The 72,089-nt window shown below is 33.9% G+C and overlaps 3 protein-coding genes and 2 non-coding genes across 5 annotated transcripts; 3 read left to right on the top strand and 2 right to left on the bottom strand.

Annotated features, from left to right (window-relative positions):
• Window positions 1-3,859: 3,859 nt before the first annotated feature.
• Window positions 3,860-6,024, bottom strand: LOC108336851 (protein TRANSPARENT TESTA 1). The gene is made up of 3 exons (XM_017573299.2): window positions 5,940-6,024; window positions 4,783-5,156; window positions 3,860-4,353 (listed from the first exon to the last, which is right to left on the bottom strand). The coding sequence occupies exons 1-3, from the start codon at window positions 6,022-6,024 to the stop codon at window positions 3,964-3,966; spliced, it is 849 nt and encodes a 282-aa protein (XP_017428788.1). The 3' UTR covers window positions 3,860-3,963.
• A 30,650-nt stretch (window positions 6,025-36,674) lies between these two features.
• Window positions 36,675-42,066, bottom strand: LOC108336316 (uncharacterized). The gene is made up of 6 exons (XM_017572729.2): window positions 41,180-42,066; window positions 40,915-41,038; window positions 40,603-40,729; window positions 38,472-38,508; window positions 38,067-38,334; window positions 36,675-37,050 (listed from the first exon to the last, which is right to left on the bottom strand). Exons 1-6 carry the CDS (start codon window positions 41,360-41,362, stop codon window positions 36,962-36,964), a joined length of 828 nt encoding a protein of 275 aa, XP_017428218.1. The 5' UTR covers window positions 41,363-42,066; the 3' UTR covers window positions 36,675-36,961.
• An 8,970-nt stretch (window positions 42,067-51,036) lies between these two features.
• TRNAM-CAU (transfer RNA methionine (anticodon CAU)) lies at window positions 51,037-51,121 on the top strand. Its single transcript is given in 2 exon segments — window positions 51,037-51,074; window positions 51,086-51,121. It is a non-coding gene; the product is annotated as a tRNA-Met (tRNA).
• Window positions 51,122-54,889: 3,768 nt separating this feature from the next.
• TRNAM-CAU (transfer RNA methionine (anticodon CAU)) lies at window positions 54,890-54,974 on the top strand. The gene is given in 2 exon segments: window positions 54,890-54,927; window positions 54,939-54,974. It is a non-coding gene; the product is annotated as a tRNA-Met (tRNA).
• A 14,382-nt stretch (window positions 54,975-69,356) lies between these two features.
• LOC108336850 (uncharacterized) lies at window positions 69,357-69,977 on the top strand. Its single transcript, XM_017573298.1, has one exon. The coding sequence runs from the start codon at window positions 69,357-69,359 to the stop codon at window positions 69,975-69,977; it is 621 nt and encodes a 206-aa protein (XP_017428787.1).
• Window positions 69,978-72,089: the final 2,112 nt, after the last annotated feature.

The raw sequence follows: 72,089 nt of genomic DNA, 5'->3' as shown, positions 1-72,089 counted from the left end.
ATGTCCAACAATTGTACTATGATAAAGGGAATTAGTTAGAATACGCTTATATAAGAAAGAATGTTCATAAGATTGAGATTCTTACCAATGTAATACTTGTTTGAGATTCTTGTGGGGACACTTGTGCAATAAGCAAAACATACAATTTTATCATTCAGGGAAACCACTAGTTGCTAGTGACACCTAAATTTGAAATACATTAATTATTAAACCTTAAAACAATGGACTATGATTAAAATACAACAAACTATAGTGATTTATTTCAAGAAAATCTAAATGAGCATTCACCCCATATTTTGTCTTTCATTAAATATTAAGAAGTGTATCAATCAAGTTAGCTCATACATTCTTTTTTACATGCATTACAGTTATACAATCTTATTGGGTCATCATTAAGTAAAAGTTCACTTAGGGTCTATAAATATAATATATAGGTGAAGTATTTAATATTTTTTAACCTATCACATTTATTGTAACCAACTTTAACTGAACACTTACTTAAACATCAAAATATCTTTTATAAATAATTGGTCGAGTAAGCTTAATAGAAATAGTTGGAAAACATTAGAACTAGATAATCAGAAATTGATAAAAAAAAAATAGTGAAGTTTAATAATTAAGGTTTAATCTCAACCTTACAAAAACACTAGCTAAATGAAAAATATTTTCATCTTTAAACTTCGAGTTAAATTTTCATTGTTTTAATAAACTGGATTTACCTTTTAAAATAAACTTTATATTATAGTACTTAAGAAATACACTTAGAAATGTGGAGTAACCTAAACTCCTTTACAAAAATACCATTAATTTCTCACAATCCTCACATTTATATTTCTCCATCCATTCAATAAAACCAACCTTTTAAAATAATTTCTTGCCTCAAAAGTAATTCATTTAGTTTTCTCAACCGCTGGTCAATATTATCTTTTAACACTATTTATTAGGAAACCGAAGTCACCTACATGGTGATTTGAGATGGAGTTTATTAGATGTGATTATCTTCCATATTTACTATATATATAAGTATATAAAAATGGCATCATATTCCACCTAAACTTTTATCAACATACTTTATACGAACTTAATTAATTAGTGAAAGAAACCGGTGGAAGCAATGGCGGGAAAGTTGTGCATAGTGAAGGAAGCAACACTCTCTTTAGTTGCAATCTCCTTTAACGACAGCAAGTAGAGGCGTAAGCTCAACAACAATGAGGGATACCTTTTTTTCCTTGATTGGGTTTGGACCAAACTAACTTATACTATGATTGTGTAATTTAAAAATGGATTTTGAAATGTAAAATCCAAAATATATTTTCAGGATAATCCAAAAAATCTAAAATACATTTTTAGATTTAAAAATATATTTTGAATTATATAATTTGAATACATTTTTAAATTATGTTACTTAGAATACATTTCTAAATAAAATATGTTTTTAGATCCAAAAATATTCAGATTTTTCCAACAGTATGAAATTGTAGGAAGAAACCACAGGTCCAAATAGCAATTACCCATGACGAAACATTACAGAATTAGCCTACAAGCTCAACGGCTCGACCGACCTCGGCCTCTTTGGATTGTTAGCCTAGAAAGGTTGAGATTGAGCACAAAGAACCAAATGTTTCTTTCTGTACCTCATTTTTCTTCTTCCTACTTCTTCATAAAACCTGATAATCCTAAATTATTTTCATTAAAATTATTAAAAAATATATATATAAAATTATGCCACACCCTTTTTTTGAACGAATTTTGATTTTTTCAATTTAAAATATATTTTCAAATTTTAAAACACATTCTAAAATGAATATTTCAAAATACATTTAAAACCTACGTTTCAGAATATATATTTTCAGAAGATATATTGCAATTTGAAAATATATTTCCGATAACACAATCTAAAATATATTTAAAACAAATTATATTCTAGAATACAATTCCAAAAATGCTTTTTAAAATATATATTTCAGAATAAAATAATTAATGTCTGAAATGTATATTTCAGAATACAATAATAAATGTCTGAAAGGTATATTTCAGAAGGTATTTCTAAATTTAAAAATACATATCAGAATATGCATTCTTAAATGTAAATAAAAATACAATAAATCCGGAACACATACTATTTCTTCCAATGGTAATGTATCAACTTATAATTTTAAGGGTGTTGCTTCCTCCATCACCACACCTTTCTCCCTCCACCTCTCTTTTACTATTTTGTTCTCAGTAAAATTTTATTTTTAGAGTTATTATTTTTAAATTTTACCCCTTCATAACTTATTTCACTAATAACCTATTGTAGTACCTTGTATGAGTAAAATATTTTTCTTTCATTTTAACATTATACTTGTTCCTCTCTTTCTTTGGTTTCCTGTGAGATACTACAAGTTGCAAATGTTAGTGGTGGTGGAAAGAATTATCAAGCAATCTCCCTCTCGTGGGGGTGCAGTATCGCTCTCGTGGTGCATTCTCCAGGTGCGTACTCGAATAAACCATGACATAAAACCCTAAAATAAAAAACGAAACCTTTAAACGGAGGTGACATCCGTCCGTTTAAAGGTTTCGTTTTTTTTGGAATTTGTTTTATTAGTTTATTAGATATTTTAATAATTTAATTTAAATGTTTTGATTTATTATTTTTGAATATATTTTTAATGTATTTTAATAATGTATATTTATATTAGTTTATATTTAAATTTTCAATTTTGGATGTGATATATAATTAGTTTTTAAACGTAATGATTTTGTAAAACTGAAGAAAAAGGAATGGAAGCGCAGGAGGTGGGGAGGTGAAACGGAAATGGGGAATGGGTGCTAGGAAAGTAAAATTAGGATTTCAAATTATTTAAAATAGGATAAAAGTAAACTTAAGAATATAATTGTATTTAAAATAATGTGGAGAAAGTATTGTGATTGTGGAGGGAGCAACACCCTAATTTTAAATATACAACATTAAAAAGGGGTGCGTAAGGTGAAGAGAGAATGGAGGGAGGTGAATGGGTGTGCGCTAATGCCCAGCAAAGAAGAGAAGAGAAGGTGGGAGAATTTTAATATAATTTTAAAGGGGGTAAAATTGGGTAATTACATTTTATCCAGTGCAGGAAGAAAAAAGGGAAGGTGCAAGACCAAATAACGCAACAACAATTTTTTAAGCCCAGCTTTCTAAGGTGAAGTTTTTCGGAGTGACCTATCACACTAAACCCTTTTTTTAACTCTGAATACAAAGCTGTTCAAGACTTGAATCCTAATATTAGGAAACATAACTTTATTTTACTTAATTAGGTTTCATTTTTTATTCTTTAATCTGTCATATAGTATTGAAGTTTTTTTTTTAATATGTTGCTATTATTTTATCTTTTTCTTTATCTAAGATAAAATTCTTATTGGTAAGTTATTATTTAATCAAGAGATTGAAAAGAAAATCAAGAATAAAGAAAAATATAGTATTTTGAGATTGTACAACATTTATTATATTATTTTGACATTTAGATATGTTGAGAGTTATTGTTTGTGTCACAAGTATTATTTCTAACTAATTATACGAACTAACAAATATTGAAAATGTTAATATTTAGGTATTTTATTTTGTAAGATTTGAAATGACTTAATTTTTAAGTAACTTACGATCCAACCAAATTCAATTATAGGCAAATTGAGATGTTAAATAAAAATAAATAAGCGAATCCTAGCCAAATTGGGTTAAAATTTATGCCACCACTTACACTTGTAGATTATAATTTATTTCAAATTGAGATTTCAGGACTTGTTCATTCCTTTTGATTTTATGTGTAAGCAATTTTTTAATCAACACATAGAACAAATGAGTTACATATATTGAAGAAAAATAATGCAGAAGCGTCTCTCTATTCATGTGTAGTAAAGAACCTACGAAACGACATTTGATTGCTAACAACATAGATCAGCCTTAAGTGTCGTGATTGTAATAATAACGTGCATGGTTATTAACTACATGGCATCAGAAGAAGAAGTGAAAGGGGTGTGACCAAAGCCAAAGGCTTTCATGTGGTCTTTGAGGGACCTCTTATGTTTGAAGTCGGAGCCACAAATGCAGAGCCAGCGTTTGCCGCAGTTTTTCTCGTGGGTTCGCCAGTCACCTTTCACGGCCAAAGGCTTCGCGCACTTGCGGCACGTGAAGGGTTTGGAGCCATGCTTCCTCTTGAAGTGCGTCTGAAGCGTGCGAAAGTCCTTCAGAGGCTTCGCACGTGGGTGCTCGATGTTGTTCTTGCACCCTCTCGCGCAACAGTAGCAGGGAATGTCCAACAACGGTCGTGGATGGGTTCGCTTCAGCGAGTCTGGCCCTCTCCGATACTGTGACCCGTGCCCCCACATATGCATCTGCATTATAACATTCATAAAAACCTTTCTTTTTATTCTTCTCTTATGCTCTTTTATTGTTTCCTATAAAATCTTCAAAAGTAAGAACTAAAGATCTTAACTTTTAACTAAAAGCTAGTATGAGTAGCATCAACTTTCACCAAAACATGTCATCATTCCCTTCAAACCTTAGAACTGTTATAAAAGTAAGTGGAAAACAGAAAAACATGAGACATTTTCCAAAATTGGAAACCTTATGTGAAGGTTTAGAAAAAGCCATGTGCCATGATATGACTAAAGCGAAGGTTTATTCCATTTCACACGCTACGCTTAGGATACATAGTTCATTCAGAAACAGCACTATACCGTGTTAACACTGTCGAGGGTTTCACATGAAGAGTAGCATGCAAAAATCCCCATATATTTGAAACAGATAAGAGATAACTGTACCTGAAGATTGTTGTGGCGATTGAAGGTTTTGCAGCAGACGGGACAAGAGAAATGGCTAAACCCAACGAGGATTTGTTCTTGAGTTGGTATCCAGTAGTTGCCAGGAGCATGAGTTGTGGCATTCACAAATCCATGATCATTGGTGGAACCACCACTTGAATTGTTGGGGAGGCCTATGTGTAAGGCTACAGTGACATCCTCAACTTGACCATGATGTGGTTTAGCATTTTGGTTTTGTAGCAAAGCTTCTTCGGGAGAGGAACCTAGGAAGCTACTAAGCAGAGGCAGAGGCTGAAGCTGGTTTTGATTCATGTTAAGGTAAAGAAGGAAACTATAATGATATGATTTACAGTGAATGAGGCAGGGTATAATAGCTACATAACATGTATATTATATATATTCTAGGGGTCAATGGTACTCTTTATTATGTAATAAAAATTAATGAGGGCCAAGTTAGATTTTATCAAATTTGAGGAGTTTAATAAGGACTGGAGCCACATTAAATAGATTGGCATGTAGTGAAACTTGGAAAAGAAGAAGAGTGAAAGAAACTGTGTGATAGGTGGCCAGAGAATATTACAGTTGAATATGAAAATACCCTTTGTTGTGGAGGGTTATTATTTTCTCCTGCAAGTCCACTTTGTCTAATTTAAGCTTGATTAGGATATATCTTAAATTCTGTGGCCCATGCTCCCTAAACGTAGAAAGAACTGCCAGCAGTGGGTTTCAAATATAGGGAAACCCATTTTGCTCTGTCAGACACGCACCACAATCCAAAAGAGCCTTAATTAAAACTAACCAAACTTTTTAAGGAGATTTATTTTGTTATACAACTGTAAAATTCTCACTAATGAGGTTAATGCTATACAATTGTAGTTCTTATTAACTCTGCATTTGTATTTTGTAATTCATATTTAACAATTTGGGTATTAGAAAGGATTCACAGCATGTGACAACAGCAGAAATTTGGTGTATGGATACAAAATATAATACTTTTGACACTGCTATATATTTACGATTACACCTGCTGTTGAAATAATATCTCAGAATTCTAAGTTCTTAAAGTTTGTTTTGCATTCGAGTTTCTGAAGGACAATAATTTAATGACATAATAATACAGTAAAGGTAAATCAACAATATTAGCAATATTATAGTACAAACTACATATAGTAGTACTCTATAATCTTCAAAATTTGTGGGGACAGCATTCCCTCTGTCTAAAACTTGCGTCTCTTGCTCCATGTCCTAGCTTAACTACTTACCAAATATAATATTCTCTTTTATGATTTCAAAATAAAAGATTCCGAGAGATTTTGCTACACATCCTTGCATCGTGACAGTGAACTTAAAAAGTTAAAGACTTTGTTTCTAAAAAAATTAAATTATGAAAAATGGGCGCAATTCAGAGTATTTGACGAATTAATATTTGGTTCTTTAATAATAATATTTAGTTTTTAAAAGTTTTCTGTAAGATATTTTCAAAATCTAAATTATAAGCAATAATTGGCACGAATATCAAAGTGCAGACGACACAATCAAGTATCACAAAATTGTCAGAAGTCAAATAATATTATTATTTTCTAATCATATATATGACATAAAAATTAGGCGAAGATGTTAGTCCAGAATGCACTTAAGAACACATCTTCATGTCGACGAACACTTAATATCATACATTGAAGACACATCAATTGAGAATTGTAATTCCGGAGGTATTATTTAAAGAAATTTTTTACTATAAGAACTTTAACTACTTGTCCTTTAAATTTTTTTTTTCTCTTATCATTACTCGTCTTATTTATAAATAAGGTGTTTGAACAATATTTTCTGAAGTTGAAGTCAAAGTTTACTAAGAAATTCTAATCAATGGTTAATGTAGAAAATATGTCAAAACTTAATTAAAATAATATTTATATAAGTATTATATTAATTATGGATTTTTTTTGGATGGTTTTTTATTATGGACATTTTATTTGTGACAATTTACGGTTATTTTTGGTTAAGGTATGTAGCGTGTTGATATCTTTGGCAGGCAGAAATAGGTTTCGATAAGTAAGACTAAGCTCTAGCAAGGAGCGCATCCATCGGCAAATGACAATTAATGTTTAGTTGAAGAAACACGGTACTTGGTGTTCGACCATCAGTGTTTGACGTGTAACATATTTGGACTTACTCCTTTGGGATTCCGTCCTTAGTATTCGCGGCTTGACTTTTACAAAGTATTTAGTACTTTTGATGTAAGCTTTACTGGCCTCGAGATACCCAATACCTGGTATCACGTATCCGATATGAGATATCCTATCTATGTTTGGTTAGTTAATCATCTTAGATAGTACATCAGCCTCTAATCTTTTCATGTTTGGAAAGTATATAAAGAATGTAAGTAGTTGGTCTATAGTTGAGTTATGGAAATATAGTGTCGGTATTCAACGTGTGTAATCTTGTAAAGAAAGTTTGTTATCTTTAGTCATAACCTTATAGGTATTGTAGCCTCCATCCTCAAGAAGCGTAGCAACGAAGAAGTTTGAGTGATGAGATGTCAAATATGATGAGATGTGAATGATGGGGGTAGGTGTGACATAGAAACCAAAATGTTAGCTTAGGAAGAGTTAAGATTGAAAAATGGGGAGTTGCCTTGGAGGGGAAGGAATGGTTCATAAACATAATAGTTTCCTTGGGAGGAACATTTTGTGGGTCGATTTGGGATGGGTTTGGCGCATTAGGCCAAAAGGTGAACTGTCACCAACATAGTATATGTAGGAGGTGAAGTTGTCTAAAGTTTTTCACCAAGCTTCTACGAGAGTTTTGATATTGTGTGCGCTTACAAAAGAAGTGTAGTGCTATTAAGATCAAGTAGGCGTTCTTTTCGCAAGTATGTCGAAATTCGACAACGGTAATAGCATAGGTAGCCAGGTGTCGATATCATTCGATGCCAAATCCTCTTTAGAATGGAACGTAAGTAGGGAAGTAATGATAGAGAATAGAGAAGATCCACTAGAAGAGCATGCCAAATCCGTGTAGCATAAGAGAGAGGGGTATGAGTGTGTCGATCCCTCGGATAGAATGCAATTTTTGACCTTTAGGTTGTCAAGGATCTTAACCTTTTCTTGGAGAGTATATATGTATTCAATTGAGGAGTGTCGAAAGGCATTGTTTCCCTCCGAAGAGCATGTGCCATTGATAGTGTTTCTTATGGCAAGGAGAGTTACGAAAACGAGTTCTTTTATGTATATAAGGCTCTCTTCAGTATGGGTGTCTTCTGACTTCTCAAAGTAGCAACGAAAAAGCTGCATCCTAACGGGTGGGGCTATATTCAAGCTTTCAAATTGATCTGCAAGGCATTATACTTGTCTCTGTCTCCTAAATGTTTTTTATACTTCTATTGCACATGTCCTCAAAAATCGGCCTTATGGGTCTCATTAACAAGGAAGTCAAAGGCTCTACTCTTTTACTCAGCGAGAGCTCCCCTCATCATCTCATCGCACAAACCGTTTTAGGTGTCCAACACAAATATTCCATCCTGTTCTGATAAGTGGTACACTCATCGATAGTATGATCATTATTATGGTGATACTTACAATACTTAGACATGTTTGTGTTTGGCGGATTTTGGGACTTCTTGGGCCAGGGGATGAGGTGTGCCTGAAGTGTTTCCTCTAACACTCGCGGCCTAGGTTCTCTCGGCTAAGGACCATTCTTCTTTCCAACATCCTGATCATTACATTTCTTCTAAACGAACCGCACAATGACTTGATGATTTCCATCTCCACCTTTATATTTTACTCCTTGACTTCCTCTAGATGTATGAACTTTTCATGCATAGATCGTTAACAAACGGTCACGGCTTTAGTGTTGTGATCATGTAGTGAAGCATGACCTCGAGATTCAAATTCCTTATTTTCAACGCAATTTTGTTGAACCTGTCTGTTGAAAATAGAATGGCTTAAATTCAATACCAAGAGGGGGGTGAATTGGTGAAACACAAAAATCAGAGTTTTAAAAATCTTTTTTCACAAAAGGATGATCTTTCAAAAGTTTCTTGAATCACAAGGAATAAGATTTTTAAAGTGCAGCGGAAATAGTTGACTACGTGAAAAATAAAGTCGACTTTGAAAATAAAAGTGCAGGGATAGAGAATTCAAACGTAGGTTTTTATACTGGTTCGGCCAAACTGCCTACATCAAGTGTCCTTCCAATCCCAAGAAGCAAAAACACTATAATGATCAAGGTTATTACAACAAGGCTTTTATAGCGACCTCCACGTCAAAATATAAAACACATCTCTAACCCTCTAATCAAAATATAGGCATATACAAACAAAAAACAACAACAAGATGTCCCCTCTCCTGCAGTCTTTAATCACTTTGAACAATCCTCAAAGTCTAGAATGCAACACGTTCTCTTCTTGTAGTCACAACAGGGCAGCCACAATCTTCAAAAGATTGAGAGAAAAAGTTGATCACGTATCAGACACCTCAAGTGCAGGTTGATCAATCAGTCAATGCGCACAAATTCTTGCTCGTCAAGCAATCATCAAAGAATGAACACCTCGGTCTTTCTAGATGGATTCTTGGAGCTTTAGCACGTTCTACCAGAGATCAATAATCTGAAACAATTCAATCAAAACATTAGATTCACAAAAGTCTCTGCAAAAATCAAATTCGCGTCTATATATAGTTTTCCATAAAACTAACACTCCTAAGTCGACTATGCTACTAATAGAGTCGACTATGCTACTAATAGAGTTGACTATACTCAAACAGTTATAACAGTTAGTAGTAGTCAAACCAACTTAATTGATTTCGCATTTAATACAGTTGACTCACAATTAATGCTTGGTCAAAGATATAAAATATAGTCGTTTGACATCACAAGCATTAATAGAATTTCAAAACATAACTAACTAAGTCGAGTAGCTTACGCATACAGTCGACTTTGTAACACTTCAATGCAGTTTTGAAAAACTTTCTTTCCAAAAATACTCACAGCACACTTTGAAAAAGTTTGTGCAAAGGCACGGGTTTTAATCGACTTACTTCATAATGAAGTCGACTTAAAACTATTGTTTTGCCACATATTATAAGTTCAACTAAAGTGCATGTGGTTTTCCTTTTCTAAAACATATGTCATGCATTCGCAGATAAGATCTCATGTAAAACATAATGAATTGCAGCAATGACAGAATCAACACAAACATGTTCTCAAATAATCATAAACATAAAAGTTATGAACATGTAACACATTTAACAACACATAACAACACATGTTGTTATTAATAATGTTGTCATCATAAAAAACCAGAAGTTCTTTGAGATTGTAAGGTTTGGCTAAACCAATGCTCCCCTTATCAAAAATATCAACACTGTCAACGAAGGCTTGCAACAAGTTGTCCTTCTCCTACCTGATGTTTAAGAGAGCCAACATGGTGAGATTGCATCGACAGCTTGTAGAAAACTAGGTGGGGAAAGCCTTCGTAAGAGTGTTGAAGCAATCAATTGAGTATGAAGGGAGATCGATCCACCACTCTAAGGCTGCCTCCTTGAGAATTGCGGGAAAATACTTATATATGATGGCATCATTGGCAAAGTGCAGCCTGACCTGGGGGATGTAGACAGAGATATGCTCGTTTAGATTTGTGGTACCATCATAATGGTCTAGGATCAAGGACTTTTCGTGCTTTGCAAGAGAGGTAGTGCTTTTCTCCCACTACCAAGGAGTGGTGAGACTTTGGGATGGGATAGTATGCACTCTCCACCTTATTTTCGTGAGCAAGGTAGGCAGGAGGGGTTCTCAGCACGAAGGCTGCATTGTTGGTAACCTCCTTCTCCTTTTCCTTCTCGACCACAACATCGGTCTCAATCTTCTGCCTCAGCCTAATCTTCTCCTCCTTCAAAGCATCTATCTCTTTAGCATTTCTCTTCTTCAAATTTGCAAAAATCATGTTGCATCTGTGCTTGAGCTTTAAGGATGGTAGCTATATTAGTCATAGAAAAGACCCAACTCTCTAACAAATTTGGTCTTGGTAGAAACCATACTTGATATACTCTACTTCTCCTTCGACTAGTAAACTCTTCTTCACATAATACTATTCGGCCCCACAGTGGGTGCCAATTGTACTTACAGGGTCGAAGGTACCTTGCAAAGAGTCTTCTTCCACTTCACAAACTTCTATTACCCGGTACTCATCCTTCAAACCTCCTTTGTGTTCTCAATACTCATCATCATTCAAATATGTCTGAAAAAGATTTTTTGACACTCAAGTTAATGTTCTGATTGGAGATTCTAGTCAAAGTATGATTAATGCAAAAGGTGACGTCAAAGCTGGATTAAAATAATATTTAAAGGAGTACTTTACCAGTCATGGGCCTCGATCATGGGTTTATTGGCCTATTGACCCAATGATCATTTTACCTCAGATGATCTACAACTACTTTTGGCTAAGTTATGTAGTGTGTTGATGTTTTCAGCATGCAAGAATAGATTCCGGTAGACGGCACTCTACTCCAACAAGAAGCCCGTCTATTAGCAAATGGCACCTTTGGTTGGGGAATCACGATACTCGGTTGCGGAAAAACGATACTCTTTGACATCAATGTTCGACATGTTACCTGGACTTACTGTACAAAAAAATTTCTACAACAAGAATATATGTTTTATATTCCCGAAGTAGACAGTTTCACACAAATAAATATCGAGATAATGGCTAAGAGTAAAGATTGACTGAAAAGTATTTTTTTTTTTCAATGCCACTTGGCGCTATAAAGAGAAACAAAAAGCATGCAACCTCTCAACAATCAAATTCACAAAGAGAGGAGTATAAAGAAGAGTTGATGTAAATCCAGTATGATTGTAACACAGTAGTTCTATTTATTCCTTAATCTCCTTATGATTGTGTTTTAATAACTTTGTCAATTTTTGTATGTTGGCTAACGAAAGAGCTGTTGAGATTTTACAGTTATCTCAACAAAAATGGATGTCAGCTATAATAAATGTAACAAAAATGTTTTTAACTTTTGATTTAATTTCATTCACACGTACAATGTCTTTCAAATTAATTTCTTGCAAGTGTTGGACTAATTTTATAAACGTTAATTTTATCAAGCATTGATTATACACAATAACAAGTAACTTACCCTACATATTAATTTTTTTGTTCTGATTAACAAATGACTGTTAAAATTATATATTGATTAATTTCTTAATTGTTCATTCCTTAATATTCATATTTTTGTGTTTTAATCGCTTTATCAAATTTTTCTATGTGCTGGCTAACAAAACGGCTGTTGAGATTTTAAAGTTATCTCAACAAAAATGGATTTTAGCTACAATAAATGTAATGAAATTATTTTTAACTTTTCATTTAATTTCGTCACATGTACAACTTATGTGAAATCAATTTCCTATAAGCTTTGGATTAACCGTGAATGTCAAATTTTTTGTTGTAAGTAACATTGTCTGTTCAAAATGTATTTTAAACATTGTATTTTAAATTGTCTGTTTACATCGCATTTTTAATTGTTAATTTTAATTATTGTTAAATTGTTAACACTGAAGACATGTAAGGAAGAGGAGAATTTTATATTCAAACAATTATTTTTAATTTTTAGATGGTTTTGAAATTATTTTTCTTTTTATACTTTTCAACTTTAATTTATTTATTTTATTTTATTTTAAGTGAAGATCGAGTTTCTAATTGATTTATTGATTTCTAATTGCAGGGCCATATACAGTTAAAATTGCATGCAGATAAGCAACTTATTGTTCAATATTTGATTTTAAATTTATTTAGCAGGATTCAAGGTATTCATAAAGATATGGACCGGTCAAAATGACATCTCTCCTTATGTCATTCTGAACTAAAGTTAATTAGGGCTTTTATGTAATTTTGACTTCTCACAGTGAAATTTTTTTACTATTGTCACATGAAAAAAATAGGCTCTTCTCTCTTCTAGCCCCAAATTTCTATTTGGAGCATTTGTGAAAACTCTATTTCTTCTCTCTTCATTGTTCTTCATTTACTCTTCCACAAAAACTCAATAAACTTCAATTAATGGAGATGAACCACTCTCAAAGCGCCACAATCATGCTCTGGAAGTTCATACCATACACGTATTAAACATATGTGAAAATTTTCTCACCAATATTCACTTTGCGCTTTTTTTATAGATTATGCATTAATTGTTTCGATGATTTTTGTTTACAATATACTATAATAATTTTTAGATTATGTATTATGTAGTTTGCAATATATAAAAACAGAAATTTGGCTCGTTGACTTTATTGTTCTCTTTGCACACGAATTAGGTTCATAATGATAATTAGTGGACCTATAACATGGATTTAAACAACCAGAAAATCACATAACACTACAAAAATAATATTTTATAGGAGGAGTTTATTACTGGAGGTTTCAGAAACCTCTGAAATTCTCGATGGTTTATTTTAAAAACCTCTGGAAATTTCCGCGGTTCATTTAAAACCGCAAATAAATTATTTTTTTTTTCAAAAACTTTTCAAGTGAAAATATGTTTTCATTTTTCCTCTTTACACCGCGCTAATATTTTTTCATTTTCCCTCTTTACACCGCTTGCTCGTCTTCTCCAAAATAAACCTTTAACGCTTCATCTTCTTTTCTTTTATGACCCTCTAACCAACAGAGAAGCCAGCCATCGCACATCTCCTCCTGGAATCACTGCCGGCGAGCATGGTGTCCGGCAACGGCACTGGTGCAGCCAGCTCCACTCCTATTTCCTTCGCTCGTGAAAAGTCAGGGCCTTTCTTCATCTCCATCCACGACCGGTCTTGTCTTCATTCTCCAAAATTTCTTATTCTTGTTTAGTTTAGTAATATTTTTAAAAATAACAGTGACGGTCTTGCTACAGAGTGGGGAAGCAATGAAAGTTGTGAGCAAAGCAAAGAGTGAATCTGAACATGTAGAGAGAACGAGCTAGAGTTTGGTTTCACGTTTCTTCTTCCTCTTTTTGTAGGAGCACTTGCTCGCGCACAATAATAGAGACGATTCACACTTTCACATTAGTGAAGCAGCCGTGGAAGAAACCGATCGGTTGCTTCTTGATAAAACTATGTGCGTTGGATCTTGGTTAGGAGTTATGGTAGGAAGCTAAAGAAGGAGAAGGTCTTAGTGAGAATTTGAATTGGCTGCTGTGGAAATAATGTAAATAGGAAGTTGACTACAATGAATAAATTGCTCATGGAGGAGAACGATAGGTTGCAGAAACAAGTGTCTCAACTGGTGTATGAAAATGGTTATTTTCGTCAACACACTCAAAATGTAAGATTTATTTTTTGTTGGGGGGCTTTATAAGTAATGATGCCCAATGTAAAAGACTCCAGGGCTTGATTTTCTCTTTTAATTTGTGTAGTTTTAGCAATTGCATGCTCAATTTTCAATGTTCATTTACTCTTTCATAGTTTTTGTATAAAATGTTTTAACATGGTGCTTTCGACGCAGACTACACAGGGAACCAAAGACACAAGTTGTGAATCAGCGGTGACGAGTGGTCAGCATAGTTTAACATCTGTGTAATTGGTTTTATTCTTAACTGGTTCATCTTCCCCAAAAAGGATCCAAGACTGTAAGATAATCTCCCATTTTATTAACCTTCATGATCATCTTAATTATAGGTTTTTCGTTAATATAGTTTTTCTCTCTATATATATATATATATATATATATATATATATATTACAGGATCTTCCATCGACAAAAGTCAAATCGGTTCCCGTTGGTCATTCATCGCTTGGATACTTGTTTGGAGATAAGTGATATTTCATTCTCCGACATTGATTGATAGTACTGGTGCTATCTAACAAGGAGAATCGATACTTTTTATTGTAGCTTATCTGTGTGAGGTTTGAGTGAATCAATCACCTATAATTTGATTTTATTAGAATGTAAAAAGAAAAAAAAATGTAATGCTGTTTTGTCCAGAGCTAAATTCGTAATATATATGTTATGGTAATATGGTAGATAACAGTTTTGTTGGGGAGTTTGTGCTCCAAGTTGTTCCTGCAAATGTCAACCATATTCTTGATCTTAGAAATGCATGTGTGTACTGTACATATAATTTAACACACAACTGATATAATTAAATTTACAGTATTTATATCAGTGTTTCATTTGTTGAATATATATATATATATATATATATATATATATATATATATATATATATATATATATATAGCTATGAAAATATCATTGACGTGATGATAAAAAGGTTATTTATCATTATGTGATATAGTAAAATATAATTGCATTACCAATGACAAAATAATGCAGATTGGCACACGTTTAACGCCGGTTAATATATCAATCCTTCATAGTTTAGATTGTCACTAATTTGTGCATGTATTTTATTGAAAGGCAAAGAAGTGGAACACATTTGCTGGAAACTTACAAGATTGCTCCTGATTACAGGTGAACTGTAGTAAACTAAAGCTACGCAGCTACAGCTAGTTTATAATTCTTTGCTTTAGCTGACTTGAATGGTTTAACTCCCATGCTTGTTCAGTTGAAACTTTATTTTCTGCAAAACAAAAGTCAACTAAACGGGTTTAAAATCATAATTTCTACTCAAGGCTAAAATTAATACCACTTTTCACTTTTCCATTGTTTTTCTATTTTCTTTCTTTCTTGATAAAGATTAATAGGTATAGAGGAACTATTCCAACCTGGTTTTCCATAATATATGTCAGGTATGCTGCAAGTCATAATATAAAACTCTTACGTCAATGAGTCAGGACTATCTGCTGGGTTTCTTTAGTGTAGTCTAAGCATTAAAAATATATTGATGTTGGTATGTTAAAATTATTTTTAATATATTTTAAAATATCAAATTCATAGTTCATCAGGGCATTTTGAAGACACTGTAGAGAAACAACACAGAAAAATCTAGCAAAGAATCCAAATTCAACATCAATGCTTCTTTAATTTTCTGCACATATATCAAAATTTTGCTTTTCATGCTGGTTTTCCTTGCTTCATGGCTGCTCCCTTCCCTTGCTTTGATCAATGCTTATTTAATTTCTTTTCTAGGACAATTTTTTTGTTGTGAAATTTTTATTCAAAATAAATAATCCACTATTTGTTCAATTATTGTTGCAACTTGTAAGGGGCTCAATTCCACTAAACTTTGATCTCATGCTTTGAGATTTGACTTCTCTGCAACATGGAGATCTATAATGAAAGTCATGGATACTTATATTAAGGGGCTATTTTTTTATTTTTAAAAGTTGCTGAGTTTCTGATGATTAACCGATCTCCTTGTAATATCTTTTGTATATAATTTGCCATGCCAATGGTTTAATTTAATCTTGTCTTTATTTTAGTTTCACTCTCAAGTTGTATTCTGCCTGAGCTATGCATTACAGAGTCAATCATTTTATTAACCTTCTTGTTTATGTTTTTGTTCCAAATGTATGTTAGTATCGTGGAATAATTGTTGTTAACTTTTACTGATTGAAAGTTCACTTGTAGTGCCAAACAGGTCGGATTTCGTTTAAGCTTTATGATTGGAATCCAGCAGAATTTCCTAGAAGGCTACGATACCAAGTATATTAAAGCATTGTTATTGCAGTTTAGTATTATACGTCTTAGTAACTGATTAACAGGCTGCCAAATGCATTTGCAGATATTCCAATGGTTGGCAAGTATGCCTGTGGAGTTGGAGGGTTATATCCGCCCTGGGTGCACCATTTTGACAAGTTTTATTGCAATGCCTAACATTATGTGGGTAAATGTAAGGGCTCACCTTGATATTCTTTTCATTATGTGTTTTTATGTCGTGTTTAAGTGGTCTTGTTATGGGTTACTTGCCTCAATATTGGACGGATTAACTGTATGATTCTTTATTCAGCTCATTATTCTGGACAGTTTTTGCTAAGTTTTACTGATTGAGATTTATTTGTGCTTTAATTTACCATATATTATCTGATACATGCTCTCTCTTTTAATTTGACAACTCTAGAATTGTACAAATTCAACTGAAAAAATAAGAAAATTTGTTATCCCTCAGTTTTAAAGTTTTCACGAATTTTAATTTTTTGTGATTTCATTTTTATATTGTAGGTATCTGATTAAGGGAGTGTGCCAAACAATGGATGTAATGAAGACGAAGAAAATTAGATATTGTTATTGAATATCTTTATGAGTCATTTTTAGTAGTGAACATTTGTATTGAATATATGTATTGAACATATATATAGAACATATGTAATCAACATCTTTCTTTTTAATTTTTATGTATGAACAATTAGTTGTATGAATGATGTTTATTTTATACAATATTATTCAATTTTAGTTCATATTAATTTATTGTTTGTTTTCTCAATAAAACCATTTTTATTATAATCCAATTTTAATACAGTAAAAAAATAAAAAAAATTTAACTGGATACATTTCCAGCGGTTTTAAAACTTTGGTTAACTAAATCATGCAAATTAGGGGTGGTTTTGGGAGAACTCTAGCTAGTTCTGGCGGTTTTTCAGTAACCCTGCTAATACCGGCGGTTTTCTCGAAACCCCCGCTAATACCGGCGGTTTTCACAAAACCCTGGTAATTCCGGCGGTTTTTGAAAACCCCCGTTATTTCCAGCGGTTCTGCAAAAAACCGCCGGTAATTACTTAGCGACGCAGGTTTTCTCAATGGTTTTTCTAACCGCGGATAACATATTTTCTGGTGGTTAAAGTCGCCGGAAACGCAAAAAATAACCCCCGATAAAAATCCAATTTTTTGTAGTGTAAGGTTGAAGCAATATAAGGTTTTTGTATAATATTCTAGGTGACTCATTCAATTTCGCTAAGTGATTTTTTTTTTTTTTTAGATAATGGTGTTTATAGGTAGTTGTACACTACTGAGTTTGAGAACGTTTATATAATATATATATATATATATATATGTATATATATATATATATATATCGTGTAACTCAACAATAAACAATATCTCTGTTCATTGTAAAATTGACAAAATACCAAAGTAAAGGAAGTCACGTGATATATGTTTTCTCATTTGTTTTTTTATTGAAAAAAGAAAATTATTGTTATTATATATGAACTTAACCACAAAATTTCAATGTTTTGTAACAATATTGTGACATGATTAATGCAAGACTTGCCTTCATACTTTATCAACTTCATCTTTACAAAATGCGATCTTCAAGAACCTAAAATTGAAATTTTCAGAACCCATTTAAAATCCATTAAAAATCCTAAGTAGTGGAAAACAAGTATCAAGGAAGGGGATCTGGAAATCAAAAAGTGGAAAATAAGTGGCTGCAGAAGAGTGGACGTTCGTTTTTTGTGATGGTTGTAGTTAATGCCAAATTTCAAATGTTGTGTTACTTCTCTCCATGCTTACCTTCTCCTCCAAATCTCCGAACCCATTTTCTCCTCTTTCTCTCTAAAACCTTCATCTTCTCTCTAGGAAATTCTCATCTTTTCTTTCTCCGATCATCACTCAGGCACCATTTCCACTCTTCCGGTGTCAAGGGCTTTCGATTGAACCAATCGGTTTGTGAATCTGAGCTGGTAAGTTCTTCTCTTCACTCAGTCGTGCGGTTTCCTGGACGTGCAAACCAAGTTATGGTTTCATGTGTTGATCACTCTTCTAAAATGAGTGGTTCTGATAGTCTTTTGGTTTTTACTTGGTTTAGTTTTGGAAATTGTTGAGCTTGAGGGTAGAAGGACTTATAGAGGTGAATTAGTAACCATATCTGGAAGCATTCGATCACGTAAGAGGTAAGGGAAGCTTATTTAATTTAATTTTATTCTTGCTTGGAATGATGACATGTTTGTGTGAATATTGGATGAATATGAATATGATTGTTACTATGTTTTGGCTGTATGAATGTATGAAGATAAATGCTGAGGAATGTATTAATAAGAGTATGAATTCTAAGTCTGTATTTCTATGTGAAAATTGATGTTCGTCATTGAATGTCATTGACCGTTCGATTTTCTTGTGGACTCGGTTGAAACGAGATTCTTTCATTTGGAAAGAATTTTAGTTGAGGACGAATGTCTTCATTTTGTAATATTTGTACATGAGCGTTCGGCCAAGGGTAGTCGTTCCTTGATATTTGGTTATAAACTCAAGTATATCTATATGTATTTGTATATTTCGTTCGTTCTTGAACACTACTTAAATGGTATCTTATTATATTTATCAAGCCTTTCTTCTATAAGTTTAGTAGTGTTTGGTCTTACACCAAGCGCTCGTACTAAGTAAGTGCTCGGTCTTACACCAAGCGCTCATACTAAGTAAGTGTTCGGTCTTACACCAGGCGCTCGTTCTCGTTTCCGTAATCTATCTTTATAATAAAAGCGTTCGTCCAAACTCAATAGAGTTCGCTCTCTACAGTGCTCGGTCTTCGACTGACATTCGGTTTCCTTGAGGTTTAGCTCATTAAGAAGCTAAGTATTTATTGGCGATCGGTTTCTTCATATGATTCCATCAAGTACTATTATTTGATGTCCTACGGTACCTGTCTCAATTGGTTTCGGCCTAGAGTCCTAGTACTCGGCCTAGGCTTTACGGTGTTCGGTTTGAACTCTCAAGAGTCAGTTCATTAAATTGGCTCACTTGGTAAACAACATTCGATTATATTAGTCTTTGAGAAGTATTATTATATTCGGTCCTTTTCACAACTATTGAGTAGCTCTCTCAATTTGATTATGTTTGAGTTGGAGACATCTCGGTCTCACTCCAAGTGTTCGGTCTTGTTCTGGATTAAAAACTAACGTGCGGTATTTGGTATCCTACGGGATCATTATTGAAATTGGTTCAGTTGAGGTTTTAATAATGAAAGATGATAGAATACGATATGGATGAAATGACTTTGGTTATGGAAGAGTATTCCGGAGAGGAATATCTCATGATTTGATATTGGAATGACAAAGTATGAATGTGGGCACGCTAAGTTGGCGGTTCATCCTGATATTCCGTGATTACTCGTTTCTCATGTAGAGAAGGGTAAGTCATGTGTGGGAATAACAGGAGGTCCTCATCCTTATGGTTAATTTGGATGGAACAAACTAACCTCGGGTGGCAGTTGTTGAGGGTATCCCAATTACTACATCACCCGGGTGCACAAACGTCGTAGCTACACAGAATTCATACAGTCCGGACAGTCAGAGTCTAGTATTAGGCTTTGCATGAAAGAGTTAATGAGTTATCTTGTTTAAATTGATTGAGTGAGATATATGTTGATAATTGAATTAAATTACATAAGCTTACCCTATTTATTATCTTATCCGTTTTGTACGTTCGGTGGTTGTCCTTTTGTTGCAATGATCATCCGTGTGGATGTGAGAAGAAGGAGAAGCTTTGTTGGAAGAGGTGCTGGAAGAAGAAAGTTTGATCGAGGTAGAAGTTAAGACCGAACAGTAGAGTCGTTCGGTCAGTAGTTAGTTTCTTTGTGTGATAACCATTCGGTCATCTGTTGTTTTCTTCTTTTGTATGACCATTTGGTACGTCTTCTGTAAACCGTTCGGTCTAGATTGCATATTTGTACAGTTTTAATTTTTCCGTTATCTTGTAAGGTCGTTCGGCCATAAACGTACGTCTCATCTTTTATAAGACTGATATGGAATATTATTAATATGTGATTATTCTCTTATATAGTTTTTATACTGTATTTTTTGGGATGTTACATAAATGAACTGAAAAATTCTATTATCGAATAAACGTAAAAATAGATAATAATTTCATACATCCTAATATTTATGTGTTTATTAATAGATGTTTTTGTGATTAAATCTGACTATATTTTGAATATGTTCATGCACAATCCTGATAAGAACTATCGTATATTTCTTTTTTGTGTTTTGTTGTTTTTTTTCGATTATTACCTCTTAGTGTGTGCATGAGTTGTTAATATGCTTTTAGGGACAAATGATGACGAGTACCATAATGAATAGCTTTATATAGTTTTTTGTATAGGAGTTTCCTTCTTTTATCAACTCCAGTATATTTAAGTTGTTGTGTACATATATTATGTTCCTATAGTTATTAAAGTGGATAATTGTATTAATATCTTATATGTTTCCTAACTATCACTAATAAAAAATTTGGATTTGGACGCCCATTATACGCCTCGGTTATACGAAAACCGAAGCGTACAACGTTATATACATCGGTGCTTATTCAACCCGTTTTGGAAAAAACCTATTGCCTCGGTTCCGACAAACCCGTGGCCTATAAGCTTGCTGATGCTCAGTCTGATAAGACTGCAAAGTGACTGAAAATTCTGACCACTAGCTACTGCCTCGGTTCGGCCAGACCCGAACCCTAAAAGGCAACATATTGCTTCGGTTAATTGGAAACTGGTGCGTAACGTGTAGCCGATTGCTTCGGTCTGCAGGCGACCCGAAGCCCAAACCACCTGCCACAACTGCTCATACATCTACGGCCTCGGTTAGGTTCTAAAACCGGTGCCTAAAGCGTAGCTTACTGCCTCGGGTGGCTGACAAACCGAGGCCAAAAGCACCTGACACCCTGTCCAACTGCTGCTACGCGCCTGCTCATACATCTAGGGCCTCGGTTAAACACTAAGACCGGTGCCTAAAGCTTAGCTTATTGCCTCGGGTGGCTGACAAACCGAGGCCAAAACCACCTGACACCCTGTAACTGCTGCTACGCGCCTGTTCAACTGCTCATACATCTAGGGCCTCGGTTAAGCGCTGAACCGAGGTCGATTCTTCAAGTATTCTACACCGTTGATGCTTTTAACCGAGGCAATATTGTGATATGACTTCGGTTGGAGATGTAACCGAGGCAGTATCGCAATTTCATATTTTCGAATCGCGACAACTTCTTCTTCTTCCTCGTACCTGTTTTCTGTTCACTTTTCTCAGAACCTCCATTGGCTCCCCTTGACTCGCCTCCCTTCGCCTTGGTGCCTCGCCGGTGTACCTCCGCCACTACTGCTGCCAGTGCTCGCGCATTCAGTGCTGCTCGTCCTCGTTGTTGGCCGCGCCTCCACCCTTCACCTACGCGCCACCGTTGGCCTGCCAGTGTTTCCTCCGCCGCTGCTGCTGCCATTGGTACGTCGTCGGTCTCCGCCACTGTTGCTGCCAGTGCTCTCGCCTGCCGGTGCTTCCTCCGCCACTGCTGCTGCCATTGTCACTCGCCGGTCTCCGCCACTGTTGCTCCCAGTGCTCTCGCCTGCCGGTGCTTCCTCCACCACTGCTGCTTCCGCCGGTACTACCTCCAACACTGTTTCATTCTTCCTGTCTACATTGAGGTTAGTTGATTGTATTTTTGCTGATAATAATTGTTGTTTCTTGCTGATAATAATTGTTGTTTCTGGAGGAGAATCAAATTGTATGTATTGGTTGAGTTGATTTTTTTAATTTTGTTGGATCAAGCATATATTGTCCTTAATTAACATCACATTTGTCATATTTGTTGTACTTTGTTTTAACTATGAATTGATGGCACCAGATTAAGAACTAGCAGAGGCATCACTAATAACATTGACTAGCTTCCTGGAAACACTTCACTTCACCAGGAATAAGTACCACCATTGCCACTGCAAATATAAATTGGTTTCTAACATTAAATATTAAAGTTTTAAAACTATCAAAGAATTAGTGACTAAACTAGTTTTTAATTTTAGAATCTTGATATATAGTTAATATCAGAGACCAATTTAAACTATAATTTACAAATTAATCATGATTTTGTATTTATAATAAAAGTTATTTTATATGTTAATAATTTTTATTTTATAAATCAATATCTAAATTAGTGACTGATTAATTATTTTGTTTTTAAAATTTATTATTACTTTTATATTGACAACCAAATTAAGTAGTTAGAATATTTTGATTTGGACTAAAACAAATGGATTTTCTTGTATAAAATTTATTAATATGTATATTAGCGTATTCATTCAGAGCATTAAAAATACAATTATACTGTACATCTTTTATCATTGATCAAGTTAAAAAATATGACTAAAGAACATGAATAATGCAGAAGTAGATAAGCTCCTCAATGTTTCAATAAAAGTGATAACTGTAACACATCAATTGTTAGCTAAATAGATAAGTAAAATAAAAGACATCGTTTTGTAACACAACCTTCATTTTAGTTTTTTTAATGCTACATTCAAGTATAACGATAAGTAACTTTGGGACTAACATTTTGTTTTACCATAACTATTAATTAAACTTATGGTATTGCTTCACGCAGTCCCATAGTTATTACCTCCACTCCACGCTAGTGAGAAAAACTAAATTACCCTTCTTCATCAACTTTGCTCAAATGACATTATTTACTCTTGGTTGAATATATTGTTTGGTTAAATATATTACATGTTGCGTATGTAATTATTTGTTTGCTTGAATATATATTGTTGTTGTGAATTAGCCTTAGTTTCCCGTTTGAGATTCAATATAAAAATTATTTACTATCTCCAGATTTTTTGAACAAACATACTTTTTACAAATGAAAATAGAGGAGATGGTAATAATAATTTACAATATTGAATCTTGAATTGTCCGGTTGGACAGTTTAAGAAGAGTAATAACTTTTTCATAGTTTATTATAACATATCAATTTTAATACACATTTCTTAAATTTCACGAAAATTTGTCGGTATGTTTTGTATTGATCTTCGGGTGCATATTTGATTGTGATTTATAATCACTTTCATTTCGTGTAACCTGAAGACCAATGCGAAATGCTGGCAAAATTTCGTGAAATATGAGATATGTTGTTTAAAATTGATATGTTTAATAAACTAAAAAAAGTGAATCTTCTTGAATGGGATAGGGTCACACCTTGAATACAAACACGATCAAAGTGATCATTCAAGATTATTGAAATTGTGTAAACAATTTCAGTAAAGATGCGTACGGATAGAGGGTGGATTAATTTACCACGCATCAGCACTGAGTACGAGAGAGGGGTAGAAGAATTTATAGAGTTTGCGCAACGTAATGCGAGTACAAGTGGTGATAATGAAGTGAAGTTCAGATGTCCATGTGTGAACTGTTTGAATGGGAGGAAGTTGAACGCAAGTGATATTAGGGAACATCTTATCTGTGATGGTTTCATACGAAGTTATACAACATGGATATGGCATGGCGAATTAACAGACTTTCCAACTGTCTCTCAAACTGAAAATGTTTATGATTCCACAATGGATATGGAAGATCAAGCAGAAGAAGACAACTTAGAGGACATGATCCGCGATGTTGGTGCAGAAGCTTTTGCCCAAGCACATGTGTATGAAACGATGTCCACTGATGCGGAGACTCCTTTGTATGCGGGTTCAACTAAGTTCACACGGTTGTCAGCGGTGTTAAGGCTCATGAATTTAAAGGCGAGCAATGGATGGAGTGATAAGAGTTTTACAGAATTGTTGTCGTTGTTGAATGAAATGCTGCCAGATGGAAATACGTTACCCAATCGTAATTATGATGCAAAAAAAATTCTTTGTCCGATGGGTATGGAATATAAACGGATACATGCATGTCCGAATGATTGCATATTATATAGGAATGAGAATGAAGTTTTGATAAAGTGTCCAAAGTGTGGGTTATCACGATACAAGTCAAAAAACAACGGTGAAGATGGTGGTCACACAGAAAAGAATGGTTCTGCTTTGAAAGTAGTTTGGTACCTTCCACTAGTTGCCAGACTTAAGCGTTTGTTCGCGAATCCCAAAGACGCTAAAAACCTAAGATGGCATGCAGATGAGAGAACAACTGATGGGCTGCTTCGTCATCCAGCTGATTCAAAGCAATGGAAAATTATTGATCAAGAATTCCCCCAATTTGGTGAAGAATGTAGAAATCTTAGGTTTGGCTTAGCTACTGATGGAATGAATCCATTTGGTAATTTAAGTACCAATCACAGTTGTTGGCCCGTTATACTGATAATTTACAACTTATCTCCTGGATTGTGCATGAAAAGAAAGTACATGATGTTGTCAATGTTGATATCTGGTCCAAAGCAGCCTGGAAATGACATCGATGTTTATCTAAGGCCACTAGTTGAAGACTTGAAGTTGTTGTGGGTTGATGGGGTTGAAATATTTGATGCCTTTGCTTCAGAAACTTTCATGATGCATGCCATGTTATTTTGCACCATTAATGACTTCCCAGCTTACGGTAATTTGTCGGGGTACAGTGTGAAGGGTCATAAAGCATGTCCTATATGTGAAGAAAACACTGCAGCTCAACAATTAAAACACGGAAGGAAGACAGTGTATATGCGTCATCGGCGATTTTTACAATATAATCATCCATATCGAAGGTTAAAGAAAGCATTCAATGGAGAACAAGAGAAAGACAATGCACCTATTCCACTTACTGGACTTGAAGTTGCTGAGAAAGTTAATAAAGTACATCATATATTTGGGAAAACGTCGAACAAGTCTTCTGTAACGACCCCTTGGAAGAAGAAATCAATATTCTTTGATCTTCCATATTGGTCAAAGTTAGATGTTAGACATTGCATAGATGTCATGCATGTTGAGAAAAATGTTTGTGATAGCTTGATTGGTACACTACTAAACATCCAGGGAAAAACAAAAGATGGAGTGAATGCGCGTTTGGATTTGGTTGACATGAAGATCCGAGAAGAGTTGGCACCAAGAGAGATTGGTAAACGTACTTATTTGCCCCCTGCATGTTACACAATGTCCAAACAAGAGAAGATAAGTTTTTGTCTTTGTTTAAAGAGTATCAAGGTACCACAAGGATACTCTTCAAATTTCAAGAGCTTAGTGTCAATGCAGGACTTAAAGCTTGTTGGACTGAAGTCTCACGATTGCCACGTCTTAATGCAACAGTTGTTACCAGTGGCAATTCGTGGAATTTTGCCCAAAAAAGTTAGGCTGACCATAACTCGATTGTGCTCATTTTTCTCGTCAATTTGTAGTAAAGTCATCGATCCTACAAAGTTAGATGAACTTCAAAGCGAAATTATCATCATCTTGTGTCAACTAGAAATGTTTTTCCCTCCATCTTTTTTTGACATCATGGTGCATTTACTTGTTCATTTGGTCAGAGAAATAAAGTTGTGTGGACTAGTATACTTAAGATGGATGTATCCTATTGAGCGTTATATGAAGATTTTGAAAGGGTACGTCAAAAATCAATATCGTCCAGAAGGTTCGATGATTGAAAGATATATTGCTGAAGAAAGTATTGAGTTTTGCTCTGAGTATATGACTAAAGCAAATACGATAGGAGTCCCTCGGACATCATGGTTGAGTAGATATTCTACAAGTAAAAGCATCCGAGGTGTGAATGTGGTAACGAAAAGTCGTGAAGAATTGATGCAAGCACATTTGTACATATTAAACAACACAGATGAAGTGATCCCATTTTTGGAAGCACACAAAGCCGTTGTAAGGGACAACTATCCACGACAATCAGAGAAATGGCAGTTGATGGAGCATAACAGAACATTCTTGTCCTGGTTCAAATCTGAAGTTTCGAAAGAATCACGGTCCTCTGAGACTTTGTTGTGGTTAGCAAATGGCTTGAAGTTTGATGTTGTATGTTGTACAGGCTACGAAATTAATAATTGCACATTCTATACAAAGACTTTGGATGATAAAAGCACAGTACAAAATAGTGGCGTCAGTCTAGAAGCTGAGTCGCTACAGTTTTCAACATCCAAAGATCAAAATCCTATAGTTGGATCCATGAGATACTATGGTAGAATTGAAGAGATATTTGAAGTTGATTACACTAAGTTTTCCGTTGCACTCTTCAAATGTAAGTGGGTAGACAATAAGAGTGGTGTCAAAATAGATGAATCTGGTATGACACTTGTTGATTTTCGAAAGGTTGGTTATAGAGACGAACCGTTCATCATGGCATATCAAGCAAGTCAGGTTTTTTATGTCAAAGATCCTGCGTCTGACCATTGGTATGTTGCTCTCCAAGGAAAAAGGCAAATTGAAGATAAAGAAGAGAATATAAGTAATCTTCATATCGCTGACAACCATCCATTTAAAACGACAATAAATTTGGATGACGACCCTCTAATTGATGACATACAAGCAATACGAGAAGATCACAATGAGGGAATATATATATGACCAATCCATATGATTATGTATGAATTTCATGTTTGTGTAAATATTTATGGCAATTGTTAAATAATATATGTTATTTTATAAGTGTTTTATTTATATATCATCTTATTTATTGTGACAGATCTATGGCTGAGTCACCTCATTCGTCAGGCGATGAAGTCCCCACCACTTCTAGACGGACGAGAGGAGCAACGAGGTTACGACAGCTTATACTTAGAAGAAATGCAGGTGAGAGGACACCTGTCATTATTGATGTGGTCACTGCAGTTGCATCTGGCCCAAATGCAGATGTATTTAGGTCTTACCTTGGAGTATTGGCACGTGATCGTATCTCTATACTTACTCCATCCTTTGACCATGTTTCTGAGGCTGATCGGAATCTCATCTGGCAAGATCTATTGGTAAGTTAAGCAATATTGCTCCATCTTCTATATTCATTATATTGATAAATCTGTATTGATATAAGGTTATTACTTTCTTTGTTGCAGATAACATTTGATATGCCAAACGTCGAGAGCTTAAGGAATAAGTGTTTATCTGCAATTGCATAAAGATTTCGAGGGTTTAAGACAAAATTGACGTCTAGATATATATTTGGACCAAAAAGTAATGAAAATCCATGTTCCAAATATTCAGCAATTGACGAAGCAACATGGCGTCAGTTTGTAGAGCTTCGTTCATCCGAGGCGTGGCAGGTAAGTACAGTAAAATCATTCAATTCATCATTCATAATTCTATATTATGACAATTGTTTTATATTGTCACAGGAAAAAAGGTCAAAAGCACAGGGAATAAGCGCTCAGAATAAAAATCCACACCTACTGTCTCGTGGTGGATATAGGAAGCTTGAAGAAAAAATAATGAAGCAGAAGTCAAATAGCAGACTTCCACTTTCTGAGGGTTGTGACCCTCCTCCTCCTCCTTCACCACCATCTCGGCACGAGAAGTGGAAGTTAGCCCGTATAAGACCATCGGGCTCCTACACTTCCGAGTCTGCCAGAGAAATATCTGAAAGAATTGTAAGATGTCATTCCTTATATTTTTACATTAATTTTGTTATATATATTACATAGATTTTTCTAATGATTTTGAACTTTTGTTATGTGACAAGACTCCTTGGTTGAGCAGAGCTCCCAAGGTCAATTCACACAAGAAGGTCGTCAAGATATTCTTGCCACAGCTATTGGACGACCTGAGCACCCAGGACGAGTGCGTGGTGCTGGGACTGGCATAGGCATACGACAGTTTTTTGGGTCTTCCTCGCGTCCATATTCATACGAAAAGATGAAGGAGGAAATAAGAAAAGAGATGACGCAGGAGATCACAAAGAAGGTTCGAGCAGAGTTGTATGATGAAGTTGCTGAAATGGTTGCGCGCCAGTTCCAGCAGCATTATGAGGATTATGGCAATCGTCCTCCGCCATCTCCTGTAGCGGAACATGTTGTGCCCCTTACAGGTAAACTTATTTATTTTTGGTAACTAATTTACTTTTTGCATAATCTAACATTTAATTTGACAGGTAGAAGCGGTAAAGGAAGTTGTTCAGCTTCCGGTGCCCCAGGGGACGACATGGATGAAACTCGTCCATGTCAGTTATATATTCTTTCTGATACTGGGACCGTGCTAGTGGCTCGTGGTACAGTTTATGAGACAGCCACTGTAGTGCATGGTGTACAACTTTCAGAAGATGAGGTCAAGGTCACGGTGGATGAAGTTGTCATAGCGGATGCCGTTCTTCCTGTGCCTACAGATGAGTTCTTCACTGTGGAAGAAGCATTTAAGTCCTTTGTCGCCTGGCCTAGACATTTGGTTGGTGATGTATCTAATCCCCCGGTAAACACTAGTACTATATACTTCTCAATTTTAATATTTACTTCTAATTGACATTATAACATAACCATTTTTGCATTTAACAGCAGATAGGTAAAGAGGGAAGTCCTCCACCGAAGAAGACTCATTTATCTGAGGATGACCCTCTTGGTGCGTTAGACGAGCTTGCTAAAATCATTTCAGATGTGCCGATGAATGTACACTGGGATTCTACTACATTTGGAAGAGAAACCCAGATCCCATTGTACTTGCATCATCAAGATGTTAGGGAGCTTGCGTCGGGTAGAGAAGAAATTAATATTACACTCATTCAGCTGTGGATGATGTAAGTTTATGAAAACTTTTTTATACAATTCTATTTTATCAACTTACTTATATCATATTATTTCTTCATTTTAGGTATATGTCTGATGTTAGTAACAAGAAGGGGTTCAACAATGTATATGGGTTCATTGACCCCTCTATGACTCATGAAAGAAATAAATTTGATGATATCCAGACATACATCAGCACCTGTTTTGGAATGGGGAAGGAGATATATTTTCTCCCTTATATACATGGGTAAGTGAAGTTTGTTAACTTCAACACATTCATTTATTAATTTTGGTATATGATTCATAAGTTATTACCAATTTCAGGTGTCATTGGCAGCTACTTGTGATCTCCATACCGGAGAACACTGCTGTCTGGTTTTGTTCATTGCAGAAGTCTCCTCCCAGCCCTCTTAGACATGTAGTAGATTGGTAAGAATCTCAATTTTTCTAATTTTTTTATATATAAATGTATGCTAAAGGAATTGCTTTTAATAGTTCCCTTGCAACACATATGATGTTATCTGGGAGATCTACTGCTACAGCTAAAAAGCTTGCATGGGTTGCCCTTAAGGTTTGGTATTTTAGTCCATACTCATTTACATTTGGTTCCATTCAATTGATGTTACTTAACATTTTATAATTATGATGATATATTGTAGTGTAATATACAAACGGGGTCATATGAATGTGGTTACTACGTCATGTTTTGGATCATGACCATTATTCGTGCACATTACACCAGTGGATGGGAAACGGTATTATTTAGGTTTCAATTTTATTTTCCCTATAGTTTAGATTTCAAATACACTAAGTTAAATCATTGTATTTTATGCAGAGATTCAATAGGACTGCTCCAATTCCGGAGAAGTCACTTCAACTTGTGAGGAAAGCACTGCCTAAATATGTAATTCATTTATATAATAGTATATACTAGATATTAAGATATACTAAGTTCTAAGTTTATGTTTCTAAGTTGTTTGATGTTTTTCTACATTATTATTAGTTTAACATTGTACATTCAGTTTTATTTATGCTTCAAACTTGATTTATGATTATAATTTGATTGATTTATGCTTATAAGAAGTTGATTTATGATTCAATTGAATGTACTTATGTTTTATTATAATTTTCATTCAAAATATACGTTTCTGAATTATTCTCGACTGTTCTGGCAGTAAATTTATATGCAGGTCTGTTTCTGTTGTTGGGAATGTCGCAGAAACATACCTCATTTTAAAAAAAAAACAGCAATATATGCCTCGGTTAGTGTAAAAACCGAGGTAGAAAAGCAATATATGCCTCGGTTATGACCGCAACAGAGGTCGAAAGTACTGCGCAAAAAAAAAAAACCTCTACTGCCTCGGTTCAGGCTACAACCGAGGCAGTAGGGTGGAATGATCTCGGTTATGACCACAACAGAGGCCGAAAGTACTGTGTAAGAAAAAAAAGACCTCTACTGCCTCGGTTCAGGCTACAACCGAGGCAGTAGGGTGAAATGATCTCGGTTATGACCAGAACAGAGGCTGAAAGTGTTGCCCTCTACTGCCTCGGTTCAGACTACAACCGAGGCAGTAGGGTGGAAGATATGGCCTCGGTTGTAGATGAACCGATGTCAAATCGCCTCCCTTTATGCCTCGGTTCAACCCGAGGCCAAAAGTAGTACACTTTTTGCCTCGCCTGCATATGCCTCTGTTTGAGAACCGGTGCCTATAATGAAAAACAACCGCTGTCTTTTCGCCTGTTTGTACTAGTGTATCTATTGTATATTATCAAACTTTATATTGTTTTATTTAATAATTTTATATTATTGAATGAGATATTATATATATAGATTTATTAACCCAGTTGTTATTCAATTTGTTGGAAATAAAGGTGAAAAGGTGTATCCATACTTATAGGAGACATTTGAAAATGGAAAAAAATGTGTGTAATTAGCATCATATTTGCAACAATAAGTATGTCTTTTATAAATTAAATTTTATTTATGTAAAACTTAATTGTATCTGATATTATTTTAATCTACAGGGGTCAATAACAATTATTAGTAATTTTTCTTCAACAATCTTTTGTGGTTCTCGTAAATTTTGACAATTAAAAATATAACTTTGACAATTAAAAATATACTACAAGCGGAATATTTTTACTATGTTTATTTGTTACATTATATAATTTAATTTACTAAGTTCCATATTAAGCATAATTTTAATGTACATTAACTTTTATAAAGTAGTTGAAACTTATTCAAGACTTAATAGAACAAATAAAAAAATTGCACTTCATTGCATCCATTACAAGTAGTTGATCTTTAGATTACTGAAATACAATTATCAAGTTTATAATATTTTATAAATTTAAGCTATGAGTGCAGATATTATGTTATAAGACACATGCATAAAATCATATTTGAAAACATTATTGACCTAAGGGATTTGATAATATATATACAATTTATAACTTATAACTTAAGTATTTATCACTAAAAGATTATTGACTCAAATTGTTCATTGTGTAAATTTTTGGTGATGCGTCTCCATTAGAGCAAGTGGTTTAAGAAAGTTTATACACATTGAGTTTTGTTTCTTTTTAATGTTTATAGAAGATTATGTTAGGTATTTTATGAGTTTTCATGTGAATATTACACATATATTATTTGATGAGGCTATGATATATAATAATTATTAGATTATTAGATTTATAATCATTTTATAGGTTAGGCTTTTATTATATTTTATGTATATATTAGAATTTTGAATGGAAATATATGTTGGTTAGCTCTTCTATATTGATAAATATATCTTGTCTAACTATTCTATAATGAGAATATATATATATATATATATATTGTAAGTCGTAGGGACACAATCAAAACTTTTATTAAAAAAAACCACATTTTATACCAATTAAGGCTAAAATCGATAAGAAAGTTCGCATTTTGTACCTGTTTTATACCAATTCTGGTTTTAACAAGTATAAAATGTGATTTTTTTTAGATATGCAGCACCTTCTATAGAAGTTCAAACTATAACTATATAAAAAAGTGACTTTTATATAAAAAGAATTATATATTTTAAGTAGAAGTAGAACTTTTATACAAATTTCATAACTATTATTATAGAAAATAAACTTTGTTCATCAATTTTTAAACCGGTATATTGTAACATCCCAAAAATACAGTAATAAACTATATCATATATTTAATAAAATATCAGTTCAGTCTTACACTAAAGAAAGCGTGCGGTTATGGCCGAACGACATTTACAGAAAGAGTTACAAATTAAACTATATGATCAGTACAAGTCTGACCGAACGGTTTACAAAAAGAAGAATTATCGAACGGTCAATCTTAACAAAAGGGAGGGTGATCGAACGACCACCATACTAAAATAAAATATACTACTAACCGAACGTTCTACGGTTCGGCCTGTTGGAAGTCCCACATCGACTAGAGATAAGGTCAATTCTTAGTTTATAAGTAAGGTGCAAACCTCACCTTACAAGCCGGTTTTGTGGGGTTGAGTTAGGCTTAAAGTCCACTTCTAACATGGTATCAGAGCCATGGTTAGAGCCTATCCTAGCGAGTTCTAAGTGGGCATTCTATTCTTCTCTTCCACCCGCAATCGGGCCGTTATCGGACCACCCAATTTCTACTATCACGCACGAGATGTCTATACCTCGGCGTGAAGGGGGTGTGTTGGAAGTCTCACATCGACTAGAGATAAGGCCAAATGATAATATATAAGTGAGGTGCAAACCTCACCTTACAAGCCGGTTTTGTGGGGATGAGTTAGGCATAAACTCACTTTCTAATACGGCCTTAACTTCAACTTCTACGAGATTCTCTTCCTCCAAATTTTCTTCTTCCAGCGCATCTACCAACAGCGTGTCCGCTTCTGCTCACATCCACACAGATGATCATTGCAACGACAAGACGGACGTACAAAACAAGACACGACAGAAAATGCAGGGTAAACTTATGTAATTTAATTTCATGCATCAACATACATTTCAAACAATTTTTAACGAACAAGGTACATTTCATCAAACATATCATACGAAGCCTATTACTAGACTGACTATCCGGACTGTATGAAATATGTTAGCTACAGGCGTTCGCGCACCCGGGTGATGTAGTAACTGGGATGCCCTCAACAGCTGCCACCCGAGGTTAGCCCTATCTGTCCAAAGTACCTCTAAGGACTAGGACCTCTTGCCGTTCCCACACATGACCTACCCTCCTCTACGTGAAGACGAGTACTCACGGAACATAAGGATGAACAGCCAGCTTAGCATACCCACAGTCATACTTTACCAATTCAAATATTCATACATGAGTCGTTCCTCCCCGGAACGCTCGTCCATAAAACACAATCTTTCCATAACACATTTTCTTCATATTTCACTAATACATATCTCATTTAATCACCTCGTATAAAGATTTATGGGGATTACAAATAACGAACGTTCAACTCGAACTTTAAACTGGGCCGATCACATAGAGCGAGACCGAGAGACCTTCAAATTTGAGAATGGATTTAGACCAGGGGTTGACATCGGTCTTAAGAAAGATAACGAGCACAATAATATATTCCAAGAAGCGAATGGAACGAACATCGATTTCAACGTTGAGCCAGTTAGAGGAACCGACTCTTGAGAACTCTATCTGAACATCAAACGACCAGACTAATAACGAGAACTCTAGAGTGAAACCAATGGATAGTAATATTTCAAGGTACGAACAATGATACTTAGAATGGTCTTATAGGAAGAAACTGTACGCTTATGAATACTTAGTTTAGTTGAGTTTAGTATCAAGAATTCAAGTGTCAGTCAAAGACTAGACACTATAGTGAGCGAACCCTAGAGGTCTTGAACGAACGCTCAAGCACAGTATTTCGAAATGCAAACGCTCATACTCGACAAGGATTCTTCTCAAATGAAAGAATCCAATTCTAACCAAACTCACTCAGAAAACCGAACGGTCAAAGACTGCTCAGTAACGAACGTACACTATCTTAGGGGAAATTCATATTCAGAATTTAAATTCATTTCTTAACAGGTAAATTCATAACTTTACACATTCAAGTATAATCAAATTTTCATACTTCATATATTTCAAACATATCAATCATCATACAACATATTCATTCAATCATTCCAACGAACGCGCATACATCATATAATCATACAAATTAAATTAAATAAGCTTCCCTTACCTCTAGCGTGAACGAGCGTGCTAAAATATAGGATGCGGTTTGTCTGACTATAATTCCTTCTACCCTCAACGCTTAATCAACTCTTCAAACTAAAATAAATAACAGAAACCAGAATTTGCTCAGGCAAGAAGACAGCATGCAACCAGAACTTGAGTTGCATGTATCAGAGAACGAACGGCTAGATACGAGTGAACTTACCCGTTCAGATCTTGAAACTGATCGGTTCAAACTGAAGCTCAAGACGCCGGTGATGCTTCCACGGTGCCTGAATGATGATCGGAGGAGAGAAATGGTGATATTTCTTAGAGAGAAGGTAGAGTTTCTAGTGAGAAGGAGGAGAAAATGAAAAGTTCAGAGTTTGGGAAGGAGGGTGCATGCAGAGGAGAGTGGGACGAAAATTTTAGAAACAATCATTTTCTTCCCACGTCCAAGCGAGCGTCTGCTCTACTGCTGACACCTGCCTTCCACTATCTGATTTCAGAATCCTAGTTACTTGACACCTTGCGTCCGTTCAGAAGAGTTTTGAGTGCGTTTTTCCGAGGTCTGACATATATCAATTTTTAAACTGGTATAGAAAACTCAATACTTTTTATTTCTATACTAACTTCAAAACTGATATGAAAAAAGTTTTTTTTCACTCGTATATTATTCAATCATTAAAACATAATTGAACAAACTAGTTAATATTGATAAATGTAACTTCAAAAGTGTTGTGTATATACTTTCATCAATATAAAATATACATGATTTATATATATATATATATATATATATATATATATATATATATATATATATATATATATATATAATCACAACTTTCCTTAAATTAAAAGAAAATCAATAACTAGATTAAGTACAGACGTATAGGAGGAAACATTTATCTTCACTACTTTAAATATTCATTTGGAAAAGATAAAAAAAAGACTATTACTACCAAACTTTGACAAAGGTGAAGGATATTGTTAAATTAATCAAGAAAAGTGAAAGGAATATATATTTATATATATATATATTTATATATATATATATTTATATATATATTTATATATATATATATATATTTATATATATATATATATATATTTATATATATTTTTCATATTACTTATTTCAAATGTTATGTAATTAGAGTTATAAGATTCACCTGATAAAAAAGTTGAAAAAGGACGAGAAAAGTAATGAGAAAAAAAAGTTTTCGCTATAAAAAAACTAGTAATTAACCTTTATCAATAAAAAAAATATTATTCAAGTGGATTTGAATTTTTTAGTGTTAGGTAAACTAAAGAGACAACACAACAAATTCAACACAAAATAAGGATTCTAAATTAATTAAACTCATAGAACTTGGACTTTATTCAAGTTATCTTATCACCATCACATAATTGATTATTTATCAATTTAATTTCACAATACACCTCAAATCTAAGATTATATTTATCTAGCATACGAATAGCTGACTTTTATAAATTCCGCATATAGATTTAGAATGAAAGCATGAAAACTTCTAATAGTGGATTAAGTCACAAATGACTAGAAGATGACATTTATGAGATATTGATCAGCATAATTGAAGTAATTATAAGAAAAACATGAAAATAAAAGGCTAATTATTAGCTCTATTGATTTAGGACTTTTCGATTTTTGTATACAAATTAATTTTTTTAAACATTTACTCTATCCCATCCTTGACCAATTAGTCAAGATTTTCTGAGATTTTCCGTAAGAATTTAAAATTTCTTATACTGGGTCTTTAAATATCGCAATATCTAAATATTTCTTCTTATCTTTGCAAGTTTAAAGCATATCAACTTTATAAAAATATTGCATTTCAGTAGCTGTTTGGCCATCATATTTTGTAAATTCTTTCATAATATAAATTCTTTTATTAGATTGTTTTTATATTGTGCAGCTTGAGTTCATGAACACTTTCTTTCATGAACACTATCTAGAAATGAAGATACAATTTTAATTAGAAGAGCTTGTTCAAAATAAGTGATTTCATTTGCTAACAATATATTTTCGAAAACAAAATCAATAAATAATACTAGTTTACAAAGAAGGATTAAATATTTGTCTTCTTAAAAAAAAAATCCATGATTTTCTTTGATTTTTTTATACTCCAGCTGTCCCATGACCCCCTTGTTTTGTTTTTATTTGTAATAATCAATAAAAATCATAAACAGACGAATGAAAATTGCTCGTAACATCAAAGGTCTCGAATTTACCCTTACCCTACAACACAAATTGAATTTCAAATAAAATCATTACAATTTTTATTATTTCAAAAAAATATATATCATCTTAGAATTTCTTTTTATGCATAAATAAAGATATTGCCAACTGTGATATAAACATGGGGTCTTAAACAAAATTAAAAATGTCTTAATTAAGGGCGTGGATGAATTTCTCTACTATGTTCCATGCATGTGAAGCTCTTATAGTGGAACTTAAAAGGAAAATAGAAGTAATTAGGAAAAATGATATAAGTGAAGATCTCCTTGAAAACAAGGAAAAGAGAAATGAAGACAATCTCCATGAAGTAGATTAGTCCAACTTTTGAATGCCATGGCTGTGGGGAACACAACTAATCTGATTCGAACCATTATTTCCTAAAAGCTACAGCATGTGGACCAAAAAAATGAAGATATGATCATGTGGAAAAAGATCAAGAATTAATGTGATAAAATTTAATTTGAAGATTATACAGTTGAAACTTAGCAGCTATATATATTTATCAGTTCCTCCCTTGGCTATTTGAACTTTCTGAAGTTATAACTACTCCACCTGCTGCCTCGGACGTGGTACGTTGCTGAGTCTGTGAGTCTGATCACAATAACCAACCATAATAAACAATTGTCACCTTCTCTTCATCATTCAATAATTAATTAATAATCTCCATGGATTAGGCTACTGATTACAACTCTATATACAATAATATATACATACATATTAGTCTGTGCTTGTTGGAAGAAGTGAATAAGAAAATTCAAAAGAAATCTGGTATCTAAACTATAAAACACTCAGATAGTAAAGAGTTCATGTTCAGTGTTGTTTGATAAAACACAGATTAATATAAGTGTCATACGGTAATAAAGTACAAGTTGTAAGCTCTTTTCATCTATGTTGTAACTTTTATGAATAATTAGATTAAAAAACACATCCATTTTTTTAAAGAATGCAGAAAACGCATTGAAAAGAGTTTGCAGGTGATCTGGAACAAGAAAAAAAGTTAACTTGTTTCGGTTACTGCACAGATTTGTTTAATATTAAAAACTTACAGCAGTGGTAGTATGTGTCAAACATGCAGTGTGGGCCAATGCATGGAAGCAAGATCATTTGACTGGTTCTTTAAAGAATTTAACCACCACAATATATTTTTTTTCCTATTGAAACCACATGCATTCACTGTTACTTTACATGATGACCCTCTCCCTCTGTCATGACTTTCTTCCACATTGACCCATACATTATACGGTTCATGGCACAACCGAGACAGCTCATTCACATGGGGCTGGGGTTGCCCATGTGGACCCCTATGGCCACATGTTACAGCCAAATCATAATATATATTGTGTGTCAGTAAGTGCATCATAATTCATAAATCTCTGTGCACCTCTCTCTTTCACTCCACTCTCCTCTGTGGCCATGTGTGTATGCATACATTTAAGTCACATACATATAAAATGGAAGTTAAGGGTGTCCAATATCAGAAGCCTAACCAAATTTAGAATCAAGAATACATGCATCAACAATGCAGTTTTTTTTTTCTATATCAGTAAATGCACTATTTAAAAGTTTGAATGAAATTAGTTTATTAGAGAAGAGAAAAGGAATAGTACCAGTAGGGGAAGGAGGGGGTTGCCTTATTGGAAGTTGTTGCAACTGAGGTGGTGGACGATATGCAGAAAATGAGGGTTCCATTGGTGTAGGGTAGTATAGATAAGAGGGTCCAGCTGGTATGCGATGTGGTTGGGGTGTGGAAAAGGTACTTCTTGGTGCTTGCACAGAATAGCCATAGTAATATGGGGAACCCATGGTGGAGGAGGATGGTCCATAGAGTTGTTGGTAGTATTGTGGTTGCTGAATTTGTGGGTTATACATTGTGGCCTGTGCTCACACAAATGTGCACAATCATTAACTAAGCAAATGTTACACAACTGTTCTCCATTATTTGCAACCAACCTGACATCATTAAAAAATAAACTACATGTTCTTAATTGATTGGAGGGAGAAAAGATGCTTACTTGATGGTACCCATAATCAGGGGTGTAGGTAGGGTAGCTGCAAAGAGATTTGAAAGCAATTTAATCACCCAGCAAATATGGAAGGAAATACGTTAATGCAGAGGTGCATTTGTTTCTTTGAGAAACAATGCTCAAAATGGAACACTCCTATTGTTGTGGACTGACACTGAACTTAACATGTTAGGTTTTCCCAGCAAAACCAGTGAGGAAAAAAACCATTAATATTAGTTGTCATGTGGGACCCCTTAATTCATCAATGTGTAATGAGAGTTAGTGCTATTGCGTTTGGTATGTATGGCATGGTATGGTATGATATGATATGCATGGTCCTTGAGATTGAATTAGTTATGACTCATTCAGTGATGAGAGTCTTTTTTGTGGCTCAGGAATTATGAACATGTAGTTGCCCCATCAAGCAGAAAAAGGAAGGAATAAAGCAATATATATAAAGAATGGTCAAGGTGGCATCCAATGATATGAAATTTTGCATGCACATAAAAGTATAAACTATGCTGCCTCGTTGGAACTGACAGAGTAGAGTTTAAGGAAGGAAATTTCTGATAGAACGTATAAAGAATTATCAACTATTATTTGGTAGAAGTTTCTAGCTGATTCAAAAAGTTGAACCACCCGCTCAAAATCTTATTATTTTATTTTGCAGTATAATATCTTCAGCTTTACGATTAAGAAGAGACAGTAAAATTCAATACCCTACCTACACTGTAGAAACATAGAAGAGAAAAGATTCGGCTAATGTTAATCTATCACCTTCAAATAAACCTAATTAACTACGAAAAAAAACACTTTACTTTTTTTTTTACTATTGAAGAAAAAGAGGTTTGAAACACCTGAGAGAAAGAACAAAGAAGAAAAGTTGTAAATAGAAATAAATAAAGTAACACTGTTCATCTTCAACATTTCTTTGTTCTGGCTTTCTGCGGTTACATTGAATCCAAAAACTTAAGTTTGTATACTGTGTGTTCTACTCGTACAATCCTCAGAAAATGAAAGAAGTTAACAAAAGAGTAATTTCCCTTCTGTTTTTGTTTATCCGTTCATGGTTTTTTAAGAGTACTTTTTAATTTACCAACTAATACACCATAAGACAACAATAACATTGCTGGTGAGAAAATGACTTGATGGTACAGGACATGCAAAAGTACCGAGAGCTGAGGGATTTTATTATGTACAAGATTATAAAACAAATTTATTGACGCAGGACCACTATATAAAACACATAAAAAAAAAATGTACATGCATTGCCACGGATTAAATATCCATTGATCTGTACCTGTTGTCATCCACATTTCTACTATTACCATAGAAGCATCATCAATCACATAAGTTACAAAGTAATGTTTCTCATCGATAGGTAAAATCTACAAGCACCCTATCTTCTTAGGCCTTCTTTAATTTATGACATTTTAATAACTCAACAATATTGTCTCTGAATCGCAACACTCCTCTTTAAAAGACACGAAAACCTAACCCCCCCACATCTCTATTTTACCCCTATGTCAGGTTGTAGTGCGAAAAATGTAGTTTTTTTTTTCTTCCTTCAAGTTTCAACATACATAGAAAAGCTTAAACTATAACATAAAATGAGTCATATTGGTCTTTATTTTAAAACATGTTTTGCCAATGAGTAATCCCTATCAGAACCACAAGATATGCAATAATCCGACCGGTCACTTTTAGTGTATCCTTTCTTTCAATAATGTTTTTTTGACGTAATAAATGTAATTTCTTATTATTATTTTGACAGTTGATGTAGTAGTTGATCAAGTGATGAGATTGGAGGGAATGAAATTGAATTGATTGAGGTTTTGAATGTGGTGGTAGTTAAAAAAAAGAAGAGGAAGCAAAGTAGGGGAGGAAATGCACATGATGGTTGTTGAAAGTTTGGCCTTGTGTGTACTTTTAATGGTGATATGATACGTGAGGATTTTCACGCTGTCACCAAGACCTACTGTAATTGGGGGGGGAGCAGTCAAGCGACATATGTAGACAGCAATGTGTGCGTCTATATGCAGTTCTCAATTAATGCAATGGACCAGTTTCTTTGACTGTGAGTGACAGACATGGGTAATAATAAATGCCCACAGTAAATGTACAAAGCTAACTCACTAACCCATATGGCGGGTACACCAGCGGTGGTGGTGGTGGCGGCGGCGGCGGTGCTAGTGCCGGTCCTCCTGCCGCCGGCACACCACTGTATGAAGCTGTTCCCGGTGCTCCTCCTTGGAATGTACCTCTTCCTGCATTACCACCCCCACAACACAACCACAAATTTGATCAAGGAAAAACATTGTCATATTTATATGTATGTGTGTGTGTATATATATGTATATTATCCTATGTATAATAGTAATATGTGATATTGTGATAATGATGATGATGTTCATAACATTGGAAGAATGAAAATGCATATAAAATAATTAACCTCTTGGTGGTGATGGTCTAGGTCTTCCGAGAGAAGCAATGTTACAATTTGCTCTTCTTCCATCTATCACTGGGTTTGGATCAGCACATGCCCTTCTAGCTGATTCTGGATCACGGAATGTTACCTGTTATATGGGACATGTTTTTGTGTGTAATGAGGATCAAATCAAACAACACACATGTTGCAGTGAAAGAGAATCAAGTTTGAGGCAGAGTAAAGAGTTAGAAAGATAGAGAGAGAGAGAGAGAGAAAGAGAGAAACATACGAATCCGTAGCCTTTAGATTTTCCTGTGTTCTTATCAGTGATAATGACAGCTTCAAGAATCTCACCAAACTGCTCAAAATATTTGCGCATTTCTTCGGTTGGAGTCTCCCAAGCTAGGCCTCCAACGAAGACCTTGGTGAACGTGGTGTCTCCGAACTGTGATCGGTAATGTGGGTAAGCCATGGTGTCAAGGGAAGAAAAAGGTGTCCTTGTTTATGCATGAAAGCTAGTTAAGCTCAAAAGGGTGTCTTGTTTCTTCTGATCTCTACTTATTGACTTGTCACTGCCATTTTCTCTTCTGGTTTTCTGCTCTCTCTCTCTCTCTATCTTTCTCTGTGTGTGGTCTTGTATTTGTCCTACTTCACCATTCAACAACGCCCCTTCACGACACAAGAATCATTGAATTTGAAGAGAGGCTGAGGGAAAGGGGTGGTGGGTATGGTTTATGATGGTGTGGTATCGTTATAATTTGATGGTTGTTTGTGACAGAGGAGTTAGTTAATTAAAACAAAAATATACGAAAAGGAAAAAATAATTAAAAAAAAGGGAGTTGTTTTATAAAAATATATATAATTTATTGTTTTAAGGGAAAAGGAAAAGGGAGTTAGAAAAAGGGTGGTGGTGGAGGAGAGAGAAAGAGATCTGACAGCTGCAAACTCTAATTTGCTGGCCAAAGAGAGAAGGAAGAGATGGTGTGGGCTTTGTAGTATATCACAAGTGACAGCTGCGTTACTATCTCACTTGAAGTGTTTCCCCTCTGTCTCTGCATTAGTATACTCTCCCACCATCCAATCAATTTTCCATTTTGACTTAAACAACTCTTATTTCCTTGTCCTTCTCTTCTTCTCCCCTCATTGCTCATTCTTTTTCCCAATACATTACACACCACCCTAGCCTATCTTCGCTTTCAAACATGGATCTTATATTCTCTTCTTTATAAAATAAATGTTTATCCCTGCTTATAAGCAAAAGGGTAGGAAGGATTAGTTCCAATAATGCCATTTTGAATGTTTATTAGGAGAAGTATTCACTTACCAAATTTTCAACACATCTTTTTTGTATATGATATTGATTATACAAAGAATAATTGTGAGGAAAAAAACAAAAAAACAAAAGGGTACTCGTTAAAATGTTAGTTTTCCAACAACAAAAGATATGGACCCTCTGATCATGATCAGATGGTTCTTTTTACATGAAAAGAAGAAGTTGTGTGATGTATATAATAAGCAAGAGGGTGTGCGTGCTGTCGTTGGCAGCTTTGGTCTACAGACATGGAATGAAGCAGATCAAATTTTTACTCAGTCCGCTTCCTTCTTCCAAAATGTTTGTTGCAGCAAAAGTTATGCGCATATGAGATATAGATATAGACATTGATGTACAAAGCAAAAACAATAATTTCAATATCAATTTGACTTAACTTTTGTTGGTTAATTATATTTGATCATAGATCATGTGCTCGGGTAATTAACTGGACCAATCATGTTTACACCTTTTTTTCTTTATGTTGGGACCAAACTATATCCCACATGACCCCAAATCTGCTAATCATAAGCTATTACCAGCAAATCAACCAGAATGAAAGGGAACAGTTACAGTTAGGTTTGAAAGAAAGGATATACTTTTGTTCTTTATTAATTCATTTATCTATTCCTTTTAATTTTCGGTTGAAGGTTGGTGATTATTGCTGGATTGGAAGCTATTTTCCGGCTACAATGAAAACAAAATAAAGACTGTTAAGAGCTATAATGTAGATCCATCACAATCGTTTCATTCCTTCATCAATCATCATTAGCAGTTGTTAACACCAAGCTAATATTCCTCTTCTTTTATAGCTAATGGTAGACCATTATCTTGTCCACAACCCACCACCCTCAAAGTCACACCTCCTGCCACCAAATTAACTACTTTATTCAATTCAACTATGAATTTCTTTTACCTTATATTTTATATAAATATCCCTCCTCCCACTTCCAAAGTCTAGTTGGACCTTACATCAAAATATTGTGGAATTGAATTTCATCTTTTAAATAGTATATGTCACAATCTATGTGAATGAAACTATTAACTAACTACTGATCTCTTCTGCAGATATCTGATATTGCACACTTCATTCAATCAGGAACGTGAAGGTGTGTTAGAAATTGGTTAAGGTTGAATTATACATAAAGATTTAAGTTTTGAGTGTGGATCTAGTGTTTAAGATACCCTAGTTCATCCAAAAGGATCAGGTATAATGTTTTTATTGCAGTGAAGGAAGACAACTAGGAAGACACGCAGCACCCCCACAAACAACAGAGTAACAAACACATACACACACATAGAGAAAGAAAGAGGCAGAAGGAGTCATTATCTTGCTTGTTGCCAGCGTTAGGGACGAGGAGACAGCTATAAGGACCCTGTGGTTTTTATGTTAAAAAAACCCTGCAAAACAAACGAGTCCGTGAACTGGCAGTCCTCTCCACGTGGGGTCATATCAGTGTTGAAGAACTATGAGCTGGATTTCCATCTACTCTCTTTTATACTCAAGGGATTTTGAGAAGAACTTTCACATTATTTATACATGACCCCCCAACCTGCCTTCATCAACCAACTCCCACCAATCAATCTTCATTTTTAACCCTTCCAATATCATCTCTTCTTTTCTTTCTCATACACAACAAGGTTTTATCACAAACACCTTGCATGCATTCATATTCTCCTCTTAATTCCTCCTCATGCTTTCTTCTTTTGCCCAGCATTCACTCCACAATGTTCAATCACCCAGTCTTCATCATACCACCAAATCACCAATTGTCAACTTCACTCTACTTCATATACATAACTTATAAATAAAAATGCATATATTCTCTCCCCTTTCAAACACTTAACATCGTTACCTTTTTGTCACAAACTAAGATAAAGACCTTTCTCAATCTAATCAGCTAAAGATAGAAGCTTCCCTAATAATACCTAAAATTGATTATACCTAATGACAAATTTTGCTAAGAGATTCAGCTAGAGAGAGGAGACAGATTCTGGGCACAGTAGAATTTAAGGGTGGGAAGTTAGTAGGGCTCATAGCAATTGGGGTTGTCATTTGCATGATTGGAACTGTAACTAACAAATGTGAAGAGGGTTTTAATTATTGCAAAGTTTTTATGTGGTGCACAACTCATATTCAACCTCACAGTTGTCCCTTAAGTACAGTGACTTGTATAGTGTAATGCTGCAACATCAACATCACAATGCAATTTAAATGAATAGCAGGGGATTCAGATACACTTTTGATGTGTCTCAATCTCATTTACCTATGAAAAACAAAATTAACAGGACCTTGTAGGAAATGGGACTGTGAAAATCTATTTTACCCTCTTTTGTGTATTTGGTCATGAAAATGTGAAGATGTGGAAGTTATATTCTTGGCAATTATAAAGCTATGGCAAACATATTCCTTGTTTCTTTTGGCAGACCAAAAGTAAAAGGAAATAAATGAAAGCTTGAATTATATACTGAGACATGATCCACCTTACCAACTTACTATGGTCCTCTAATGAAGTGAGCCTGACTAAGAGTTCTTCCTAGTCCCCCTACTACTTTTCTAGCTCAAAAAGGAAAAGGGCCAAACAAAGATGTTATATGATTCTATACTTACATATATACTTATATACTGTTCTTTCTAACAAAGTTTTGATGGGTTAATGATGATTAATAATAAAAGCAATTATCATATAGTAGAATAAGCTTAAGTTGAAATTGATCAAAAATCAACTGTGTTTATAGTTATACACATTTCAATGCATAGAGAAGAGACTATTGTGTTTTACTATAAGGAAAGTAAGTTATGTGAAATGTACCTTCTATATGAACATAAACACATACTAAGTTGCTCTATTTGTATAAAGATTAAAAAAAAATTATTGGGTTGTTCTTTGTTTTACAGCTTTGGCTTTGAAATCTAAAGTCAAGGTATGGTATATGATTAAGTCTATGATGTTATACATATATAGGATGAGAGAAAAAGAGATACTAAAATTGTTTATATTTTGTGAAAATTTTCTTGTAAATATATTTTGTTGAATTTTGATAAATATACAGGAAAATCAATAGGAAAATAATTTTTGTGAATGTAAAAAAAAGTTATATATTTGTACCTCGTATGGATTCTATGGGAATGATAATTGGATTAATTTTTCTGCTTGGAGAATATATTTTCAGTTGATACTAGACTCAAAATTTGATGTCCCATGCCCAAATTACCTTTTTTGGGCATGATTGATTTCGAAAAGAAAAAGTATATAGTTTTGTTTTCTATTATGATTAATAATTACAAAAATAGTATATTGTTTTTCTTTTATTTTTTCCTAATTTGTTCAACAGATAATGAAACAGCTGTAGATTTCATAAATACATGCAAGTCTTTCAAATTATATCAAATTTAAAAATATAAAAAACCTTTTTTAAAATTTATATGTATCTTAAGAAATTAAGAACGAAATGAGATGTTTTTATTGTAAAATAAATGAATTAATGATTTTATGCTAAAATGAAAAGAGGGAAAAGTTGAAGAATATGAGATGGCTGATGTAGACAAAGTCATGTGACCCATTGAACATAGCTAAATAAAAAGTCTTCTCCCAAAGTCATTTGGCACACTGAACCAAAAAAGCATATGGAGAAAGATTTTGGTGTTCGAGTAGATAAAGAAAGTTACTCACTTTTAAGAGTGATTATTTGAAAGCTGAGATATTTATTGTCAAGAATTCAATATTATGGCATCTTCACCATTATTATATATTTTTTTAAGGAAAAAATATGTAATAAAATTTACAGTGTGGGATTTCAAAAAGCATAAAATATGTTTTTATTTTTAAATTAATTAAAAATATTGATTTTAGTCTTTCTAAAAATGTATGCGTTTTTAATCTCTATAATCTAACAAAAACGTGTTCCTTTCTTTCTTAATAAGACACTAAAATTAAATTAGGTTTCAGGAATATAAAGAGTAACGATACATAAAATATTAAAATCAATTATTCAAAATATTTTTGGAGATAATAATTTATTTTTATTTTTTTTAAAGAAAAAAATGAAATAATATTTTTTGTATCATTGGATGAACAAAATACGCTAAATGTATATTGTAACATCCCAAAATACCGTAATTACCATAAATCAGGATTAATTACAATTAACAGTAACATAAACAGTCTTTGGCATTAAACAGAACTCAAGGGTTCAAAGCCGAACGGCTGCAGTACAAAATATACGAGCGTAACAAAGTACAGGGAATTAAAACAGAACGAACGGTTTTACAAAAGAATTAACCGAACGTCCAAAACGAGCTAACAATTACACCCTAACGTCTACGAGCGTTCTAAGGCTCGGCCTTGACTTCTACCTCAACCAGATTTGCATCTTCCAAATTTTCTTCTTCCAGCATTTGCTCAAGGGATGCACCACCATCTGCTCACACCCACAACGGATGATCATTGCATTTTGACAAGACGGAACATACATGGACAACAGACAACACAATGGAAAAGCAAGGGTAAGCTTATAATATTTAGTTTATACAATCAACACATACATTTACAGCTAAATCCACACATACAACATGTAACTCATACATCAGCAATCATAGAAATACGTATATAAGACAGACCGTCCGGACTGTATGAACCATGTAGTTACAAGCGTCCTTGCACCCGAGTGGTGTAGTAACTGATCTAATCTCATAGCTGCCACTCGAGGTTAACCCTATTTGTCCGAAGTACTCAATGGACTAGGGCCTCCTGCTATTCCCACGCATGACTACCCCCTTCTACTTGAAGAGGAGTATCACGAAATATCAGGATGGACCGCGAGGCTTAACTTATCCATGTTCATACTTTACCAAAGTTAACATTTAACACATCTGAGACGTTCCTCCTTGGAACGCTCGTTCAAATTCCAAAATCATAAAATCACTTAATATAACGTTCGCACTGTAATTTATCATCATTCATAATCAATCTCATATTTAACTTTAAGAGCATAAAAGAACGAACGTTTAGTCCTTTGAAGAAATAGGACGAGCGTTCAAACATAGTACTGGATGATCGGATGTGACTCCCTGTTTGACCAGTTAAGATAAACTGATACCAGTATTTGAACGAACGTAAGAAAATGAATATTGAAATATTTGGACGAACGATATTTATCAAATAATTAATCAATTAGCACGAGCGCTTGATGTGGGACCTTGCGCGATTTAGAACTGACGCTCGTTATAAGGCCGATCGCTATTTCGGACGAACGCTTGGTAGAATACCGTGCGCCGTCTAAGACGAACGCTCGACATAAGACCGAACGCTCTCAAAGACGAACGCTCGACGTGAGGTCGAACGCTCTCAAAGACGAACGCTCGACATGAGGTCGAACACTCTCAAGGACGAACGCTCGACATGAGGTAGAACGCGCTCAAAGACGAACGCTCGACATAAGGTCGAACGCTCTCAAAGACGAACGCTCGACATAAGGCCGAACGCTCTCAAAGACGAACGCTCGACATAAGGTCGAACGCTCTCAAAGACGAACGCTCGACATAAGGCCGAACGCTCTCAAAGACGAACGCTCGACATAAGGCCGAACGCTCTCAAAGACGAACGCTCGACATAAGGCCGAACGCTCAACATTTAAAAAGGGGACGCTCGTTCAAGAGCAGAATTCTTTCCAAATGAAGGAATCCCATTCTAAGTTATTTTAAGGGGAAACCGAACGGTTTAAGACTGTACAGTGACGAGCGTCATTTATCAAAGGGGATGAATAAAATTTCAGATTTCTCAACCTTAGAAAATTTTTTTCCAGATTTCAAATTTATAAACTTTATAACTTTCATTCCAGATTTAATTCGCCTCCAATATCATCATCATATAGATCTCATAATTTTAATCATTCCAACTATACAATAACCATACTCCATTCATACGTAATCAAATCAACATGCAAGTATAAATTAAACATATAAGCTTCCCTTACCCGGATTGGCAACCAAACTGGTCTTAGATGCAACAGTGGATTCGCCCAACTACGCTTTTCTTACGTTCTTGACTCTTCCAACACAAATCTAACCACAGAATACAGAACACTGAGACTACAAGCTTGCATGCAACTATGAACCCTAGTTTTCCAGAAACCTAAGGACGAGCTATGGAAGGGGACTTACCAGTTTCAGTCCTTGAAGCTGTTCGGTCCAGTGGATAGCTCTTAGTGCTACGAACGTTCCTACGGTGCTGGAAATGGGATCGGAGGAGAAACGTGAGGATTACAGTAGAGAGAATTTTAGGGTTTCTAGACAGAAGTTGGAGAAGATGAATGGTTTGATTTCTGAGAAAGAAGATGAGTGATGCAGGTGAACGGAAGGGTTTTCGAAAATCACTTTTGTTCCTTCCAATTCCAGACGAACGAGCGTCTCTCTTTCGGACACCTGCACCTCCACTCTGACTTCCGAAACTTCCAGCGTGACAAGTGGCATGCGTGCATGCAGCACTTGGTGCGTTTTTAATGCACTGAGTGTATGACGTGGTGCGTGTTTTCAGAGAATGATGAAAGGTTTGGTTTCAGTGGCCAGCAGAAGGATTTAGCAGAAATAGAAGTGGGTTTTAAATGAGATAAGTATTGATTACAGTGTGCATTAATGATGATATGACATGTAATTTACAGAGCAAATTTTCAGGGTCTCACATATATACTAAAAAGACAAATAAATAGTCATTAAAATATCATTTATTCTGTTTTTAGTTTTTGTTTTCCTATGGAGTAAAATATGATGACCTTTTGAAAATGAGTTTGTATTGTGATATGAGCCAAAATAGTTCTTATAAGAAGGCTATATGGGTTTCTTTCAATAGATATATTCTTCTGAACCATGCATGAAACTTTTTTCGTCTCCATATTTTCTGTGTGCATTTCATAAATAAGAAATTTTTTATTTTATTTTTAAATTATATAATTTCAAAGTATTTTTTTAATAAATAAAAATATTTTGAATTATACAATTTTAAAATTATTTTTATTTCCAACATGTGTAATTTAATTTCCTTTACTTTTAAATTGTATAATAAAAGTTACTTTTAACTTTTGTAATCTTGAAACTTTTATATTTCTATATTATACCATCTGAAAGTTAATTTTTGAATAAAAAACCTTTTAGATTACAGAATTTAAAAATTATTTTTTCCTATAAATATTTTTAGTGTAATATGAATTTTTTTTGAACTGTATAATTTAATTTTTTTTTTATGTCTGGATTATGTAACATGAATTTCAAGTTACACAATCTAAAAATTTTCATGAAAAAATACTTTTGAATTATTGAATTTATTTTTTTTCCTTGAATCCATTCATGATACAGCACATGTATACAACACATGTCCAAGGGTGACAACGGTGACAGTTTGATCTTTTAATCACCCTTATCGGAGGAGTGTGCACATGGAAAGTATGGAGTGTATAAAGAAATGGCAACATGATGGATAATTTATTGGGACATTTCGTCCCGCAGCACCATGATTTCAATCTGCACCTCCATATAAATGATTTCAATCCTTCAACCACTGCATCTTGACCATTTATTTAATCTAACAGTTACTGGGATATAAATTTGCATACCAGATTATAGAATTTACAAGGCCATGTGTATTTCAAAATATAAATTTTGTATTTCTGTATATTTCGTAATATATTATTTTATATTTTTTAATGTAAATTTTACACTTCACACTATACTTTTTGATACATAAAATTTTAGATGTTTAATAATTTTTTTATTGTATAATTCGAAACATTTTTGAGTTACGGACAGCAGAACTGAAATTTTAAATTTTTATAAATTGGAGGGTAATTTAGAGTTCTGAAATTTAGAGAGGTGCAGGAGGAAATTATGAGACTGCATGAAGAATTTGCCCATTTGTTGTGTAACCAATAAGAACGTTTCAAAATGGACATGTCTACAAATTCGGTTTGCCCAGTGTTTTACGAACTCTCCATTTTACTCAATGTTTTGCATATTTGAAAAATTGAAAAGTATTTTATAAGGTTACACAAATACCAATAACATCTGAGCCAACTATATAAAAGATCGACACCACTCTTTATCCAAAATCTTTCATCTTTATATATTGTTTTACTTTCTCATTTTTATCTAATATGGGAACATTTAATACGATAATAAAAAAAGGTTAGTATGTTATTATTGGCGTGTAATTCTTGATATAGGCACAGACGTCGATTATCACCAAGACATAATAATTTTTTTTGTTTACTTTTTCAAGATGAAAGAGTTTGAATAAGGAAAACGGATAATTACTTTTTGTACAATATTTATCTAAGCGAAGCCACATGTTCTTGAAGAACCCTTATTAGATGGTTTTAACATTTTAGGAAGACTAAAGTGATTATTATGAATTTTCTTTTGTTAATAAAAACAAAAGCATTCCACAAGTACAAAATGTAAAATGTAGTAGACGGCATTATAATAATCCATGAACTCTTCAAAAAGTTAGGACAAAGACGAAAAAAATACATGTTTCACATTAACTTTTTTCCTGTATTTTTTTTTCAACGTTTGAGTGTGTGGAAAATTTATCTTAGCCCCTCAACTTTCAAAAATCAACATAAATAGAAATCTATTTTTTTGAAATTCTAAATCTTCTATTTATTTGCACGCCTTGTCTCTAAATTAGCATAAACAAACAAAAGTTAGTAAGCAAGTTGCAAGGGCTAAGAATTTAGTAAGAAAGTTGAAAGGTTTCCATAAAATAACATCATTAGAAGAAAAGTATTTGAACAGGCAGTATTATATATATGTATAATCGTTATAGCAGTAAAGCTTTCAATAAGGGGTGGTGGCGCAGTTGGCTAGCGCGTAGGTCTCATAGCTTCTGAGTTATCCTGAGGTCGAGAGTTCGAGCCTCTCTCACCCCACTTTTTTTATTTTTAATTTTTATATATTTTCAATTTGTTTCTTTGTACATATTTTTTTTAATTTCTTCCCTTGTTTACTATTTAAAAAAAAATTATATCCTTGTTGGTTTTCTAGTTAATAATTTCAAATTCCCGTTACATGATAAATTTTTATACTATCCAATTTTTATTTTAGTTTAATTCTTTTAAAAACATTTATATTTCTCATTTAGCCACACAATTTTTTTATCACGATAATAAATAAATTAACATAAATAAGTTTTTACATAATATAATAAAGTATCATGTTATTGTAAAAAAATGGAAAGAACTTAATCTTAACTAGTGGTTAACTCATTATTGGATGCATGAACTAATTTTACGAACAAGTGAACTCATGAGTAATAAAAAAAACTTAAACTATTAATTAAAAAAATTTATTTATTATGTATCAAATTTGAGAAAAAATATTTGTTAGTTTTTTTAGTTTATTTACTTTTTATGTATCAAAATTCGGTTACTTATCATCCATATTATGCTTTTAAGAAGCGTGTTTTCGTAATTTGTAGAATGGCCATGATTTTTCAGTATTTGTGGTTACATTTACACTGTTTGGGTTAGTATTTATAATTTAACAGCAACTCAAATCTCAATGTTGATGAATTTTCGAAAATTCTATCAATCACCCAAAACTACAATTGTGTAACTAATTTGATAGATTTTGACTTGAAATAAAAGTCTTTGATTACTCATTCAACTTTATGCGTAGAGAGATTGACTTTCTAAGATATAATCTATCTACAATTTTGTATCACACAAACTTTTTGACAATAAGAGACGAAGTGATGAATTTAATGAAAATGCACCAAATCTTAAGGTCGAATGTAGTCCAACCAATGAAACAATGACTTTAAAGAATTTGGTGTATGTGATTATCGAATTTGAGATGTCAAAAGTAAGTTCTTGGTAACACCAAGATCTTTTTATTTTTGTTTGTTATTTTTATAAATAGATTTAAACTTTGTCTCCATTTATGTTCTTTTTATCCCAATATAAAAATGTGATTAAAAGGTATCTATTTGTTGGATGTTAGTTTATTTGATGTGTTATTTGATTTGCTTTTCACTTTTGTTATTATTATTAACAAAAATATCACCATTCTACATTAAAATGTAGTTTTTTTAAAGGAATGATGGGCTTTATTAGAAAAAAATAAATCAAATATAGAATTTATATATAATTTTAAAAATAATAAATTAATTTTGACAAATAACTAAAAGATTGGTAATACTTTGCCGCGTATCACAAATATACGAACTTGTATACTTTAAATAAAACATACAATATTTTAGGTAAGTAGTTTTGTTGGAGCAAATATACAACAGAGTATAAGTATTACATTTGAAAAAAATTAATATATCTAAAACAAAAGATGCAATATTTTTATTAAGTAGATTTATTGCAGCAAATTTATAATAAAAGGTATTTAAATATCATGTTTGAATTTTTGAAGCAAGGTTTAAATTTAATAATAATAATAATAATAATAATAATGTATAATAATAATAATAATACATTTTTATTGAAATCAAGAAAATAATGTTTTTAAAGTTTTTTTATCAAAGAACTATAAAACACAAGAACACATTAGATGTTGCTATGTGTTTTTAAAACATATTCAAAAACATTTTGAAAATAAGTGGTTTATTGTTAACATGATGCAAACCACATGTTAAAAATCAAATAAGATATGCAACTAGACACTTTAATGTTTTAGAGAGGAATTCAAGTTTTGGCACTTTAAGTTAAGGTAAGAAAGTTGAAAGAATTTTTAGAAAAATCTATTCAAATTAGTCTAAGCCTTAAAATCATTGTTCAATCTTAAAGACAAATATTTTTTAAATTGAGCAAATTTAGAAGGATAATTTATTTATTTGAAGAATTTAATTTTTTTAAAATTATTAGGATAAATTAATTTGAAAAAGAAATTAAAATTTAAAAAAATTTGTTTAAGGTATTTCAAATTAATATAGTAGAAATATTTCAAATACCTTAAAAATCATAAGAAATTCTATTGTTTTTCACATCACTCACAAAGGTTGAGTCAATTCGGTTTAAATTGAATACTCAATTGAGTTAGCTTAAATAAAGGGCTCAATCAAGTCAAGTTAGATCGAAAGTTGAACTGAGTCGGTCCTAGATTAATGTTAAGACACGTCAACCGAAATGAAAGTTAATACACGGGTCAATATCTAGTACCGAAATTCGAGTTGGGTTGGCAAAGACGAAGGTCTTGTAAGGTTTTCTCACGCCAAAGGTCTTGCTAGGATGAAGGTCAAGACTAGTCGAGCCGAGACCTGATCTGAATGTCGACCAAATCCAACCTAAATAGAAAGTCGAGCCAAAGCAACTTTATTTGAATGTTGAAATGAATTTGCTTGACCTGAAGGTCCAGATGAATCGGTAAAGAAGAATGTCAAGATATGTTCGTTGGGTCAAGGGTCATGATGAGTTGGTATGGTTGAAGATCATGATAAGTTGATCCGGGTTGAAGTTCGTGATGAGACAACCTGGACCGAATGTCCTGATGGGTTAAAGGAAGAGACGAGCTAGCTCAGGTTGTTGATTATGATTACTAAATCCAACATGAAAGTCGAGAAAAATATACCCAAACCAAAGATTAAAATGAATCATTTTTGGAGGTAAAATTAAGACGAGTCTACAATCGAGACGACTTGTTTCAATCTCATCATAAAAAATGTTGCAACATCAACCATTTATAGAACACTTTTAGCGTCGGATCAAAACAACTTAAAGCTGACACTAAACTATATAAATTACTCTCTACAACACAACAACTTGACCTTATCTTAATATTCTTTTAAAAAATTACTTTTCATAAAAATTATATATTTAATAAAATATTATTAAATGATTATAATTTGTTTATATTTAAAAAATGTGATGAATAAATTAGCATTAAAAACTACAAAATTGTGAAGATATTTACTAAATAAATTGAATTTATTAAATATTTTAATTTCAATAAAAAGGTTTTATTTTCATTTTTTATATAAAAAAGTTGAGAAATTATAATAACTAAAGTTGTATAAAATTATTATAAAAAATTACAAGGATGTAAATTGAGAGTGAAAAATTATTATATAATAACTATAATTTTTTTCGGAAGTGGTTTAAATTTAATTATTCATTTAATGTTATAAGCAACTATCATTTTTTAGAAAATTACGTGTCTATTTTGCATACATTATTATATCGAAAAGGGAATAATCTACTATTTCATGTTGAGTTCATAATACAGTAAATTTAAACAATTGTAAGATAAGTAACTTTATATCACAGTGCTGAAACAAATTCTACTTTGCAAAATAATTAAAATTGTTAAAAATTAAATATCTATATGTAATTATAAAGAGAAAACCTAAATATAACATCATAGATAAAGTTGAGAAATTGAACCAACTCACCTAAATTGTATAAAGAATAAGACAATTTTTTTTATTAACATATGTTTTTATAATTCTTATTTGCAATATGTTTTCTTAATAGTCAAAATCAAGTCCATTTAAAGATAGGAATTGGAAGTAAAGATTATATATATATTCTCAATTTTTTACATGTACTAACGTACTTTATTTACATATCTTCTCTCCCATTTCCTTGATTAACTTATGTAAATAAATAATGGCTAAACTTCAACCGTAGAAAATAAGGAAGATAGAATTTAGAAATGTAATCAATAATGGTAAAAGTAAAACTTTTCCAACGGGGGTGGTGGCGCAGTTGGCTAGCGCGTAGGTCTCATAGCTTCTGAGTTATCCTGAGGTCGAGAGTTCGAGCCTCTCTCACCCCAATTTCTTTTTTATATCTTTTCAATTTATTTTCCCCAATTTTTTTAATATCTTTTCAATTTATTTTCCCCAATTTTTTTTATATCTTTTCAATTTATTTTCTTGTTCATTTGTAAAATCCTTAAATTTATTGTCTTGTTGTTCATTTTATAGTTAAAGGATTTTCAAATTCCTATTATGTGATAACGTTTTATTTTGACTATCCAAAATTTAAAATTGAATATTTAATAAATTAAAAGTCTTAGTTTAAGTACATAAATTTAGTATTTAGTTTAGTTTAATGCTTTTAATATTTTAATATTTTTCTTTTAGTTACTCAATTTGTTTATCACAATAATAAATACATTTATATATTTTTACATAATATGATAATGTATCATATTGTTGCAAAAAAATACAGAGCTCAATCTTAAGCGGTGGTTAAAAGTAGATTATTTGACGTATGAAGATTTTATAAACAAGATAAGACAATTTTAAAGCACAATGTGAAAAGTAGGGAATAAGACAATTTTGTATTCACCACAACAGAGTGACGTGGTTGAAAGGAAGAATCAGATCGTCCTTGATATGGTTCAAACCACGCTTAAAGGAAGGAATGTGTTAAAGGAGTTTTAGGCGGAGACTATGCAATATGTTATATACGTACAAAACAGGTGCCAACATTTGAAGCTGGATGGAATGACACTATAGGAAGCATAGAGTGGAAGAAAGCAGAGAGTCAAACATTTCAAAGATTTTTGAAAGCATGGCTTATGGACATGTCTTATATCAACTAAGAACAAAGCTTGATGACAAAAACAAAAGGTACATGTTCATTGGCTATGATGAATAGGCAAAAGCCTATAAGCTGTACAACCGAATTTTAAGCAAGACTTTGGTGAATCAAAATGTCCAAGTGGATGAAGAAAGTGAGTGTAGTTGGACTATCTCAAAGGAAAAGCTTTCAAAAAGTGTAAAACTAGAAGAAAATAAAGTATATAATAATGGAAAATAATAATATAAAATAAATTAGTTGCTTTTGTGTTAAAATTTAATTTATAGTTTTATTTATTTATTGTTTAATAATATATGTTGTGGTTTGTAAGAAAATTTTTGGGGGTTTCATTTATAGTCTTGTGTGTATTATTCAATTATAGAATGACGAGTTGATTGAGAATTAGGGAATTTTATGGTTTTGTTTTGAATAAACTATTTTATTTGGAGTGTTATTTTGTAATTAATTGAGATTATGATTTATTTTTTTTAATTGTAAAGATTTATAGAATTTGAATTTTTACAGAGAGCACGACCTTTAGCGTAGAAAACTCGAAACTGACTAATAGGAGCTTGACTGGAACTAGTTGGAGCCCGAAAATCATAACTAAAGAGGAGAATAAGCATATTGAAGAGGAAGATGAACCTAGGCGGCCCAAAATTCAGAGTTTTAATGATATTTATAACTCCATTGATGAGGTACATGTAATATGTTTGTTAGTAGGTGTAGAAGATGTTAAATTTGAAAAAGTCGTACTTGATGAAAGGTGGAAGAAAGCTATGGACGAGGAGATTAACTCAATTAAAAAAAATGAAATGTGGGAGCTAACAAATTTACCCACAGGTGTTTGGCCAATTAGTGTAAAGTGGATATATAAGAAGAAAACTAATGTAAAAAGGAGAGATGAAGCGTTATAAAGCCCGACTTGTGGTGAAGGACTACAAACAGAAAAAATGAACTCACTATGATGAAGTATTCACTCCAGTGACAAGGATGGAGACAATATGACTACTATCAACTCAACAAGAATGAAAGATTCAACAGATGGGCATGAAATCTACATTTCTGAGTGGTTTTCTTGAAGAGGAGGTCTATGTAAAGTAACCTAATGGTTACATGAGAAGAGGTGAAGAAAAGAAGGTGTTGAAGCTGAAAAAAGGCATTGTTTGATCTAACGTAGGCTCTTCAAACTTGGAATGAAAGAATTGATACCTATTTCAAGAAGAAGTGTTATGAGCAATGTTCTTATGAACATGTTTTATACCTAAAGAAGCACAAAACAAGTATGTAGTTTGTTGCTTTATATGTAGATGATTTGATTTCATAGGAAGTAAAACTGAGCTAGTCGAAGAATTTAAAGAGGGAGTTCAAAATGACGGATGCAGGCATGACGAGATATTTTTTGGGTTTGGAGGTGAACCAAAGATCAATAGGGATTTTTTTTGTCTCAAAAGAGTTATGCTAAAGATATATTGAAAAAGGAAAATGTGATGAAGTGCAATTCGATTTCCATTCCAATGGAACCTAGCACAAAGCTATCAAAAAATGGAGAAGGGGATCATGTTGATTGTTAACACTCGGCAAGTGTAACGAATCGTATCAAGTAATAATAAAATGGTAAGACCAAATATCGTTTTTCAAAGGACTCACGACCTAAACAATTATGTGATTTGTTGATTAAATTGGACTTGTAAACGAAATCTTGTAGGTTTATATGCAAATACTAAAAAATAAATATGAATGCATGTGTTGATCAATTGGATCAAAAGAAGCAAAAGTGATTGATGTAAAATATGGAATGATGATGTTGTTGGGGTTTCCAATTCATCCTATCCACTATCATGTATTCAAGAATTCAACTTTCTTCATTAATGTTAATGTCACTTTCTAATTTACCTTAAACCCGATGTCTCGGTGAAGAAAGCCTACTCCTAATCACTAGTTTACAATGTCTTGTCTCCCTAGAAATTATTCATGCATTACATTCGCATAGAAGCTTAAAGGCAACCAATCCTCCTATCCCTATGTCTAGGTAATATTGCTCTTGGGAGAATTTCTTATATGTGTCCGTACAAATAACATCAATGATCATGCAATTGAATGAGTTAAACAAAGCATGCATAGAATATAGAAGAAAAAACCTAACAATTAATGAAAGAAAGCATATAAATTAAAGAATCAATTCAATACATGAGAGTTTCAAAGGATTACATTGGTTCCCCAACAACAATAAAGGTTTAGTTCACCACAGACATGGTGAAACTAGATGAAAAATAATGAAAGAATGAAAGATAGAACCCTAGAAGTTGAAGAATAGAGCTTGAGCATCCAAAATCCTCCTCCAAGGGGTGAAGAAAGTGTGATTTCGCCTCTTTCTGTCCAAAGATACTAACCCTAATTCGGCTAAAACCTTATATAGTTTCCTAAAGATTACAAAAACTAGGCCCAAGCCCAAATTAATGGCGCTCAGCGGCACTTTTGCCGCTCAACGATAAGTGCGGACCTTTAGAATTGACGCTCAACTGCAGTTTTGGCCCTCAACGGTGACTGCGGGACTTCAAAATTGCGCTCACCGGTAGAATTGCGCTCAACGGTGACTGCAACTCTTCTTTTAAGCACTTTAACTTCCTTTCTTGAGTCCAGTTCCTTACTACTTCAACTTCTTTCATCTAATTCATCTTAATTCCTGCAAAAATAAGGAAAACCAAGCATAAAACCATCCAACTCTCTTATTTCCAAAACATAAGCAAAAGCATGATTCCAAGCTAGTTTCTAAGTCATAAAGGTTATTTTTTATGTCAAAATTAAGTATAAAAATAACAGTTTTTCAACTGTTATCATTGATGCAAGCATATATTGAATTTGAATTGGAAGTCTCAAGTACTTGACAAACATAAGGCCAAACATTATAATAAAAATAGGAGTCACAAGCCGTTTTATGGACGAGCCACGATTTTGTCATTGGAAAACACTGAAGCGGATAATAAGGTATGCAAAGGGTACTATGTCTTTTGGATTATTGTATACTAAATCAGACAACTACTGACCCAGTGGGTATTCAGACAATGAGTAGTATGGAGATATGAATGATCAGAAGAGCACAACTCTTTATGTCTTTATGGGAGATACAACATTTACTTGACTCTCAAAGAAACAACCTATTATGGCGTTATCTACATATGAGACTGAGTGTGTGGCAACATCGTGGAGTGTCTGACATGTAATATGGCTGAGAAACTTGCTGAAAAGTTTGGAGATAATACAAGAAGAAAAGGTATTGATCTGAGTAGATAATAGATCGGAAATTGAGCTGACAAAGAACCTAATCAACCACGAGAGAAGCAATCATATTGACGTTCATTTTCATTTCATCTGAGAAAAAAAAGTATATAACTCATATTCATGAAGTCATTATCAACATCAACATTTCAGGAGTTAACAAAGCTTATCTGAATGAAGGAAGAAAGATTTTAAGTTTATGGAAAAGTTTTGTTAAAGAAACTTAAAATTTAAAAAGGTTTAAATTATAATTTTGCTTCTCCTCTTGTGTTGTGTCATTTCAATTTAGTGTTTAGTCTGTCATGGTTATTTTTATTTTCTCCCTTTAGTTTTTATAACAGCTTGGTAGTTGTTTTTATTTTCTGAGACAGTTTGTTCGAGTGTTATTATGATGGAAGTTGTTACTTCTCATTTAGTTGTTATTATCTTTTGTAAACATGCGGTCCTATACCTATTTATATGGCTATTTAAAGCCACCATCATAAATGTAAAGTTAACACATCAGTTTTTATAGAGAATATTAGTGTCTATGTGCAACGACACTTTTCTTAAAGACTAATAGTGCTTGTCTAACTACGTTTTCTTTATAGTATTTAGCACCATCAGTAGAGCACATATGTGAAGGTCTCCATATATCTATATATATCAATTCAAGAGGTTGAGTATACATGAAGTAGAGGGGGAAATGGGAGTTTATGAAATTTTGAGACAACACAAGATTCACATAGAAGAGTGTTAAACTGATTTTTTTCACCTAAAATCAGAAGAAACTAAGTTTCCCCACTAATGTAGTAAAGGGACAACCTAGGTATCAATTATCGGACTCGGTACAATTAAGTTCAGAAATGTTTGGTTAAAATTGTGTTATTCTACTACTACTATTTATTAAAACAAAACAGGGTGGGGAAAAGAAATTAAACAAACAAAATAAAAAGAAAAGAGTAAGGAAACAAAATCTGTTTTAAAAAGAAAAGAAGAAAATAAAATGTAAGGAAATAAAACCTAAGCTAAGCTATAGAATCTATGTATACAAGTCTAAACAGTAACTAAACTAACTTATAAATGCTATGAAATAATTATAAAAGGAGAATAAAAATAAACTGGATATGAAAACAAATGATGTATGAATCAATTCAGTGAAATTGAAAGATATATACACATAACAAAGCCAAATGAAAGAATGGAAAATTTCATTATCTAAGCTAAACATCCTAACCACTATTCATAAGAAATACCAAATATAAAGGGACTAAACAAAAGCATTGGGTAAAATAGAAACTAGAATCAAATTCACAAAAGATCAATGTAAAGAATGTTTGATCACTTTTCAGGAAAACATCCTGTGAAATTAAGCCCATCACAGGGTCTTAAAGCTCATTTTCAGAACTCAAAATATGTGATCTCCAATCTATTCACCAAACCAAAGTGAATCCAACTTTAATTTGTGTTTCTAACCAAGATAAAAAATAAAAGCATAACCTAAACTACTAAACAGAACAAAGTCATTGGATAAAAATCACAAATATGAACTAAACCTGCTTAAAATGGTGTATCAATTGATTAATTATTATTCAGGAAGACATCCTATTCATAATATGCCCACCTCGGGGTCTTAAGTTCTAATATAGAACTTAAAATGAATAACAATAAATTGATTTACCAAAACATAACAGATTCAACTCAACTTTATGATTTTTAACCAAATCTAAAACTGAAACACAATTGAACATATTCTAAACATTTAAATTCCTAATTAACACTGGCAAAAGCTAAAACAACATGATTTATAATATTTTTTTCATTCATTGAACTCCTATCTAACTCGAGAAGACAACTCGATAATGCACGCCCACCTCGGGGTCGTTTAATTCCATAGAGGAATCATAGATGTTCAGATTTACGAGTTCAAATCATTTTCTCAAAACAAAACAATTGTAGAAATCATAAACTAAATAAGAACAAAATTTAAAAACAAGAAAGTGAAAATTGAAACAAGAAACCGAAGATAACATCAACGATTTATTCGGAATCAAAAACTAACTCTACAAGCATACCAAAAACCACAGAGGAAGCTCACTTTTGTCGCTCTCTTGAATTCTTCCACGAAATCAAGTAACAAAATCCTTACTCTACAAAAGCAAGTAAAAACCCTAAACTAAAGCATGAATGTAAAACTGTAGAGTAGTCTCTGTAGCGAAAAGTTGTGTAGTGTGTATATTTACATGGTGAAGAAGCCCCTTTTTATAGGGTCAGAAAACATAAGGGAAGAAACAAACAGGGAAAGGGGAACCTCATAGCCTTGATTACGCTTCGAACTCATCAGACGACCTCTCTTCTTTGCTTGCTCTCGATGCATCTTGTCCCTCTAATCATCTTGATCTTCCTTGCCGGTTTAAGCTCCCCTGGTTGAACTTCACGCTCCTAGGTAAGTAGCATTTGGGCCGTTGGAACTCTCTTCCTCTCGCGTTCTCTTCAGGCGCCCTTCTATCGCAAACCCCAACACAAAACTACCCCTCCTTTCAAAATGACGTTCAAGACACAAGACCCCAAGGAAGGTAGCAGTTGCCAATCTGAAAACGACGTAGTTGCACTAATTCAACAAGCCGAAAACATGCAATTAAATCAGCCTCTTTTATCTAATGTAGCAACGGGTGTTGCTCCCTCCAACACCCCAAGTGCTTCTGCACCTCCCCACTATTTTCTTTTATTCCAAAAATACTCTACATCTCCCCACTATTTTCTTTTATTCCAAAAATGCCCTACACCTCCCCATTATCCTCAACAATCTTTTCTCTTTCTTTCTCTGCATTAATGGAGCATTCATATGGCTTATATTTAAACTTGTGATATATTGCAAAATATAAAATTCAGAGCAAACTTCAATATTAGTGCTTCTACCACTTCCATTATATATTAACTTTATAATGACGAAAGAACTAAATAAATTCCAAATCTTTAACAAATAACTTTTCTTTTATATTTTAAGTATTTAATAATATTTTTATATTATTTATCTAATAAATTAAATACTTTATTCAAGTTATTTGAGTCAAACATGTCGGTAAGTTAAAACATAATATGATGTTAAAAATTATAGATATTAAACGTAAAAAAAAACACAAATATATATAAACATTTTTCTAGAAATTTAAAACAAAATTTTACCATTTATTAAGTAATTTGAAGAAAACAAATATATTGAACAGTGAAAATAAGATTGAATCAAACTTATTTAAGGGAAAGTGTAAATAAAATTTTGCAATATATCATAAGTTTAAATCTGAGCATGTGAATGCTCCATTAATGTGGAGAGAAAGAGAAAGATTGTTGAATATAGTAGGGAGGTGTAGGATATTTTTGGAATAAAAGAAAATAGTGGAGAGGTGAAGTATTTTTGGAATAAAAGAAAATAATGGGGAGGTGCAGGAGCACTTGGGGTGGTGGAGGGAGAAACACCCTGCAGCAACGCAGTAGTGAAGAAAATCAGCCCAGACATCAGCCCAAATCGTGCACAACAAACCTGCCAGCCCAATCTATTATAAGGCCCACATAAGAATCAGCCAAGCAGTAGCCCAATTGACCAGGGATCTCTTTAAAGTAAAATCTATTAAAACAAGGGCCAATCAACAATTAGAAAAGGGCATTTCAGCAAAAGAGTAAAAACAAAATAAAGACAAAAACCTTTTATAAAAAAAATTCAGAGAAAGATTAAATTTTCTACTTATTTAAAAAAATACTAAAAATACACCTAAAAACCTATTTTTAACTAAAATTCTACAAATCTAAAGAATTAATAGAAAAACCTAAAACTAGCCTAATTCTACCAAATTAAAAACTAAAATGATCTAACATGGATTTCTAGACATAGAAAAAGATGCAAAATTGGAGAGTTATCAAAGAGAAGAAGTGCCAAAAGATATATTATAGTTACAAAGAATATGTTTTATAGTATTATATGATGCGTGACCCATCCTAGCATACCAAGTTTGTAACACTGTTGAATCAATAACCTTGGTGTGATGAATTTGAGGAGAAGAAGCACGTTGTAGGGAGGGAAAAACGTAAATGCCATCTTTAAGCCTTCCTTGTAGCAGAATCTCCTTGGTCTCATGGTGTTTTACATTGCAAATGTTAGGAAGGAAGAAAACAGGACTATCTCTAGCAAATTGTGAAATACTCAAAAGACTTTTTGTAATGTGTACATGGAAAAGATTTCTTAAGATAAAATGTGAAGCTTTAGGAGGATTGTTGGCTGCAAAACCAACGACAAGTGCACCGGTCGCAGCGTAACAAGTGATAAATATCGTTCTCTCCCAAGGAACTTGTGCAACACATGACAATTCTTCCTTTTATAACTCAATTAGACATCAAAGTGCACAAAACAACACAAGAAACTCTTTTTTGTATTTTATCAAACAATTGGTGTGCAAGAAATTTAACATAGTGTATGTAAAATTTGTCAAGACTAGAATTCATCCATTTTATTCTCATGCATTCACAAACATCTCAATTCCATCCAATAGGTATTCAATTTCAATTCTAGGTTCAATCATATTTCTCAATACATCAAGAACCAAAATTCATGCATGGGTGATCAATCCAATCAAGCATTAAACATAACAATTGAACACTAACATGAATTGGAAAAACATATATCATTAATATCACAAAATACATAAGAATTCTATGTTTTACAACTAATCTCAACAAATAGGAAAAGCCCTCCATGGTGGAGAACTTAGGGTTCTACAAAATTGAAGAGATAGGGAAGAAATTGGAACCATAGAAGGGTGCATAGCCTTTCCCAAGGTTCTTTGCAGCTGCTCCATGCTCCAATTGCGCCTCCCCTTCGCATCTCCATCTTCAATTCGTGACCCATCTTCTTCCTCAATCGAAAAGGAGCAAAATCACCATTGATGAAGCTTGAAGACCCAAGGAGGAGTGAGAGAGCTTCCCAACACCCGAAAAAGCCTCCAAGGGCCTCTCCCAATCTCTCTTGGTGAAGAATGAAGTGTAGGAGGAGAAGAATGCCCAAAAATCGCGAGAACCATGCTTAGATAACCTATTTTGACAAGTCAGCATCGTCACCGCTCATCTACACCTCAACTGCAACCCAACCATGGCATTTTAGAGGGTTGACGCTCAACTACCGCCCAGCTGCAGCCCCGCAACAGCATTCCAGAGAGTTGGCACTCAGTTGCACGCCAATTGCACCTCAACTACAACATTCCCGAGACAGGTAGCTCAGCTGCCGCTCAACTACAGGCAATTTTGACAACATTCTAAAATTCAAGTTCTTATGCAATTCCAAAGGTGTTCAACATGGGTATTGGCTTCAAATTGATCTTTTATTGTCCCAAAACATCTTCCCTTGAGTTAATGCTTGTTTTCCTCCACTAGAATTGTTTTCTGTTCATTTATTTCACACACTCAAATAAAGAGATTAAAGGTAAAAACAAGCATAAGCTAACTAAAACACAAGAAAACTAGAAAACACACTAAACTTGAGGATAAAACAAGGTAAAAGTTATGAAGTAGTTGATTTATTCACCAAAATAAGTACACAAAAACACGTAACTCAACCATTATCAAGGAGAAGAAAGAATAACGATCCACTATTGTTTATTTACAAACCAATACCATTTCCTAAGGTGATATCTTCATTACCTGTATAAGCAGATTTTGAAGAAAAGTTGGTTGAATAATTTGTTATATGAAGAGAAGCCCCACTATATGGATACCATAAAGGATCAAACAACATACTGGTGGTGGAAAGGTGATGACTATGATCGAGAACAAGAGACAAAATTTGTGAATTATGAGTCTAAGGTGGAGGTTTGACCATGTCTAAAATAGATTTGACAATAAGGTCTGGTGGTATTAATTTGAGAACAAGACTACCAATGTTGGTGATTAGTGTTTCTTGAAGAAGAAGATCTACCACCTCGAAATGATTGATTTTTGCAAAATAGCATTCGCCATGAGTGTTTGATCTCCCACGAGTACTGATGGGAGTGAAGGTGTGAGGGATGAGTGATAACTGATCAGATAGGTTGGATGTGGGTGTGGAAATAACAGAGTTTGCGAAAGCCATGGCAAGAACTTGAGTGATGCTTCCTGCACCTCACCTATTTCACCCTACACCTCACCTATATCACTATGCACCCTCAATTTTACATATTTGTCCTTCATTTATTAAAGTCAAAAGAGAGTTAATGATGACTTAATGATCTCCTAACCACCATCAACCTTCCTAATGACCAACTTCTCTCCTGATTGTATAAACCCTAGCCTGTATGCACCTCCTTCTCCTTCCAGTTTTTTCACTTGCATCACAATAGCATTTTTTCATTGTTTGATTATTTTTTGAGTTAAGAGTTGAGAGGTTATAGAGTGTGGTGGTTGTGCTGTGGTTATTGGAGGAGGAAGAAGGTGGTCACAGAAAGCTTTTCGAGAGAGGTTAGTTTAATATTTGAAGTAAACACCGTAACCAACATTGGAGTTGTCCCAACGTCGGTTGTATATTGTTGAACATTGAATTTCGGTTAACACCAACCACACTTCAAACTGCGATTTAGGGGTGCTGCACTTCCAACTAAGATTTTACTGTGAAAAGTTTATTTTTAACCTGTTGATAATGCTAAATTATACCATATTTTAAGTATCATTTTAGTGGCAAAATCAACTCCTTTCTTACTTATAACTTGCTTAATCCTCTTGTTTTGCCTTGTTTTCTAAATAATTGTGTTTTTGGCTACTTTGATGTACTTTCATCAATAATCCCTTATTTTGTAGCTAAAAATGAGCTTGGAAGACTCTCCGACAAACTATAGAACTGGACCAAGAAATTAGCACGAAGAAATGCCATCAGCAGTGCAAGAACGCTCGTCCCAGGAGAGCGGACGCTCGTCCAGAAGGCAGAGCGGACGCTCGTCCAGAAGGCAGATGATGGACAAATTTGTAAGCACCAAAATATGATGTCACAAACTTGTTTCACAATCGGCAAGTATGACCGAATCGTTCAAGTAATAAACTTGGTAAGACCAAGTATCGTTCTTCCCAAAGGACTCACGACCTAGTTTAGTTGTGTGGTTTGTTGATTAGCTAAGACTTACAAACGAAATAATTGGATTATATTATGCAAAACGAAAACTAAACATGTATGCATGAATTGATCAATGGCAAAGACAAAAGATAAACACTTTCAATGGATTATATGAATGAATATGTTGTTGGGGGTCAATTTCATCTCATCCACTCTCATACATTTTAGGAATTCAACATTCAAATCATCATTGTTAATGCCACTCTCTAAAGTACCATTCTAGATGGCTTCTCCCTAATCAAATAGTTCATACAATTCCTAGCATTCCTAATGATTAGTTCATGAGTGCAGGAGCTTAACGACAACCAATATAATATTGTCAGTATAATATTGGGAGAAATTCCCCGGATCTAGACTTCCCCGTACGTGTCCGTATCGACAAAACCAATAATCATGCAATAGAATGAGTTAAACAATGCAAGCATTAAGCAAAGAGGAAAAACCCTAACTAATGATGAAAGAAAGCATAAGTCTTAGATTAAGATGCAAGCATAAATTCCATATATGAGAGCTTCAAGAGATTACATTGATTCCCCAACAAACATACAAGGTTTAGTTCACCATATTCATGGTGAACCTAGATGAACAATGAAAGAATGAAAGAATAAACCCTAAAAAGGTGAAGAGGTAGCCTGAGCATCCAAGATCCTCCTTCAAAGGGGTGGAAGAGAGAGTGTTTGCCTCGTTTTTGCCAAAGATGTCTAACCCTAGGACGTGCAAGTCCTTATATACTATTCTAGAGTTACAAAAGATTACAAAAGCCCAAGCCCAAAAAGTGCCGCTCAGCGGTAAATACCGCTCAGCGGTAAATACCGCTCAGCGGTGGTTGCGCGTCCTTTTCTTCCCCTCAGCGGCCATTTTGCCCCTCAGCGTGACTCCCGCAACCTCTTGAGTGCCGCTCAGCGGTAAAATGCCGCTGAGCGGTGCCTTCGACTTCTCTTTTTGCACTCTTTGCTTCCTTTTATGATTCCACTTCTCTCCTTCTTCACTTCTTTCACTAAATTCACCTCAAAACCTGCACAAAAACTCTCAAATCAAGCATAAACCTGTCCAGCTCTCTTATTTCTGAAAATATAGATAAAAGCATTGATTTCAAGCTAGTTTCTAAGTCTAAAGGTTGCTTTTAATATCAATTTTAAGCATGAAAATAACAGCGAGAAGGGACGCTCGTCCACTTTCAATTTTTCCAGAGAGTCTCGCGCCCGGGCGCGAAAATGGGGCGCCCGGGCGTGACTTTCCAGTGAGTCTCGCGCCCGGGCGCGACTCACAGAGGGCGCCGGGCGCGACTTTTACTGATGTGGCAGACAACTTATTTAACCCTAAAACGCGAAGGGGTTTGGATCTTTTGCTGCCCAGACACGATTTCTCTCAATTGGAGCTCTTGGAGGCGAGCTAGGAGCTGTGGAAACAGTCCTTCTTCATCCTTGGGTCTTCTTCCTTCTCCCATTTCCACCATTGTTGTAAGCTTGAGCTCTCCATTCATGGAGAGCTAGTTTCATTATTGTTGGGGGATTGATGTAGCCACTGAATTCTTATGTAATATACTATGTTTTGAATGAATTTATGCCTCTTTCATTGATTGTTAGTGTTTAATTCCCTTTCTTAAAGCTTGTTGTGAAATTGCTACCCATTACATGATTTTAGGGTTTGCTTGATATTGGAAAATGTTGGGTAAATCTGGACTTGGATTAAACACCTAAAGGAAATAGTATCTAGGGATAGAGCTAGGACCTTTGGTTGTCTTAAGATCTCAATTCTTAATGCAGAAATAATTGTTAGGTTTTCCAAGGAATTGGAGTCTAATAAGGAAGTCTAGGCTCTCTCTACCAAGGGATTGGGTTTGAGTAATTTAGTAGATTGACATTGGCATATTAATGAAGAGGAAGTGATTTTCTATACATAAGAGTGAAGTAGGTGAAATCATACCCCCAACAATACCATTCCAAATCATTTCTAATCTTTCCATTTCCAAGTGTTTGAGTATCTAAGATCACTTTTATTAATTATGTTTCATGTTTACTTTATTTACACAAAAACACAAATTATGAAGAATTCTTTAGTCTAAGTTAGTTGGAAATTATACGATTGTTTGGTGACACGAGTCTCTTGGGAAACGATATCCGGTCTTACCGGTTTTATTACTTAGAACGATTTGGTACACTTGCCAGAAAGTTAACACCTGTGCCTAGTATTTGACATGCTTGGTTATGATTATTGGATGTTCTCGAGATTATTTCAATCTCCCCTTTTTGCACATTGCATGCTGAATCGTGATGTCTCATGCTGAATCTGATGTCTCATTTTTGTTATTCGTTTATGTTGCCAGTGTTATTGTGATAATGTTATTGTGATAAAATATGAATGGTTATGGTGTGAAAACCTTTTAGGTTCTGTTTGTTATAGACTTTGGATTTGCATTCATAATAAACTTTATCTAATCCTCTCTAACTGAGAGTGATATATGAGGAGTATATGTTGATAGAATATTATTCATGGTCTCGGGGTATTGCAAAAGAAGAAGGAGAAGGGGAGACAAAGTCTTGGTTGCATGAGAGGGCATTGTATAAATGAGTATTTGGGTAGAGAAATAAGTGAGGAGGGAGGGGGGGGGGTGTTCTCAGGTTAGATGGTAGGAGAAAATAAAAGTGAAGGATAAATGTGTTTAAAGGAGTAACAAAAGCAAATAATGTGTATTTTATAGTGGGTGGCCGAAGTGAGTGGACAGAGAAGAGAAACCTCTGCATGGAGTATTATGGACGTTGGTTACCCTTTTTTGGAGTTGCTACTGGAAGTAAGTGGAAGTAGGAAAAGAGAAGAAGAAATAACGTGGTTGTAGAGAAGATATGGGTGTAATAGATTTATAGGTTTGTGTGTATGATTGACATAAATGGAAAGGTTAATGAGAAAAAGAATGTTGATGATGTTGTGTTTATACGTAACTAAGAGAGAGAAAAGGAAGAATGAGGTATTGGGTTTTTAGTTGAAAAAGAAAAAGAAAAAGAAAAAGAATTAAATAAAAGTAAGAAGAAAAGAAAGAAGAAAATTGTATTTTTAAATAAGTTAAGAATAAGTGTAGGACCACGATGAGGGTGACATAGGAGTTTAATCCTTTAAATGGTAGCACATTGAATTTGTATGCAGAGATAATATTCTTCTTTCATTATCTTATTAAAATATATGTATTTAGTTTATATTTTAAATTTTAATATTGGAATGTTTATTGTAGGTCGTATTTAATTATATAAGATGGATAACTTTCCATTTCTCGATTCTCAAATAAATTCTGATTTTATGTCGGAATTTTCTTCTTTTCTAAATGAAGTCGGTGAGGGTGATTACATAGATAAGTTTTCCACTAATCAAATCTTCCCATCACGCACCGATTTAATTGAATGGGTTCGAAAGGTTGCATTCGACCTTGGATTTGTTCTCGTGATTATAAGATCTAACACAACAATTGGTGAAGCTGGAAGAAAGACATTCATTGTTTTAGGCTGTGAAAGGAGTGAGAAGTATAGGAAGTATAAGCCAGATGTTCAACCTAGTGTATCTGACACAAGAAAATGTGAGTGTCCGTTTAGGTTGAGGGGTAAACCTAAAGGACACGGTTGGGTGTTAAGGGTTATGTACGGCTATCACAACCATGAATTAGCAGAGACTTTGGTTGGTTATCCTTTCGCGTGGAGGCTAAATGCTGCTGAACAGTCAATTCTTGTTGACATGACTAAGAGTCAAGTTAAGCCCTCAAATATTCTTTTGACTCTTAAAGAACATAATGAAGATAACATGACGATGATAAAGCAAATATATAACGCGAGATACACTTACAAACGATTTTTGAGAGGGTCTAAAACTGAAATGCAGTAGTTGATGATGTTGTTAGATAGAGACAAATACATCCAGAGAAGTAGATGTTTGGACGATCAGACGTAGTAAGTGACCTGTTTTAGACACATCTCGATTCAGTGCACCTACTAAATTCATTTAATTTCTTAATGGATACGACGTACAAGACGAACAAATATTGTCTTCCGTTGCTTGAGATTGTAGGAGTCACATCCACTGGATTGACATTCACAACCGCCTTTGCATTGCTTTCAAGTGAACGCCAAAATAATTTCACTTGGGCATTGGAAATGTTCAAAGGATTACTATTGACATCAAAGGACGGTCCACACGTTGTTGTCACTAATAGAGACCTTGCTTTGATAAATGCCATTAGCATTGTCTTTCCTAAGACGTATTAGATGCTTTGTACATTGCACATTATGAAGAATGTGAAAGTGAAATGCAAGATGTTAGTAGATAATTTTGAGGCATGGGATGTGTTGATCGAAGTGTGGGAAAATGTCATGGATTGTGACGACCAATCGATGTTTGATGCTTATGTTCATCGTTTTGAGTATGATTCTGCATCATGGCCTTTATTTTTTATGTGAACCGTACTTTCATAATTTCGTACAAGGCATACTTCGTCAAGGCATGGACGAACAAAGTGATGCATCTAGGGAACACTACAACAAACAAGTAATTTTTATTGTTAATTTGTTTACTTATGTGTTTTGTGACAGGGTTGAGTTTGCGCACTGGAACCTTAAGAGATTATTGGAGTCTAGTATGAGAGACTTATGCTCGTGTTAGGATGCTATGCATAACGTCATTGTCCTACAACATAATAAGATTAGAGCCTCTGATGGAATCCTGCCTGATGTGTTTTCCCAGTGTCCTCTTTTTGTAGTTTTTACATTTTATTGTGCACGTATTTTAGCTTGTAATGAGCATGGGTTACTATAAATACCCAGCTCCTCTCTTGTATTGGCACTTTTGGAGATTAATGAGAATTGAGTTTTCTGAATCAGAAACTATTGTCTCTTGAAAGTCACAGGCTAGAGAGTCCAGAGACTCCCTCTAGCCACCTTCCAAGCACACTCTCTCACTTCCATTTTTCCATTCCACGGTGCTTCTCTCTCATCCACGACGTCATCCTCCACGAAGCGCTACTCATCTGCAGCCACATCTTTAGTGGCATGCGTCAGCATTTCGCTTCCTCATTAGCGCTTTGATACATCAGGTTCATTTCACAGAAACCACAGCTTCATTCGCGTCTTCAACGTCAGGTTTCACCTTGCATCTTTCTCGAGTCCGTCCACTCGAGAGCTCCTCCGTCACCATTCCACATTCAACTTCTATTCTACATTATTTCTGTCATTGCAACCCTAGATCCAGACTTTCCACCGATTGTTTTCCCTTTTCTACCGTTTAATCCACTTTCCACTGAGCAATCTAGCTTTCCCATCGTTCAATCTTGAGTTTGAACCGATTAATCGGTTCATTTTGAGCTTTCCCCCTTTTCTAGGGTTTCCTTCGTGTCTCTAGGGTTATCTCTTGATTAAACCTTAGATCTTAGGGTTTTCTTGAGTCTGTTCATAGTTTAGTAGTTTTCCTTGGAGTCAGCTCCCGATTTAGAGTTTCGTCTACATATCCGCTGCGTCTTCTCTCGTCGAGGAAGGCTCGAGGAGTTCGAATCGTGCTCGCACAGCTTCTACCGTCATCACCTCGGGTGTTCGTCCATCAGTTGGGACCAGAGCTTCGGTTTCTTTCACGTTTCACGCGTCAAAGGTAAGTATCTTTGTTTCGATTCTTGTTTCAGTTTGATTCGCGTCTCTGTCTTTGTTTCTAGTTTTGTGTTTTGATTCTGTCTTGATTTTGAGTTTGTTCTTCCATTTCCGTGTTGTTTCGATTATTATCACGTTATGTGTTTTGAGTTTTATTATGTCATTGCGTTATTTCAACTTTTCTTGTGTTCATTTATCTTGTTTTGTCTCGGTTTGATTTTGATTCTGAGTATTTTTTGTGCTGTTTCTTTTCATTTCTGAGTTATTCATCATTTTCCTTCATTGTCTTGAGTCGTTCTGAGCCTTGAGTCAGTGTTTTGATCCTTTTTATTCGATGAATCCAATTTGTTTGAGTCTTTATTTT

This window comes from Vigna angularis, chromosome 7 (genome assembly GCF_016808095.1).
Source record: "Vigna angularis cultivar LongXiaoDou No.4 chromosome 7, ASM1680809v1, whole genome shotgun sequence".
Classification (NCBI taxonomy): Eukaryota; Viridiplantae; Streptophyta; class Magnoliopsida; order Fabales; family Fabaceae; genus Vigna; species Vigna angularis.
Note: the sequence above shows the minus strand (reverse complement) of the source record. Positions and strands in the feature narration are given on the sequence as shown.

Excerpts from the sequence above, each read along its gene's own strand:
- LOC108336851 (XM_017573299.2), bottom strand. The coding sequence starts at position 6,024 with ATGGAGCAAGAGACGCAAGTTTTAGACAGAGGGAATGCTGTCCCCACA. Across the intron at positions 5,157-5,939 it reads AGTACTACTATATGTAGTTT|CTATTATACCCTGCCTCATT; the intron begins GTACTATAATAT and ends CATGTTATGTAG. Across the intron at positions 4,354-4,782 it reads ATCGCCACAACAATCTTCAG|ATGCATATGTGGGGGCACGG; the intron begins GTACAGTTATCT and ends GTTATAATGCAG.
- LOC108336850 (XM_017573298.1), top strand. The coding sequence starts at position 69,357 with ATGGATAACTTTCCATTTCTCGATTCTCAAATAAATTCTGATTTTATG.
- LOC108336316 (XM_017572729.2), bottom strand. The coding sequence starts at position 41,362 with ATGGCTTACCCACATTACCGATCACAGTTCGGAGACACCACGTTCACC. Across the intron at positions 41,039-41,179 it reads AATCTAAAGGCTACGGATTC|GTAACATTCCGTGATCCAGA; the intron begins GTATGTTTCTCT and ends CCCATATAACAG. Across the intron at positions 37,051-38,066 it reads ACCCCCTCCTTCCCCTACTG|ACTCACAGACTCAGCAACGT; the intron begins GTACTATTCCTT and ends TATTGTGATCAG.